The sequence below is a fragment of the Cygnus atratus genome, chromosome 2 (assembly GCF_013377495.2).
Source record: "Cygnus atratus isolate AKBS03 ecotype Queensland, Australia chromosome 2, CAtr_DNAZoo_HiC_assembly, whole genome shotgun sequence".
Taxonomy (NCBI): Eukaryota; Metazoa; Chordata; class Aves; order Anseriformes; family Anatidae; genus Cygnus; species Cygnus atratus.
Window position 1 is genome coordinate 49,740,261 of NC_066363.1, and position 60,578 is coordinate 49,800,838.

General features: G+C 39.9%; 3 protein-coding genes across 3 annotated transcripts; 1 reads left to right on the top strand and 2 right to left on the bottom strand.

Annotated features, from left to right (window-relative positions):
* Nucleotides 1–7,632: 7,632 nt before the first annotated feature.
* ALDH5A1 (aldehyde dehydrogenase 5 family member A1) lies at nucleotides 7,633–17,818 on the bottom strand. The gene is made up of 10 exons (XM_035549652.2): nucleotides 17,516–17,818; nucleotides 17,343–17,426; nucleotides 15,577–15,747; nucleotides 15,176–15,292; nucleotides 14,586–14,729; nucleotides 13,555–13,698; nucleotides 13,005–13,163; nucleotides 11,578–11,747; nucleotides 10,671–10,729; nucleotides 7,633–10,486 (listed from the first exon to the last, which is right to left on the bottom strand). Exons 1-10 carry the CDS (start codon nucleotides 17,816–17,818, stop codon nucleotides 10,281–10,283), a joined length of 1,557 nt encoding a protein of 518 aa, XP_035405545.2. The 3' UTR covers nucleotides 7,633–10,280.
* A 639-nt stretch (nucleotides 17,819–18,457) lies between these two features.
* GPLD1 (glycosylphosphatidylinositol specific phospholipase D1) lies at nucleotides 18,458–44,317 on the top strand. The gene is made up of 25 exons (XM_035549612.1): nucleotides 18,458–18,630; nucleotides 21,495–21,550; nucleotides 22,241–22,319; nucleotides 26,359–26,456; nucleotides 27,671–27,781; nucleotides 28,037–28,085; nucleotides 28,597–28,651; nucleotides 29,692–29,799; nucleotides 30,476–30,503; nucleotides 30,612–30,751; nucleotides 31,769–31,834; nucleotides 33,552–33,672; nucleotides 34,189–34,328; nucleotides 35,435–35,621; nucleotides 36,592–36,702; nucleotides 37,632–37,706; nucleotides 38,084–38,240; nucleotides 40,722–40,863; nucleotides 41,358–41,457; nucleotides 41,553–41,646; nucleotides 42,226–42,402; nucleotides 42,703–42,863; nucleotides 43,117–43,143; nucleotides 43,230–43,280; nucleotides 44,240–44,317. Exons 1-25 carry the CDS (start codon nucleotides 18,534–18,536, stop codon nucleotides 44,315–44,317), a joined length of 2,508 nt encoding a protein of 835 aa, XP_035405505.1. The 5' UTR covers nucleotides 18,458–18,533.
* A 2,118-nt stretch (nucleotides 44,318–46,435) lies between these two features.
* Nucleotides 46,436–58,654, bottom strand: MRS2 (magnesium transporter MRS2). The gene is made up of 11 exons (XM_035549611.2): nucleotides 58,406–58,654; nucleotides 58,247–58,320; nucleotides 57,095–57,131; nucleotides 56,385–56,497; nucleotides 55,805–55,978; nucleotides 54,985–55,115; nucleotides 54,186–54,302; nucleotides 51,471–51,623; nucleotides 50,259–50,376; nucleotides 49,381–49,494; nucleotides 46,436–48,286 (listed from the first exon to the last, which is right to left on the bottom strand). Exons 1-11 carry the CDS (start codon nucleotides 58,593–58,595, stop codon nucleotides 48,176–48,178), a joined length of 1,332 nt encoding a protein of 443 aa, XP_035405504.1. The 5' UTR covers nucleotides 58,596–58,654; the 3' UTR covers nucleotides 46,436–48,175.
* Nucleotides 58,655–60,578: the final 1,924 nt, after the last annotated feature.

Sequence of the window (60,578 nt, forward strand, 5' to 3'; positions counted from 1 at the left end):
GGGAAGTCCAACCTTAGGTTGCTTCTGTAATGATGAAAGTACTTTTACTTTCTCTAGAGTCTGCCATGTCCACCAGCAACCAGTAGCAGAGATGCAGGGAAGACTCAGCGCCATGTGCCTTCATAAGCATTTTGAACATCCCAAACAACCTTTTCCTTAGTATTTTTAAGGAGCTGTGGACCTTTTAAGGCCAAGCCCTCAGCTGACTTTGAATCTGTTAGCCTCAGTGCTTAATTAAAGAATGTCCCAGGTGTTTGCACAGTTAAATGCTTGTGGCAAAGTACCATGTGTGGAACAGAAGTTTCAACACTTACCTTCACTGTCTTGGGTAATTATTGTGGTTTTAGCTTGAACATTAAATTGTTTTACTTTTTCCCCTGTAGTTGTTCAGTGTTTAGATATATTGGCATAAAGAGATCCCTTTAGGTATTTAGGAAAGTTAGGTGTGCTTGAGTTCTGATGTTGCTGTTCTTGTTTGCAGTCTGGATAATTTCTTTTCAATGGGTTTGTTATGCTTTAAAGCTGTTTCCCCGGCACTGTTCTTGAAATTCCATACAGAGGATCAGGCTTTTACATGTAAGCCTCATTTGTGGGGGCATCTGTGGCACTGTCAGCCTTTCCTGGGGGTTTGTTACAGACATGTTGGAGGTCTTGGGCTGAGCTGGAGAAATGATGTGTTGTGTTTGAGAAAACATTCCTCTTTGGAGCATTTCAGACAGGGTTTTGTTTGCTTGGTGAGTTTTTGTTGTTTGTTTTGTTTAATCTGATGGTGTGAAGAATCCATTAATGAAGAAGGGTAGAGCACTGTAGAGATTATGGGGAGCAGATCAGAAAGGTCAGCAGGGGACATAAACCACCTCCATCATGACGAATAACTTGGTAGAGAATTCTGGGGCTTTCTCAATCTTACATAGAATTCTGACACAAAAGAATGGCTGGATTGAACACCGTGACTTTTGTGTCTCTTGGTAATGGAGTCTGGCAAAAGTCAGAAGAACTGACTAGGTTGGAAGGAATTAGTAATCAAAAATGGCAACAATGTGGCATGCTCATGATTTGCATCCTCCCTGGTTTCATACCTTTGATTCTCTTGCAGCAGATGTCTGTGAAGTTATTAGTAGCACACTGAGGAGTGTTTATCCTGTGCCCAGCCCTGCGTTTCTGTGGAGAGCTGCATGTGGCCTTCATAGTCATAGTGGTGGGAGAGGCTGTGAAGAGCTGAAAAGGGTTGATGCAAGTGTTTTCCATGTTTTTCTTTTGTCCTCCAGCAAGATGTGATATAAATGGTCTGATTTGCTTTCTTTAAAAGCCAAACTTTATGTATGGGTTTTAGGATATTTATTGAAACATATCTACTTTCTCATTCTATGTTCTCTTCCCCCTCATTGTGTATGAGTGTCTGTATTTAATTAAACTTGGTCAATAAAAGGCAGGTCAGCTTTTGATCCCTTTCAATTTCTGCTCCAGATGTGTTAGCACAGTAATGCAGTATTCACTTTTAATGCATTCCTGAAGAAAGTTAAGACCCACACAAAATACTTCCAAAACTTTTTTTTTTCCTTTTTAAAATCAGCATTTGGGGCTTAATCCATTCTCTGCAAATTCTTAAAATGTTCTAGCAGGAATTATGCTCTTGGAAGTATGCATTTAAAGAATGAATGGAAATTGCACAAGCAGCTACAACTTTGCATCAGCTACAGTGCCATTACTCAGAGAACCATAAAATGGTTTGGGTGGGAAGGGACCTTTAAAGATCATCTAGTCCAACCCCTGGCCATGGGCAGGGACATCCTGCACTACAGATGCAGGACCCTGCACTTAACCTTGTTGAACTTCATGAGGTTGGCTGTCTCTTAATCACCTCTGTGTCTTCCATATACTTCCACTTAACTTCCAAGAGGATCTGTTCCATGATCTTACCAGGCACCGAGGTGAGGCTGACTGGTTCCAGTAATTTGATTAGTCCCACCAACTTTCAGCGACAGCAATTAGATCATGGCAGCCACTGTACAGATGGAAAGCTAACTCCTCCTTTTTGTTACCTATGCTGCATATATTGATATAGAGGCACTTTAGTTGTGCTGTTGACAATGTCACCTTTTTAGAGGAACAAGCCCTAATTCCATTAAGGCATTTCACAGGTGTTTCCCTGTTGGTACATAACATCAACACCCCCTGACTCTTCTCTCTTACTCCAAACTCCACCCCCTTCCCCTGCAAAATTTTAACTTAAAGCCCTTGTTACAGGTCTGGCCAGCTTTTTGGTGAAGATGCCTTTGACCCACTTGGTCAGATGACTCCCATCAACTCCCAACAGACTTGGCTTTTCAAATGTAGATCCGTGATCACAGAAGCCAAATCCTTGAGTATGGCACCAACTGTTCAGCCAAGCATTCACCCTTTCAGTTTGTCTCCTTCCTGAACCTCTCCCTCTGGCTGGAGGGACAGAAGAGAATACCACCTGTACTCCAGATCCTTTTAACCTTGCTCCAAGGGATATATAGTCTCTCTTGATGGTTCTAAGCTGCCTTGTTGCAGTATCATTATACATGGAATAGTAGGACTGGATGATAATCTATAGGTTTCAGCAAGCTCAGAAGCCTTTCAGGGAGTTCAAGCTCCTGGTAGGCAGCAAAGTTCTCTTGAGAAACTATCTGAACAGCAAATAGGTGAGTGCTTCAGTGACTCTCAGTAGGGAATCTCCAGTTACTGTTACCTTATGTGCTTTTCTTGTGAGAATGGTTCTCATGCATGCAAGTGGGTGCATCAACTTTATATGACTGGCTTTTCCTGGATCCTGTCTCTCTTTATTCTCCATCCCCAGAGCATTTTGTCTGTTATATAGGGGCGTATAAGGGAATGGGATAAGGTTCTTCCACCCTGAGCTGACTGGACAACGGTCCAGTCTCCTTTATCTTGTGAGTTATTTGTGTCAGTCAGCTCAAGAACAGATTCGGGCTTTCCTTCCCCTTGCACAGCCTTAAGACAGGGCTGTCTCTTAGCCAGAGACAGTGCACAGTTCCTTACATTGATCTGCTCACATCCCGAAATACAGTGCTGCCTGCCTGTTGGGTTCCTCTTGTAACATATCTAGTTGTTAAAAGGGTTCTACCAGCTGGGCACACTTGCAGCTATGATATCTATCCACTACTGTTTTCAGGTGCTAGAGCTACTTCTAGATAGCAGAGCTCCATACAACCCTAAGGTCTGGACAAATGTTTTAATCCTTGGGAAGTCTGTTTGGGTGGAGATGTGAGCACAGGTAGGCTGTAGTGCTGCTGTTTGGATTTCAGCCCCAGCCTTGTAACTATGATGCATGGCCACCATTTTCTTTCAGCAGGTCACAGTCTCCTGTAGTTTCAAACTTCTTAAGAAACTTTTCTTCCATGTTCTTTGATAACTTTTCACAACCTGAAGAGCATTAATTTCTCCTGTTGCAACATCTTTCTCATGTTCTTTGTGTTTCTTCTGCAGGAGCTGGGAACCCGAATACTTGACTGCAATAGATTTGATCTCCCCACCAAATGCTGAGATCCAGGGCTTCACACCACATACAGGCCTCTCACATACAACAGGAATACATTCTTCTTACAGTAAGAAGACTGAACAGGACAAACTTCAGCCAGCCCTTAGTATTATGCTCTATATTCTCTGCTGTCCAGCTTTTTCTTCCACAGCATCTTTCCTTTACTGCTTCTGCTAAATATCTAGTGTGCCTTTGTCTATGAACTTATCTTTTAGTACATGTCAGTGCAGTCAGCATCCTTCAGTTTTATGAAGTCAGTCACTTGTGTGTTGGGTTTATTTTACATTTTCAAAGCCTGGTGTTGAAGTCTAGGAGATGGTTCTTTCAAGGAATTAAAAAAAAAATCTCCCACACGGACACACTGTGGGCTCCGATCTTCAGACCGGTGGCAAGCTCATGTACCATGAGAATGTCTGCACGATTTGTCTAAATATTTCTCACTCTTAACAAGTAAGAAACTAGTCTAATGTTTCTTATTGCTTAAAGCCTTACCAAGTTGAAGCTGCTTACTGAATTCTGTTCTCTAGATGACACTTCGATGTTTTTGTGGCTAACAGTATTTTAGCTGTGTTTTGAAAGCTGGATTTTTGAGCAGCTTCTAGTTGTACTGGTTTAATTCTTCCATATCCTTGGAAGGAAGTCTTTCATCATACATAATACCAGGCTTGCTATTAGTATGGAACTTGCACCAAAGTTTAAAATAACAGTTTCTGGCTCTGAATTTGTGATATCACATGTTGGTGTCATTTGGCCAAGCATAATTTTGTCAAGAATTGAGGAGTGAATATAGCAAGCCTTTATCTCGATTCAGTGTAATACTTATTTCCAGAAATACTGCTTTCCTAGAGCATGTCAGGTAGAAGGAAGGGGTAGGAAAGTTAACTCTTAAGCTGAAAACACTATGGCAGAATTCAGGACTGCTGCTAGCTTTCTGTTTTGGGTTATGATGGTTTAAGCAGATACTCAGTCCTCACATTTCCACACAATTTTCTTTTATGCATAGAGATTGCTGCCATCCTCTTTCTGAAATATGGATGTACTGCATCCCAGCAGTCTCCTCTGCTCTTCTGAGATACAGCTTGCTATGTAGGGTGCAAAGTCCATTGAAAATAAAGAATAAATTGACAGCTTAGCACTGGTAAGATGCTCTCTTAGTAGGTAGTGTGCTAATACTTAGAGTGCATCGTAGCCTTGGTGTAAGTACTTGATTTTCAATTGCATCTTCGTTTTACGTTTATAGGTGCCGATATGTGCACACATAGAGGTTGTCCAGCTATGTAAAAAGGCTGCCTTCATTGCATTTTAAGAAGGGAGTATATTTAGAAAAAAAACTTTCTTGCCATTACTGCCTGACGCATTAATCATGTTCAGTACTCAGCACTGCCATGCTGCAAACAGTTTTGTGTTTTTAATTTTTCTTAACCAAAATACAACTGCTGTACAAACTGGAACTTACCTGGGCAAGTCTGCTGAAGTGCGCATACAAAGCCTGTTGTCCTGTGGTTCAACCTTTCATTTTAACTGAGTAGATTGCTGAGAAATCCAAGCAAAATGTGAAGTCTAGTTATAGAGGAGTTTACTTGGGGAGGGGAAAAAAAAAGATAGTTACTGTTTCATGTGTGAGAATACACTTTCAACTGCATCCTTTCAGGTAAACAGGAATCGAGCATCTCCCTCTGACAGAGACATACAGCTACTCATCAAGCACCTGTTCTGTTCTGTCAGATGTGGTTGCTTTTATGATGGCTTTTTTTTTTTCTTGGTCTGTTGCAGCAAACAAAAGTACACACAAGATGAACTTGAACCTTCTTTAGGCTATTCTTATGTTCTTGAAATAATTTTCTTAGGCAAATTTCCTATTACTCTTTTAAGCCTCACGTGAAACTAATTTTGCCCCTCAATACACTGATAATGGGCTGTAGTCAGCTGGAGCATTCAGATGGCAGTTACAAAATGACAACTACTTTAGTCTTTTGAGACATTTTTATGAGGATTGAGAGAGGAAAACCTTCCTATGAAAGAAGGGAAACAACGTAGAAATGAATTAATTTCTTAACATCAGCTATTGCCTATTATTGATCTGTAACTAAAATACTACTCCCATACCTCTGCAGCAAAAAAAAGAAACAAAACTATTTCATACAATTTTTAGGTCGTGAACTCCCTGTGGCAGGGAAGGGAACCTTGAAGCTGAGAAATAAAATTAAAAACAAACAAAACTTTATTTTGCATAGGCTTCGTATCAAGTACAGATGAGCCACAAATCAGTAGTTTGTCTCTGTATGGAAGCACTTCTCCCTGTAGGTGGATGGGTGAGCTATTGCAGATTTTATATGAAGAATCTGTTTCTAGAAAGTGTTACTTATTGCAAATGAGAATTTATTGTAACTGGAACTATTTCTGAGCTGAAACTATTACATTTATGTAATTATTAGTTAAATAAAAAATAAAGTTTTGTCTCTCCTTCTAAGAACTTGTTTTAGATGCGTTGTGTATTGGACTAAACACTCAAGCTGGGCTGAGAGAGAAGCTTCATAGCATAGGTTAAGTCTGTACTCACAAAAGCAGTGTGATACCTGATCTTTTGCCTTGCTATTGACGAAGCAAAAAGGTATCCTTTTGCAGAAAGATGGCATAATTCAGTACATCGGGGAGCAGAAAAGCTCTTTTACTGCAGCTCACAGAGTTTCCACGTTGTACTTGTCCTTGGTGTAATTGGCTGTACATGAGTATTCACCAGCTGTCTTGAAAGTGTGGGAGGTTGAGCAGTTTTGTGGTTTATTCTATAGCAAATGCAGTACTTGACTGTTTGTAAGTACAGTGGCTGCTTTGTGGTAATCAGTGGTGCTAGCGTGCAATATAACCCAAAATATCCCTGTAAGCTAGGGGTAGATTATACTGCCTGTTCCTGAATGAGAAAAGAATCCATGCATTGGTGTCTAGAAAGCTTGTGCTAAAATCATGATGATAAAAGGTACTGTGAGATTCAAGTGTCCCTCCCTAAGGAGAAACACACCATAAAAGCAACTTTTAAAGTGTATTTGGATATATGGTGTCACAGTATATGTTGCATTTCTTACATTCATAAACTTGACTCCTACAAGGGAATACCAGTTGCTGAATAGGTTGATGAGATACATAATGTCCTTTACTGAAGAATGGAATCTGCCCATTTGTTATTGCACTGTAAGTTTTAGTAGTAGCAGCAGCCTCCCCCTTCCCCTGAAGTAGGCAGATGAAAGCCTCGAATGTGTGCAACAGAAAGCACAGCAGCAGTTCTGCTAAGGTGCTTCAGAATTCAGTGGCACAATGAAAAAACTGTTCGCTACATGCTCACACCAACGTCTCGTGTCTTGGAAGGCCCTAGACAGAAGTTCTGACAAGGAACACTTTAAACAAGTGCTAAAATTTTACTTAAACCTTCTGAACACCATATATAAATCTTTGTAAGCTTTCTATAAGCAGTAGGGCTAGGATAAAGGACATGATCAGTTATACATAAAACTGCCAGTTACAGGGAGATGGTTACTTCAATACCAAATTAACTGGAGATTTTTTTTTTTAACTTGCAAGATTGCCCGATTCCCAGTAGTATGTGCCTGTTGGTTTTAGAACAGTATAAACTATTTTACAATTTGCAAACCATTTGCATTCTGCAAAGCTTGATTATGAAAACACTTAATCATACAAGCATAAAATGTGTTTTTAAAAATTGCCAGGGAAATTTAATAGGCCACAGGATTCTAGCCTGGTTAAGTGTTTACTTAAATGCCAAGATCTTAGTGATAAGTGGTAATGAAGAACAAGAACCAGCTACTCAAAATTAAATACTAGATATTGGTCAAACTTGAAATACTTTTGAAATACTTCTGAGTAGCACTGGTTGTTGTTTTTTCTTAACTCTACTGGCTTGGTGTTACCAGGATCAGGAGCCACCTCGCTTATAAACATCTAAAGAACATCTGGATGCAGAGAAGAGTCTTTTTTTTCCAGTACTAAAGTTGGCACAACAAAACTTCTGTGGAAATCTGAGGGACTGAACGTAATGTAGCTACTGTCACTCCATCAGTTCAGCAGTAAATAAGGTAATGAACCACACAATCCAGTGCTTTCACAGAAGTTATTTATTAACTGAAAACATTTTTCCATTGCAGTTTTAGTATCCAGAAATCGCTGAACTATCACAAATGTAATCAACATAACTGAGGTGTAAGAATTCAAGTATATGTTTTGTTAAAGAATCACAGCTTTTGTTTTGAAAACAACTTCAAGATTATTCTGTGCTTATTGATGTAGACTTCAGTGACACAAGGCTGCTATGCTGGAATCCTACCACAATCCCATCTAGACAAAGGCTTTTTTTAAAGCCTATATACCTTATTAATTATGTTTTGTGCTTGTTATCAGGCATAGTAAAAAAAAATGCTAGGAAAAAAGTAAACATTTACTCATTAATTTTAACAGTGCTATTCTTAGAAATACATGAAGATTTTAAATGCACCAATGCATCAGATCACTAGTTTTTACAATTAATAGAGCAGCCGGCTAAAAAGTTTATCCTCCAACTGCACTGTCCCAAGAAGTACACCTACATTCAGAACTGCACTGTCATACAGCAGTAAATGAGATAACTTTGACCTCATACTGCAGATCACACGCAGACAGTTTTAAATCTGTGCAATTAAAGCGGCAGATATTCCAACCTGTGTACAACATCCACAACTGTGCCTGCACCACTGTGTTATTAGTACCCAGACACCAAGTTATGACCTTTTTTCAGCCTCGTTACACTTTCCAGTAAGAAATAAACAATGTATTGGCAGCCAAAGCTGGCAAAGAGCTCCCTGTTCCACATCCTCATATTCTCTAAATTCAGGTAGCCTGTGTGCTCAGTAGTGTAATCTCAGAGGTTGGGTGGAAGGTTTCTTGCAATTAGTGTAGGTAGAAGTTGGCTATCCTTTTTTGTTCTTGGAAAAAAAGACAAATGTACGGCAACTGATAACAGTATTAAGTCCTTATTACCTTAAACATGCATTTATTTTGGTGCATTGGAAATGCTTGGAAGGGCAATAAGTGTTCTTTACCTGTCCTTCAACTGGCAGGATGCACACATATACATTTACTGACAAGTAATGTGTTACATACAAACACCCACCTGGTCTCAAGTGTTAGATAAATATAAACATAAAAAAATATTTAGAAATAATGAGCAGCAGTCAATGCTACCTCATGTGTGCTTTATAAAACTCTGTGAAACTCAGCTCTGGCTCTTCTTTCGTGTAAGTCTTATGGTACCTGGTACCTTTTTGCTTCATTGGATAAAATATCTTAAAATAGCCCATTTCATAGTGTACATTCATTAGGAAGAAGTGGTGTGTTACCTTCTATTTTTTTTCAGTAATTAATGGGTAAAATCCCACCAAACAATTTAAGTACAGGAAAGAAAATTTCTTCTCCTTAGTCTCTGCTATGTTGATTTATTTGCCAAATTAGCATTGCACTTTTTTTTAAATGCTTCAAGTCTCATTGAAATAATAACGTTTAAACAGTACTGTTTGTGTCATATTAAGGATTCTTTAAATTATCCTTAAAGATGACAATTAAAGTAGTGAGGTTATGGGTAAAAGTTTCACCTCTAGTCATTTTTACTTAAGTCCTTATTAAACCACAAGTTAGCCAATTTTAAAGGTTTTTGTACCTTCCTCCTTAAAGGTTATTTTCCTGTGTGACCACAAATCTGATTCAAGGCACAAAGCCCAGAGGAACTGAACCATCTATCTGCTCCTGTTCTTTGGAGGTGGTGGGTAACATTCTAGACGCTGAGCAACATTTACATCAGTGACCTTCCTTTTACAAAAGGACATTCTTTTCGCAGAAGGGAGTTATGTGTATCATCATGTCACCACTTGGAATTCATTCATACAGCCCTTTCAGTGTCCCCTGACAATTCTACAAGTTATTCCTGTAACCGTACATCCTATCTTCCTCCTACTACTCACTACGCCGGCAACTCTTTGTCCTTTGCTGATGTTTTCCCAGGACAGCTGGGACTCTCATACATACCAGACAAAGGCGTTCGATCCCAAACCTGTAAGCTGTTAAGCACAAATTACAGCTCTTTGCTCAGAAGACCGGAGCTGAACAGCTGGCAGCTCTGCAGCCAGCATTAACATGCACTGACAAAGCTGTACGTTCACCTGCATCAACTCCTAGCAGTAGCTAAAAAACACTCCTCACCTTTCATAAGCATCAGATTATCCCCCAGTTAAAAAGAGACATGCCTGCTTCTAAAAGAAAGTTACATAACCACATTAGAAAATGTTGGTATTTACACAAAACTCTAAAGGGAGTCTGCCATTCTCAACACTTCCCACGCCCTACACACACTCAAGCAGGCAACAACGAATGGTAGTCAGTTTTCCCCTTGACACAGGCTATGATCTATTTTCATAATGCAGAAGTCTCCAAGTCCTCCCAACTACACAGGGGTAATCTAAGGATAACAGATGTGCATTCCTCGCTACTCCTTGTTAGAGATGATGGGCACTGTGATCACATTGGTCAAAAACAACGTACAAACATGTAAAAACATGTGGCAGCACAGAATGTTGTAAATATCTCTACGCATACAGAACAGGGTTGCTTAGTTTTGAAGAAGGTAAATGTTGCATTCATAACATAATTCTGGTTCAAAAAGCTTTTAAAACTACAATGCTCTTTTCCAAAATGTTGGGATTGTGCTTTCTGAAGATTTTTACAAGCTTCCGAAGCAGACATATTTTATTTCTAAGTATTCATCAATGCCATACTTCGAACCTTCTCGTCCTAAGCCAGACTGCTTTACCCCACCAAAAGGACTCTCCACTGAGGAGACTATGCCTTCGTTTACACCAACCATTCCAACTTCCAGCTGCTCTGCAACTCTCCAGATCTGAGCTGGATCTTGGGAGTAGAAATATCCTGCCATGCAGAAACAGAGGTACAGAATGAAAAAAAAAAAAAAAAGTCTGAAGGAACAGTTGCAGAAGACTGAAAAAGATACTTCTTGACACGATGTCTGTCATTTCATTAAAAATTGTTACCCCCTTAACACTGAATCTTATAAAAAACCTCAACAATGTATTTATCTGAAAGAAAGGCATACCTGCTAAACCCACACTGGCTGCATTTGCTATGGCAATAGCTTCTTCTTCAGTCTCAAATCTGTCAATATAAAGAAAAAAATAGAAATGAGGCCTGCAGTTCATCTACCATCTTGCTCACTTACTGCAAAGATGCAGCTTTATCAGAAATAAGTCAATGTGAATTTTTTTCCAAAAATGTATTTTCAGTATCTATTTTAATTTTCATTTTGAAGCAATGGAGGAGTTTCTACCACTTACTTTAAATTAAACCACAGTTAAATAATTAGGATTGCCTTCATCCTCCGTAGATACTGGTAGCTAAACCTTTACTTCCTATGGGTTAGCTCACTCATTTCCCGAACTACATAAGCACTCTCAGCTATGATAGATGACCTACCCTATCATGTTCTTCCGTCATATCCAATCATTCTGAATGGAGGCAGGGAAGGTTTTAAGGAGCAAAAAGAGGTACAGAGCTAAGTCATCCTCAGTCAGAAAAGCAGGGCTAGCAAATCATGACAAATTGCAAGCTCCTGCCTCCCCCTTCATTCTGCAAAACATGAAATTTGTGAGAGTTCTGCTGTTACCTGCCCCAGCTTAATTGCTGATGCAGTTTAAAAGAAAACCATTTTTGAAAAGCTGCAGAGACTTAAATCAGGTCAAGAGAGAAACAAACAGGCTAGGTGTGCACAGTAAGTTTCCACGTATTTACCACAGTCTTATTAAATGACTTAGCTTAGTGATATGGTTTAGTAGAGGACTTGCTAGTGTTAGTTCATAGGTCTTCCAACCTAAATGATTCTGTGATTCTTATTTGGCCTCACAAAAATAACCTTTGGCAAGCAGTCATGCAAATATTATTTATTCAAAACAATCTTTCATTCTTTTTTATTGCTGTATTTTAATCTGGAAAATGAATGGTCTTACTTGATAACCGGTGCTAAAGGGCCAAATGTCTCCTCTTGCGTGCAAAGCATTTTTGTTGTAACATTACTCAGTAATGTTGGCTCAAAGAAATTCTTCCCCAAGCTGTGTCGTTTCCCTCCAGTCACAATAGATGCTCCTTGAGAAACTGCATCATTAATATGTCTCTCTACCTAAGGTATGCAAAACAAAAATCTCAAGGTTAGGACTTAAAAATGAACATCAATATATTTTCCACTGAAGAAATAATACTATCCAGTATTAAAGAGAAGACTTTGAAGAGAGGTTTATACTTTGCAGAAGACTATTTGCAATGTTACTTAAAATTTCTCTTGAATTAAACTATGAGTATGGCCCCAGTGTCACATACATTCACCTTTTCTACTGAAATGAAAGGATTACAAATAACATGAGAAAAGTCTTTGCAGGACTGAGCAGTACACCTGATATCCATGATCAGGGACTGTCGAAACAGAAGTACATGACTGTCATTTAAAGAGAAAGACAACAGAAGTAAGCTTTCAAGATGGTACTGGCAAAATCATTCTCCACTCCTGTACATCTACAATTGATCCAAAGACAAGAAAGTAATGAGAAAACTAAAGTAGCAGTCTCAACCTAAAATACAATCCTTTGAAGTAACAAAAAGGCAGTTACATGACTATTTACAGTGCTTGCTGTGTGTGTATAGACATGCGATATACACAAAACTTTTGTGATGCATAAAGGGAAGGAATTTCATTACATCCATGTGTTTTATCCTTTGTCTCGCAAATAGTTCTGAGTATTTTCATATTCCAGTATTTTATACACAGAAAGAGTCTGACAGCATTCATGTATAATGGGACTGAAATCAAACCAGCATATAACCGAGCCGTAGTATCTTAGAAGGTATGAACCACATAATTCAATAATCTTTAAACTTAGGAAGGGTGAAATATTATAGAAAATCTTACTTATTACTGGAGTCATGAGTCATACAAAACAGAAGACCCAAGCCATGCATATAAAATTTCAAATGATTACAGCATTCAGAGCGCTGGTATTTTTAACCTCAGTGTGTTATTGTGCTTAGCTTTTGCTAGAGGCACTGGTCTCCGAGGCAAGTTCTCAATCACAATGCTTCAGAATTGTAGAATCACCACCAAACTCTCACGGTGTATCACATTTCAGTAAATGTTCTTCTTGAGAACAGACAGGAAATAATTAGGAAGAATCATTCCCTCCTAAAGGAGGAATCTCTTCTACATTAACTGGCCACATCTGCTCCTCTACATACACACATGGGTTTGGAGGAGACAACAAGCTCCCAGCCACACTGCTAATTCTTTCTAACAAAAAACGTGAAAAAAGTTAAACACAGTTCCAAAGTTACTTTATGGATCATGAAAAGGAAATAAAGGTGTCAAAATGAAATCTTTTATTTGTACCTTTTCTACTGCTTTTTCATTGATTAGTGGCCCTTGGGTGGTATTTGCATCAAATCCATTTCCAACACGTAGCTCGCTCCTTATGGCTTTAGCAAACTTTTCCACAAATTCATCATGGATTCCCTTCTGCACCAGGAAACGGTTTGTGCAAACACATGTCTGAAAATAAACATGAAAAGGAAAAGCAAACGATATTTTATATTGTATTTCGTTACGAATTCATTCTGGCCTTCATGCCACAATGTCAGGTTACTACAGTACTACAGTTACTGCAGCCTAGTTTGATTACTACAGTCTCTCAAAAGTAACAGCCATTTATCTTTCTATGCCCATGAAAGTACGAAGAAAGGGATTTTATTATGTTGTTATTTGGACTTGCTGCCTGATAACTGGCTTAAGTGCCCAGAGCCATGTGTGGCCCCAAGCATCTCTCTCTTCACAATGAATTGTTCCATGCTTTCCTTTTACATAAAATAGTTTATTTATACTGCTTCAACTATATATGCAGCTCTTCTCCTTCCAGAAACAAAGACAAAATGGTTACTCTTACCTGTCCTGAGTTTCTAAACTTAGAAGCAAGGGCTCCTGCCACAGCACGGTCCACATCGGCACTGTCAAACACTATAAAAGGAGCGTGCCCTCCAAGCTCCATGGAGACTCGCTTCACGGTGCCAGCTGCGTGCTTCAGCAGTATCTGAAGAAACATGGAAACCTGTACCTCTACCAGAGATAAACGATGGAACCACAAAGCTTACAGACAGAAGGCAGTGAAAAGCTACCTCTGGCAGGAAGTTAATTTGCATCTTCTCTTTAATGCTAGGCCATCTTTTTTTGTCCCATCACAAATACAAGGACTAATTTCACTCATTAAAGTCTTTAGAGATCACATTCTGGCCAAGAAATAATAAAGAAAAGGATTTTCATCAACTTCAGGTCAGGCTTTTATATACTAATATTGTCACTTGTTTGCTTGTTCACTTCCCTTTCAGTAATAAAAATCTTGACTACTCTTACAATTTTCCAATACGTGACAAAATTTGGGATTAAGGTTTGCCTTAGGTATCAAGAGTTTTTCTTCCTTCTGTGTAAGGGCACTGCATAGAGTTCTACCACCCTTAGCCACACTCTGCAGCTTTTTTGATTTCACTGGGGACTGATGAGCAAGACTGCTTGTTGGTTAAGGCTGATACAAAAAGTTGATACAAGAGAGGCAAGGGTCTCGCTTCTCTAAGAATTTCTTTCAGCTACAGAAGCCATTCCCAAACAGCACCTTTGAAATTCAGTTTCAGCATTCCTATTAGTATGCTGTCACAGTATGATATGAAACACGAGCATCTTATACAGAACCGTTCAGGTTACAATTTAATGAGGGACAATTATGCAGAAGTTGCACATAGACATCCTTCTATGAAGTACTGACACCGAAGTAAATAGGCAGTATCTCAACAAATACACACTTATTTGGACTGTCTGCATACAGTAGCCAGAGAAGAAGGCTCTGTTTGGAAGCACACACTTTCCCCTACCTTTCCAGTACAACCACAGTAATAATCTTCAAGGATATTCTGTGCACTTATGTACCTTTCCTGTTTCAGTAGAGCCAGTAAAAGATATTTTGGCTACCAATGGATCAGTGCACAAGACTTCCCCTACAGCTGGTGCCTGTTGTCTGGAACAAGGAACAACGTTATACACTCCTGCAGGAATTCCAGCCTGGTTTGCAAGCTGCAACAAGAGAAACAGAATTTGCATTATCAGTGCATTTTGTATTAGGAAGAGTCCGTTTACGTTTATTGCTTTGATGAAATCAGTCTGCAAACCAGTAAGAGCCCAAGGTGCACAGCACAGCTAACAGATGCCACATTGTTAAGAGTGCAGTTTCACCCATGTTTAAGCTGTCTGTCATTCAAAGTAGCCAAAGGAAGGATATAAAGATGTTTCTTGTGGCTCAATGGCCAGGTCTGCTTTCAGGCTCTACACCATATTAGAGGCAACTTCAAAAGATTTCTAATGAACTAAAACCTCTGGATCAAATCAGCCAACTTGTCCTTTCTTCATGTATGAAGTTGGCTAGAGTTACCAATAAAGGCCATCTGACCATAGGGATATTTATGGGCTCTTATTTACAGCTTCAGTCCATTATTAATGTAAAGCCTAGCATAAAAGCTCACCTCTCCAAGAGCCAATGCTGATAAAGGTGTATCCTCTGCGGGTTTCACTACTACTGTACAGCCAGCTGCCAGAGCTGCACCAACCTTCCGGGTAATCATAGCACTGGGGAAGTTCCACTAGGATGAGAGAAAAGAACAATCAAACTTGGGGAAATCTTGCCCCCTGTTTTTGTAGTAATAACAGGCGTTTTATGCAGTTATGTGGTAGCCTAAACAGACCTGCATGATGTGCTTTGTCCTAGGTGAACATTTCAAAGTACTGCCAATTCAGGAAGAAGCAGGCACAACATAGAAATGAAACTTTACAGGGATGTTTCTTGAGGCAAGAGGAGCCGTAAGGCCCCACGCTGTGGGCTGAGCTGAAAACCTCTGTCTGATGTGAAAAAATCAGCTGTGCTTACTGGGGTTATAATAGCTGCCACTCCCACCGGCTGTTTCAGCACCAGGATTCTTCTGTCTTTTGCAGATGCTGGAATGACATCACCATAAACTCGGCGAGCTTCTTCCGCAAACCATTCCAGAAATGAGGCAGAATATAGGATTTCCCCCTGCGCTTCTTTCAGAGGTTTTCCCTTTGATGAAATCAGATTGAAGATACACTAAGTAAGTGGCAGACTGAAGCAATGCAAATATATTTAGGTCATTTCAGAGTTCTTTTCAGAGTGCTTTATAATCCTGTATCACATACACTGCAGTCTCTGGAAAGGACTTGATATGATTTCACCATCAATAGTTATGTGACTTCAACATACAGTCATTATATAGCCAGTGCTTTGACTGTGGTGCCCAGATTCGTACCTGCACTAGATGAGGAGCTGGGACAGCATGTTTTACAACTCTGTGAAGTGTTATTTACAAACTCTGCAGTTAGCTGCTACCACCATTCTGAAGAAGATATAAATCATGGCAAAAGTTACAAGTTTATGTCAGGGACCATTGTTTTGGAGTGTATTACTTTGGACCACCCACCTCCAGGTCTGGTCCTGTGGACTGAGTGAGCATTAGCTGTTGGAACACAACAGAGAAGCTGCTGTGGTACCTTCCAGCATGGCTTTACTCAAAAGGATGCCAGCCTGTGAATTTCCAGACTGCTCTGTGATGCAAAGCACAACACGTTAAGTGACCAGGAGATTTGCTTTAATGGTACAGCCACTCCTATCCAAAATAAGACGCTGATGCAGACATAACTCATTATCCCCACTTACAAGTTTCAGTGAAATCATTTTCACTTGAAGAGGCCAAGCCACAGACGCTGTGCCTCAGTTTAACAAGGGATATTGTAATTATTGCAGTTATTAATTACTTGTCAGATGGCTTCCCCGTCCTTAAAAGACAGAGAATGCAGTAAAAAGAAGCCTCCAAAAACCACAACCTATGATCTCCAGCAATGTTTGTTCTTCCTTATTATCAGGACTGTATTTCTGGACACATCCTTTCTAGCTACTTAGTAACCTTGCCTTGCTACATATGATTAGGCATAAACTATAAAATCTAACAATTAATTTCAAGCAATACATGAGAGAAAAAAAATGTTAATTTTTATTTTACATACTAAGGGGCAATAACAGTATTTATGTTATTTTCCCTTTTTAAACGCATGAAACTGAAAAAAAACCACAATGATTTCTGACATTAAGATGACAGTTTAGGTTTCTGTATGCCTCTGCACAACGTAGGTCTGATTCCAGCTGGGTTTCTAGGTACTATAGCTATCAAAATAGCACACTGTAAGTGTGTAAAAAAGGTGGTGTTTGAAACATTATCGATTGGCCTAAGAGAGCAGTGTGAGTGCACAATGAATAGTCTAAGCCCAACTTAAATTTTAAGTAAATAGCTTGATAAATAAAGACATGGTGGCTAACTGGTGAAATGTACACTGGGTGTTTTGAGAGAATTCAACTTCATTTTAATGTTAATGCATCCATATGTTATGCTTCCAAACAAGATAAACGTTACCACAAGTAGACTAACAGTTTTCACAGATCTGGAGCTTGGAGATGTGTATTTTAACGCTTGGGATTCCCGAGTATCTTTCTGGTCTTAGAGGATGTTTAGGGGTATTCCTCATGTAAGGATGACCAGAACTGCTCGGCCATGCAGCACCACAGCTGTAGGGCAAAGCGGCTCCTCTGGAGAGGAACCCCGCGGCTCCCACTCCCTCACTCACGTTTTCCGCCGTTATGATCGCGGCCAGGTCGTCCCTCCTCTCCACCATCAGCTCGTACCACCTGCGGAGGAGGGCGCTCCTCTCCTGAGGGGACACAGGGCTGCGTTGTGCCGCGGGGTGGGCGCAGCGAGCCCGGCCCGCTTCCCACGACGTTCCCCCAGCCCCCCGCTCACCTTGGCGGGGAGGCGGCCCCAGGCGGCCCCGGCCCCGTGCGCGGCCCTCACGGCCGCCCTCGCCTCGGCCGCGCCGCAGTCGGCCACGGGGCCCAGCTCCTGCCCGCTGGCCGGGTCCCGCACAGCGAAGGCCGCGGGCGCCTCCAGCCAGCGGCCGCCCACCAGCCCGCCCCGCCGCACCAGCCCGCCGGGCAGCGCCCCGCTGCCGCTCCGCGCCGCCGCCGGGCCCGGGGCCGCCGGGGGCTGCAGCAGGAGGCGGCGGCGAGCGGCGGCTGCGGCGCGAAGGGGCAGGAGGCTCGACATGGCCGCACGGCTCGGCACGGCTCCGGGGGAGGAGCCGCGGCGGAGCGGGGCGGGCTGAGGGGAGGCGAGGCCGGGGCGAGCCCCGCAGCCTCCCCGCTGGCTGTGGAAGCCGGGCGGCGCAGCGCACGGCTCCCGGGACAGGGGCGCCTGGAAGACGGCTGGGAGCCGCAGCGCGGCTCGGTGGCTTCCCACCCCGCGTAGTGGGCTGAGCTGCGTCCTCAGCCCGGGCTGCAAGGTCCAGCTGTGTGTGTGTAATGAGTGCGGAGCTCCGACCCTTCTGCGCGACAGGTTTATGAGCATGTACTGCCTTCAGGCTGGCGTGTTTCTGCGAACGCTGCCTCGGCACCTGGCTTTCATTCCGTGTAAAATCTGGTGTCGAAAGGCAGGTGTGCAGTGAGGCACACCTCCTCTGAGAGGTTGCCCATCAGTGTTGTGCTACACGTAGACAGAAGCCTTGCTGCTGCTGTGCAGTGATGGCAGCTGCACTGCCCAAACCCCAGAGAAAGGGCAAAACACCTATAGACTCCATGTTTTTTTATATAAATTATTTGAAGTAAGATATAAAATGGCCTTCCCACTACTGCAGTAGTTTACTTGCTGTGTCAGCAACGTGTCTGAAAGACCAGGCATGTGCCATAACCTCTATTTCAAAGGTCACAGTGCTACTGCTCCAGGCGTCCAAAAAACCACAAGCCTGAGCCAGCGTATCAGCATCATGGCTGGTCTGAAGATTTGGTCTGTTTTGATGGTTATACTGTACAGTTTCTGTCAAAGATGTATTTCAAGTGGAATCTCAACGCATGTTGAAATAGGTAAGACACGTTCAGAATGAATTTTCCTGTGTTTTGAATTGCTTGGGAAGAAAAGTAAACTCAGGTTTGTCTGGAAAGTAATGGTAGGGAATAATGTGAAAGTAATGAGCATTCCACATCATTTTCTTTATATATTTATGTACATGGCATGAATGAGTAGTTTGTTTTTGGTGTTTGAATCTCAACTGTACTGTTTTTGCAAGCAGAGTGCTTGAATCAGTTTGGTTGCGTATTTTTCTGTCTTCTAAAACACAGACATTATGTAACTGGAATGTTTGTGTCTCTTAAGTCTTACACAAATGTTTTTTTTGTCTGGAGAAATAAGAGAAATATTTATCTTTGTTAATTAAAGGATTTTTGTATTTAAATATAAACTAGAGAATAACACAAATCATTTTTGGTTGCCCTGTTTTCAAATAACTATATATGAATTTTGCTGTACCTGCATAAAATAAATAAAATACTATAATGCATTTGTGTCTGTGACTAATGTCATGAAAATTTTGTTCTATGTCTCTTTCTGGTAGGTTGCTATCATGTAGCCTAAACATCCTAGCTTTGTAGAAAAATTGAGAGAACTGAGTGAACGTCAAAGTGGGGAAATGTTTTTGTTTTGAATTTCTTATTTGCACGCATGTGTTATTTTTAAAATCTGGTTTCTGCAGTAATTCTTGAGAAAACATTCATAGGTAGCTGGAGGTTATTTTCAAATGTTTACTTGTAGTAGATTTTAATTGATGGATTTACTTGGTCATTCTTCAGTTTCTGACTCTAAATCCATTGCTCAAAACAGATAGAATGTAGAACATATAATACTGTATGTATTCAGGTAATCTCAGACTTTAATTACTGAATACATGCAAATTTGAACAAGTTAAAAGCTGTAACCCAGAATTCATGGCATTTGTTTCAAACCAAGAGTATGCTCAGTGTACTGAGTCCTGTACCTTTGGTCAGTGTCCTACAAACATTTGCTTTTCCTAATGATATGTCAAGAAGCACATAGTAACCAGTAAGAGAAGTCACACTGCCTGAAGTTAGGCAAACGCATACATCTTTGTAAGCCTTGAGCCCTAATTACTGAACGTGAGCTTCTGAAAACTTGAAATGACATATTTGATAGAATACAGGGTGTTTTCAAGAAATCTACAAAGAGAAACAAGATCTTACAGATCTGCCCCAAAGCAGTCATTTTAATCTAATCAAGGAAGCATATTACAGAAAAAATGATTTTATATAATTTGAAGATCTTGGTTGTCTGAGAAATCATGTGTATACTTAACTGTTGCGTCAGCGTTTACAGCAAATATTGTCCATTTGTCTGAAAATGACATTAAAATGGGCTCAGTTCTGATATTGCTAAAAACTGCACTTTTATTACTGTACAAATAAAATTTCACAATGATAAGATAAAGGAAGTTATTGCCAAATCCAAGTACTGAATATTCCAGAAAAAATAAAATCAGAAGAGAATTCTTATGACTCAAAACTAGCACCAAAGTCTCTCCTGGACACACTCCTGAAAGTACTTTAAAATGGTGAAAAGTTCTGCCTGTTCAAAATGTTGATCATGTGCGATGTGCTCAGCAGTGCTGTGTCCTACTTGCCAAGGCCTCGTTCTCGGAGGCAGGTTTGAGCAAACGGGCTTTTCTTCCATGCACAACAACAGGGTTGTGTGGGGCTGTAAAGATCCCTCCACAAAGTTCATTGTAGAGGTGAGCTGGTGGGATCTGGGCCATCCGACTAACAAGAGAAGTCAGGGATGGTAGGAGAAAGGAGGGGAAAAAAAACAGCTGCAAAACTGAGATTTTTATTATTATTATTATTTATTTATTTATTTATTTTTATTTATTTTTATTTTGGCTTGTTGCAGGAACAACAAGCTTGTTGCTTGGTCCTTAAGTATCTCTTAACCTATTCGCTTAAGGATGGTTTGAAACAGCAGTGTGTAAGATTCAAATAATTTGAACATTTGGTTTTGTCCATATCTTATTCGAGAATGAGAGTGGATTTTTCGGCGGTTTAATTATTTTGGTAAGGATCACCTTAAATTCAGCATATTCTAGGTCGTATTGAGAGGGAAATCAGTCTTAGTTTGTAAGTAGTTCAAGTGAGGAACAAACCTTGAGTGGGGGAAGGTAAAGAAGATAACCCATGCATGTAGTTTCAACTGAGTAATTTTAGAGGCAATGTTGGGTGTTTTTAGGAAAGCGCTAATTGATTGTCCCTGGCATTTAACATTAATTAGAACAAAATTTCATTAAAGAAAAGTGATAAATTTGTTTCATTCTTTTATTTTTCTTGCTTAATAAACAGTTTGGCAGTAAGAATGTCTACCTATTCAGTGAATAAATAGCATTATTTACTTTGCTGGCTCTAGATTTTGGTTGTTTTTCATACATGTTAAAAATTAATCAAACTAGTAAGCATGTTGATTCCTGAGGACAGTGAAACTTAAACACAATTCATGTGGGTCCTTTACAGCTAGAAAGTTATGATACATATTCCATGTGTATCCATGTGTATTCCATGTTCCACTGTCAGTAGCTCGATTCGGGACATAAAGAGTTCCTTTTTACTTGCTGTCAGACATTTTCATCTTTGTTGCTCATCTTGAGAGCTGGGGTGAGGGAGAGTCTGATGAGACCTCTGTGTTCAGATGTGCCACAGAAACAGCATTTCTGTATTCAGTCCCTAGACCATCTCACATGCACAGATTTTTTGGAGAAGTAATACTTCCTATGCCTGTGCCAGTTGGCATAGGTATGATAATGCAGTATAATCTATTTTTGATAATGCATCTAACAAACCATTGGCCTGGTTACAATATGTCTCAATCAATACTTCAATATGTTGTTTTTCAGCACATAGAGCTCTGGAATTTTTCATTTCGCATGAAGGGAATGTTAATTACAGACAGGTAGGAAGCATATTATTGCTTAACTGTCTACGCCTTTCTTCTGAGTCTTTTTTTGTCTTCTTACATTTCTTTATTATAAGTTCTGAGTAATATGTGTGTAACTACTGTGCCTAAACTGTATTTTTAACTTTATTGTTGAAAAATCCACCAGAGCACTTTAAACATGTCAACAGTTTTCATAAACACATAACAAAACACATATGTTTTGTGTTTAAAACACATTTAATGTTCTCTAGGACAATGTAAAGAAGACCAATTTATATAACTTGGTATTTTATGAAAGTAGGAGATCACTCAAGGGAAGTATTGACATCGTCTCCTGTAGACAGCTATGGCGTGGTTCAGAGGATGGAAGTTAGAAGCTCAGGCTTTGTGTCTAGCCAAGAGGAGGAGGGCGCCTTCAGAAGGTGACCAGCAGTACCCAAGTTATATCATCATATAAGTACTTTCCTAAATGGCCTTTGAAGTTACAGTGTGTACTGATTAGTTTGGTTTCACTTAGAAGGATTGAGGGTGGGGTGGGAGTAGGGGTGAGGATGATGATGACACTGAAATGATGTATTTTACCAAGATAATAGCTGTGTCTTGCTGGCAGTATTTAAAGTTTATCTTTGACATTGGCAATATACTGTGGTTTTGTGCTATGTAATAGCTTTCTGATTCCTTTTCCCACCCCTATCCTTTTCCCAGTTGTTACTAAACCACCAAGATGCATTTCAGGCTGGAAGCATTTATCCTGATGCCTTTTATCCTTCAATCTGCAAAAATGGTAAGAAAAGATTTTTGAGTCCAATATTGTAACAACTGTATCGTTATGTGAAAGTGCTACAGAATTTAGTAGGGTCAAAAATAGTTGTGTTGTAAAAAATGAAGTATGGCCAAAAACATCCTGCAAAAACATCCACCATTTTTGTTAGTATTTTGAGCCTGTTAGTAGAACTTTATAACAATACATTTGAAAACATTTTTCAGAAAATAACTTCTGGGTAAATTTAACTGTTTAATATGTACAGCAATATGATAGAAGGATGCTGTTTGACTGAAATAGGTTAGATTACTGAGTACTGACCTGGGGAGGAATTGAGAGGATAAAAAATCTTTCTTCTAAGTCATAGGAAAAGTGTAGAGCTAACTTCTATATTAGGAAATATTAACTTCTGCCAGATCAGTCACAAAGATGACAGGAGAATGAAAAAAATAGTGCGTGACTTGCTCCTAAAGAAAAAAGAAAGTGACAGTAATGTGTTGTGATCTTTTGACAAGAGGCAATGTACCAAGCTGCACCAGGAAAGGTTTTGTCTTGATATTAGAAAGAAATTTTTTACAATGGGAACAGTCAATTGCTGGAACAACTTCCCTAGGGATATGGCAGAATTCCCATCGCTGGAGATTTTCGTGATGCAATTGGGCAGTGTGCCAATTAATTTCACCTTTTCCCAAAAAGTTTCGACCTGATGGCCTTTTGAGGTTCCTTCCAACATGGGCTGTTCTATGATTCTGTGATTCTGTCAGGTTAAAGTCTTTCTGTTTCTAGACTGCATACTGTCTTTTGCCTTTTACTGGTCCCTATTTGAAATCAGTGTCAGGCTTAGTTTTCATGCTTGCAGATCTAAAGACTGCACTACAAAATTAGCCTCCTGTTGCTGTAAAGAGTATGTCTAGACTTGCAGCTAGTCCTGATTTTTCCTGATTTTTCAATTCTAATACGTCAGCTCGTGCTCATAATCAGCTTCTCCAGCAACATCAGAATTATAAATCAGCCAGATAGGTCTTGGTACAGGATACTTGCTACCAAAATGTTAAATCTGGACAGTGAGAAATTGGCAAATGGGGCAAAGACCGTCTGTCCTCCCATAAACAAGCTATCAGGATATGTATGCAGACACCAGAAACAAGGCAGTGATACATAGCTTGCGTGAGGTTATCTGGCCAATTGATTGTTGAGGGTAGGTGGTTTATTTTAGTAGTTCGTGCAAATTCAGATCCGTTAAATTCAGAGCATTCTTAGGATCTTTTTTTCTGTTTACCTTATCTTTACATGTTTTTCAGCTGATTGCTAGTGGCTCCGTTTATCTCTGTATCTGTTTTTCCTGCCTCAAACTGCAAAATCCTTATTTGTCTTTCCAAGGACAATTTTCCCTCTCTTTTCTCATCTCTTGATCTTCTTGGAGTCTTAAATCATAAAATGGCAGCTAGACTTCTTGTTAACTCTCAGTTATAGGTTGTTGTTGACCCTTAGCTATCCCAGCTACTACTTGGTGTATATTCTGACAGGCAGGTTGCCCCATCCAGCATACTAAAGGGGGATCTTCCCTTTCATAGTGTTCTTTTCACTTTCAGATTGCCCCTCTGCTCTGGCATTTAATACTGGTTCTGTCTCGTGTCACTTAACCAAGTTGCTATTACTGGTCATCTACCTGGCTCTGCTAACATTTTGTCCCAGACTTTAGTCTCCCTTGCCTTGTTTTCAGGACTGATATTTTCCTAGGATTTCCTCAATTTCTACCTTAACTTGGTTATTTCTATCTACCTCTTATTTCCCTTCTGACAGTTTTGATTTCTGCTTATACCAGTTCAGTGACCAGAGCCTCTCTACGGGCAGCCTCCAGTCCATATTGCTTCAGTAAAGTTGGGGTCCATCTTGCCCTGTTTTTTGTTCGGGCCGTGTTTGGACTAAGCAGTCTCCTTAGTCAATGTGGAAGAAATAGGTATCTCTACAGAGCTGACTTGTTTGAACTATGTGCCTCTAGATCAGCATCATAGACATCTAGACTGCCTTTCCAGGCAGGAAACAAACTTGGATGTAGAAGTCTATTCTGTGAATGTTTAATTTTGGTCTAACAAATACTATCCTAAATTCCTTTATGTTATCTAGTTCAGCTACAGTTTAAAATGTCAAGAGGCCAGGAAGTGATTAAATCAACCAAAAGGTCTGCTTTCCCAGTTTTAGCATTTAACATACCCTAATCTTCTGCAGTTTCACAGTTCTGTCTGAACAAACACATTCTGTTCCTCCAAGATGGCCCAAAGAACGTCTCCTTCTACCTTCTTCCCACTACTCATTTATATAATTTAATATTGTGCTGCTTGGTCTTATCACTTCAGTACTACTTTGACCTCCATTTTATATAAGGTACAGAAAAAATTTTAGGCAAGGTCACTGGCAGATCCTACAGAATCTCGTATGTACAAATTCAAGTGAGAGTAATAATTGATGCTTCAAAGGGAGACCTTTGGATTTTTCCTCCTCCTCGCCTTTCTACTACCACACTGAAAACTTGCAAGTTTTCAATTCTGTAAAAAATGATCATGATGACTTAGCCTTCCTCAGCCCTGTGCAAACTGATAATCTGTCCCAAAGGTATTGAGTTAACTGCTATGCTCATCAGCTTTTCTCCATAGAATTTGATGCATTAGTTTACTCAACAGCTTCTCTTTTTGTGCTCTCCACTTGATAGGTGATATTCATTTGTACTCACAGGCACAGAGAAAGGGAGCAGATACAAAATTTCCAGTTCCCTCAAACCAAGATCACATAAGATAAATCTAGCATATCTTTTGAAAATATAAATCATACAAAATATGGCTAATTTGTCTCTTGCCATATAAGCAGATTGCAAAATGTGTCACCTACTGTGGTGATTTTACCCTGCTGGGCAGCTACACCACAACCTCTCTGTGATTCCCCCTCTTCAAAGAAAAAGGGCAAGAAAATATGATGGAAAGGGCTCAAGGGTTGAGATAAGGACAGGGAGATCACTCAACAGTTATCATCACAGGCAAAACAGACTCAGCATAAGGGATATTAATGTAATTTATTGCCTGTCACTAGCAGACTAGAGCAGTGAAGACTAAACACAAACGAAAACACCTTCCCCCCATCCACCCTATTCTACCTCCCCCTAAGCGGTGCAGGGGAACAGGGAATGGGGGCTGTGGTCAGTCCCTTATGCTTCATCTCTGCTGCTCCTTCACAGTCACTCCCTGCCCCTGCTCCACGTGGGGTCCCTCCCACAGGATGCCGTCCTTCCTGAACTGAGCCTGTGTGGGCTGCCCACAGGCAGCAGCTCTTCAAGAATTGCTCCCACATGGCTCCGTACCATAGGGTCCATCCCCCAGGAGCAAACTGCTCCAGCATGGGTCCCCCACGGGCGGCAGCTCCCCCCAGGCCCCCTGCTCCTGCGTGGGCTCCTCTCCACAGGCTGCAGCTCCGGCCCGGGGCCTGCTCCTGCGGGGGCTCTCCATGGGCCGCAGCCTCCTCCAGGCCACATCCACCTGCTCCACCGGGGGCTCCTCCACGGGCTGCAGCGTGGAGATCTGCTCCATGTGGGACCCATGGGCTGCAGGGGGACAGCCTGCTCCACCAGGGGCCTCTCCACAGGCCACAGGGGAACTACTGCTGCGTGCGTGGAGCACCTCCTGCCCTCCTGCTGCACTGACCTTGGGGGCTGTGAGGCTGGTGTTCACTCCTCACTCTCCCAGTTATTGTCACACAGCAGTTTTTTCCCTTTCTTAAATCTGCCCTCACAGAGTCCCAACCAGCGTCGCTCCCTGGCTTGGCCTTGGCCAGCAGCAGGCCCCTTTTGGAGCTGGCTGGAGCTGGCTCTGATCTGCCATGGGGCAGCTGCTGGGCTCTGCTCACAGAGGCCACCCCTGCAGCCCCCTGCTACCAAACCCAGTACACCTGTACAATATGAAATTGAGCAATTTTTTTTTGTGTGTGTGTGTGTGTTGGCTTTTTTAATGGAGAAAACTTTTTTTTTTTTTTTAACAAAATAATAAATATTGATATAATTTTGTTGCAATAGGAATATTCCATGATGTGTCTGAAGACACTCACTGGTCACCATTCCTTAATGCAAGCATTCACTACATCAGGAGGAATTATCCTCAGCCTTGGGAAGAGGTAAGAAAATTTCTTTAACTTTTGAATTTGCTTTCTAGTGAGTTAGTTGCCAGCACTTTTTGCTGCCTTCTTCACTTGTTGTTGCAACTTCATTCTTTGGGAAGTACAGAAAAAATACATAATGTTTTTGAATTAAAATGTCTACTGATACAGGAAAACGTGAAATCCTGTTTCCATACATACATTGTTACAGTTTCCATATATAATCTATTTATCTTCAATGTGTTCTGGTGCTTATGATACAATTCATAGGTCCAAATTTTCAAATGCAGTTGATGGTTTTGGGTCCTTGCATTATTGCCACATCTGATTGAATGTTTGCCATTTGAAAACCAGGCCTGGTTTAGAATTCACGCTTATGAAACCTTGGACTTAGTCCTGATCTGCTCTTGTTTATGGTATATGAGCTACTTAGAAGGAGAGGAAGAACAGATTGTCAGAAGCGAGAATGATTTTAAAGGTCATATTGTTTTCTTTCCCTTATTGGAGAATTTGCCATTCTCTCCGTGCACAGGAAAATCATACTGTTGGAGCAGCATTTGTGAGCATGCACTCCTTAAAATGTAATGAAGTCTTCCTGCCTTTTGGTTGGCCCTTAGTGATACTAAAATGTAAACTATTAACCTTCAGGAAGTATAAATTCATCAAAAACTGTGATTCAATTACAGATTTTTAAAAGGTCTCTGGAACTGATAATGATTTAATGCAGAGAAATCTTTTCTGAGGAAATGAATTTTCTGTGCTTATAAGTTTATTCCAGATAACTTTTCAGTTTGTAGGAATAAAATGAGTATCTTCATATCTGGGCTTTAATCAGGTGCTTTTACAGTGAACAGCACTTGCACAGAATGTCTTTCTCTCCTACATGTGTCTTTGCTCTGTACTCATGGCAGCAGAGGAGGTTCACTCCTTGGAAGTGGAAGTTTGTCTCCAATCCCAAGGAACACATTTAACTTGAGGTAGACAAGTTGTCCTGACATCAGCCATATAATTCTATGTTCTTGGACTGTATATGGTGCATAAAGGTTGTCAAGTCACAAAAAAAGTTCTCCAGTATCAAGAAATGAGTGCTCAATGCTTTGTTGTGCTAATCTGTTGGACTGTAAGAGACTCCATTATATTGTTGTATAATGCACTAACGTAAAATGCTCACCTCTTCTTAAAGACAGGAGTAAAATTATTGATGTTACTACATGTGTATTGTTGTTGTATAGGCTACAGAGAAGCTGGTAGCTTTCCTGTTTGGAATTGCCTCACATATGGTGGCAGATGTTAGCTGGCATAGCCTGGGCATCGACCAAGGATTTCTAAAAGCCATGGGAGAAGTAAGCTTGCATTATTTTATTGATGTGACTGGAATTACTGGAGTTGATAGCCCAGCTTTGGAGTCTGGTGCGGAGAGGAGACAAAAGCTGGAGCCCTGATTAAGGGAAATTTTCAGAGACACGTAATGAATGAAGTAGGCCAGGTTTGGGACCTGCACACTTTAGAGTTGCTTGGACAATTTGATTCTGCTCTCATGTTTGTATGGAAGGATGAGTAAAATGAACAGAAACTTCTTTGTTTTTTTCTTTCTCCAGATTGATTTTCATGGTTCATATTCAGAAGCTCACAGTGTTGGTGATTTTGGTAATGTTTCTGTTCGCTGATCATAGATCCTTCTGTTGGGATAACTAGTCCACTTCAAAACCACAGTGGGTGATTCTGGCTCTTACCCTGTGCAATGGAGGAGCCAAGAATGAGTCATATGGACACTGTATTCTCATTCTGTCCCATAGTTTGTAAAACCCTCCTATCCCTGTCTGTGTGTTCTGTGTTTCAGGAGATGCAACAGGGCATATATACACTTGTACTGAAAGCCAAAAACACAGGGTGAAGGATGCTAAAAGTTAAATGGAGTCACTTCTCTGATTTTAAATTTGACACCTTTTTTCTTATTCTCTGGAAGTACAAAATATACAGTACACTTTCAGGTGAACCATTCATGTATTCCAAATGACAAAGCATTATACGGCTGGATACCATATAAAAATAGATAGCATAGCCACAGATAGATCCATTCATACTGTTATCTATGTCAGATACTCTTGTGTTTGGTTTCTTGACTTTTTATTTTTATTTTTTATTCCTCCATCTGCAGGAGGAGATGTACTAAGTCAGTTTGAGCTGGACTTTAGTTATCTGGCATCAAATTGGTAAGAAAATGAGCTTCAGTAGATGTTAATTTCTTTAATGATTACTTCTACTTATTCTATATTGTCACTGTTTTAATAAAATGCTGTTCTTCTATATCTTTCATTCCAACCCCTTGCAACTGTTGGAATTTTCCTCAATTTGGTATTCTTCATATATGTATTTCCTGTTCCCTGACATAAAAAACTGGGAGTACAGAAGAAAAAATAGTTTTACATGTAGGAACACAGCAAGAAAGATTGATTTTTTTTTATCTCCGAAGGAAGTTATAAGTAATTATAGGTAAAATAATCAATGAAAAAAGTTTGCTGGAATGTCCTAGCAATTATTTAAATAACTCAGTGGTAATATCTCACTTAGATTTCCATTTTAATTTTTGGACATTGAGGATGTTTATGGCTACAGATGCTGAGGAATTCAGACAGGTTTTAAAAGCATAAAAACAAGCAACAGTTTTAGATATAGATGATATTTTTCTTGTATTTTTTAACCAAAATAAAAAAAATATGTGCTTTTTTTTTTTTTCTGCTGACAAAGTAGGTCATTTGAGTCTTGTTTTGTCTAGGTAGGATTGTAGCTCATCTATGTGCAGAAGGCATGGTCAGTTAACTCATCAACTTTATCAACTCTGACACATCTCTGAGAAATGTTAAGATAGGAAGAATCAGCAATATCTGTTTGGCTAGGATTAGATTTGGATGGGAATAGGTTTGGCAACAGAGGAGAGTTGGAGAACATCCACCAAGATTGTGTGATCACCAAGCCAGGAAACCAGTGGAGAGAGTGTGGAAGCTCATGCGCAATAGCCATAGGGGAATGGTTCTACAGGTTTTTGACTGACCCGAATGGCAGGAGAGTGTTCCTACAGAGTGCAACTCTATGTGCAGTCCTGGTCTTTCTGGCATTTTTAAATCTTGATCACCTTATAGAGTCTTTTGAAATACAGAATATTTTAAAGCTGGCTGTTTTTATAGAAGCTGAATTACCTTTTGCCAGGTGATGTGAAAAAAATCTGGTTACAATACCTCAGTCTTGTTTTTAGGTATGTGCCGGTCAAAGACCTAGCCTCTATCTATCAGGAATTTTATGGAAGAGAGATCATAACTGAAGGCACAATTACTGACTGTACTTACCTGCTGTTTCTTGAACTGTAAGTTGGATAGCTTTGCGTGGGTTTTCATAAGTGAAACTTATGTAGGAAAATTATGATAATCCTGTTTTAAATTCTAGCTTAGAAATTTATGCATTGAGGCCAGCAATACAACCTTCCTACTAGACCCCCAAAATCATAAGATACCTGATTTTTTCTAAAGGCTATAATACAAATGTGGACTGCTTAAATGACTGTTAAATTCATCATTACACCATAGCATCTGTGTCTTAGCTATTTAAAACATTTAAATGTTTAACATATTTAGGCCTGTTTATTTAAGAACACCTATGTCTTCAAGTACTCTTGCGTTGTGTCATGTTACCAATATAATTTTCATGTACTGAAGGAGTAGTATACCTACCTAAATTGACAGTTTACCTACACTTTATGTAGTTCCTTTCAAATAATACATGGAGATAAGAACTAATATTTATTTTTTTATATCTGTCGGTGTATGCTTTTGAAGATACTAAACAGCCTAGGTGTATTCTTTATTTCAGTTAATAACTAATAGCCAAGCAGTATTTAAAAACACTGTGAATCCCTCCAAATTGAGAGCTGCATTAAAGTTAAGATTATCGCTTATAGAAACCTTGAAAAGAACCTTTTAAATAATGAAATATCATTAAATGAAACTTGCTTGTTTCTGAAGAATTGTTATTTATTTTCTCAGACATGGAGAAAGACTTGCTGTTGCAAAGGTTGGTTTTCTTTTTTTTTTTTCTTTCTTTTTTCTTTTTTAATAAAAATGAACATACAACATGAAGACAGTGCAATCCATCTTACTTAGTATGTTGCTTGTCTCTTAGCTTTTTCCAAGATATGCTAGTAAATCTCCATTTCTCGTGGAGAAGTTCCATGAGTATTTCCTTGGAGGAGTGGATGACATGGCATTCTGGACAAACAATATTTTTGAGCTGACGAGCCAAATGCTAGAGAATGGAACCAGGTATAATTGTGTTTCCTGCGATATGAAATGTAGTACTCAAGTTCAACACATTTAATTCTGAAGGCAGGTCCTTTCCTGGAATAGGGGATGAACTTTAAATCCTCATGTGGACAAAGGGATTTCTTTGGCTGTCTTTTAACCAGGTGCACAGGAAGACATAGGCCTTGAGTTTGCACTTGTGACATGTTCACATTCCTTTCCCCAGGCAAGGCTCTGGCATGGCCAGCCGATACTTGACAGGGAAAATCTGGGACATTCTTTAAGACATGCCCAAGGAGCATGCTAAAATGCTGCATGGCAGCATAGTTTTTTTTCCTGGACTGGTGATCTGAGCTGTGCCTGCACCCTGTGGCTGCTCTCAACAGCCAGCAAAGATGGCCTGTCCCAAGGGAGGTCAGATACTGCCTTCAGACACTGCAGGCAGATAGGATTAGATGGAGTAGGACTATATGTTCCATTGTTGGATGTTCAGGTTTGCACTCAGAATGTATTTTTTATTGAAGTTCTGGCCCTGTACTGCATTCGTACAAGTGTAACTTCACTGTAAATAACTTTATGAGAGCAATAGTGGGAATTAATCCATACATTTATATGGATAATGTCACCACAGGTATTTTGGGAAATAATGTTTGAAATATGATAAATGCAAAATCTGTTGAGTTCTTTGTTCCAAAATGTCACTTTCATTAGAAGATCATTAGAATTAATTAATTCTATTCTATAAACTCTATTAATAACATTAATAGAATTGTCAGGGCATGCTCAAGGAAGTTTCATCTGAGAGTTATGTAGACACATGCAAGATTCATATAGAACCTAAGAAATTAATCAAGGTTACTAAAATAAATATCAAAGGAGTTTCTAAGGATTATAATGTTGCACTCAATTTGATTACTCAGGGCTTTCTGAGAGAGGTAATGCCTTCTAACAGAGGAATCATTAAGGATAAAAGTTGAATTTTTAGTTCCACTTCCATTGCAAGAAGATCTTCAAAACACACTCTGAATATTTCTTTAGTGGCTGCTTCCTGCCTGAGAATCCTCTGTTTATAAACTGCACAAGGGAGCACAAGGACAGCTACATGTAAGTATAGCTTTGAAGGTTCAAAAACTTACTACTGGTGAAAGGTGAGTTTTCCACTGGATGGTGAGCTGTTGAAAAGTAGAGATCTTCTGATTTTTATTTTTTTTCCTTTTTATGTATGAATTTGAGATTGTCTTAACATGAATAAACAGGCTTCATATAGAGGAACCGTGTAGAACCTGGGATAGACTTTTACCTTCCAGCCAAAGGACAAGAATGCTTATCCAGCACCTGAAGCGCAAAATCTTCACATTTTATTTGGCAATATAGAACTCACCTGTTCAGAGCACAAGGAGTGTATGTATTCCTCTAGCAAACATCTTCCATGACTATTTTCTTCCCTTTGAGAAAGCACCTCTTGTGCTGATACTGGTGAATTTAATTTTCATTGAACTACGACTCCAGAGTTCTGTTAAGCTTGTATTGGGATGCTAGATTGTAATTTGTTTACAAGGATCACTTTCCTCTCCTTGAAGACTACAATGTAAGGAGCATACTTATTTGACAAGTTTTTTTAGTGCATAATAATAAAACCACAGGACTAATCTAAACTCTTTAATTCTGAATTTTGTTTTGGTAATGGAAATCAGAGTTTTCTTAGCTTTCCTGCGATAAGCATTAATGGTTCAATTTACATCTTCTATTTCAGTCAAATTGGGACAGTGGAATCAGTTGGTCAGAGATCCACAGGGAGAGAATGATAGGGAAGGAAATTAAGAACAAAAAGAAGTGATAAAAATCACGTTGTCAAAGGCAGCAGTGCATGCTTGTAAATAGCCATGCTGAGAAAGAGAGGGCATGAAAGTGGAGAGATAACCATTAAAGTATGTCTTTTATTTTATTATAAATATTTTCACTCAAAAAAAGAAAAATAATGCCTATACATACGTGAAAAGAGCAGCAGTGACTGGAGTTCAATTGGTAAAGGGGTTGTGAAATGTAATGTTGTGTGGAGGCCTCATGGGTTGAAAGCTTAATGACCTTTATTCTACTGTTTTCTTATTGTGAGAAATTAGTTTTTAGCTTCAAGTTTTTACTATAGCTGTGAAAAGAGTTATCTGAGTATCTGAAAAGAGTATCTGAGAAGCCTCAGATACTGTGGCTTCAACTAACACTGCTATAAATGAAAATATTTTATACAAACAAAGTGAAGTCAGTAGGGCTGGAAGGACCATAAATTGGAGCAGAATTCTGGTCAGTGGACAGATGGTAATAGTCGTATGTGTTGGGAAAGAATAATTCGAGGGAAATACGGGAAATATCTGAAATGAGTGCAAATGACTGGTAGAATGTTAGTATACCAACAAATTAACTTCTTCTTTTTTGGGGAAAAAATAAAAAGTATTTAATAATTTAAGTGTGTGAAGTCAAGAAACAGCTATATAGCTTGAGAAATTTTGTATTCAGATGGTTAAATTGTTTTTTCTTGCCCATTTTTCAGTGCCTCGAGAATATTACTGATAAGTGGAATGTGCTAAACAAATTACGACAATGAAGTTAAAATATATAAATGTCTGGATACTTAACCAGTATTAGCTACAAATAAAACCCATGACTTTACTTGGGCTTAACTGCTATCTCTTGAGAACTCTCTTTATCAATGGGAGAAATGGCTATCCAATTTCATGCAATATGATTGCTTCTCCTAGCTTTGTCATAACATGTTCATGTCATTAATTCAGTTGCTTTGTTATTACTACCTTCTTTATTTTAACAGAAACAAGCAATCAAAAAATGAACATCACAAGAACACAACCTCTTTGCTTCCAAATACTCTTGAAAAGAAAATAAAGTATACAGAGAGAGGAGTTCACTTTGATATACAATCTTGGGCAACAGTAAGTGAGAAGTGACACGTCAGGTAAAATTCAGCTCTGTATAAAATTGTTATAATTTCTGTCTGAGATGCTGTGTGATGGAGCAAGGTCTCTGAATGTAAACAGAAGCCTCTGATTTCATTTCATGAAAATTCCAGCTGCCATTGTTAATCTGTATATAATATATATAATAAGTATATCATAAATACTAGCTTTTTTACACTTTCCTCATTTTGTTACAGTGCCAAAAATGACAAAATATATCTTTAATATTTATTTTTTATGGAATCATAGTAACTTTTGGGGGCTAAGAAATCCCAGCAAAGAGTAGCAGTGAGTAGTTAGGAATGCTCCATTTAGGACATACAGGTGTTTGTCTCTATCTAAAACGGTGCTTATGACGTGAGTCAGAGTATACTTTGATCAGTGTGATGATTTCCACTGATGGTGACTTGGGTTTTGACGTGGTCTGTACTGTTCTGGAATTTCAGCCTGTGTTTTAAGAATTCTTGTGTTTCTTTATTATTTTTATTTCAGAATTCCCTCCAATACGTAAACCGTGCTTTTGTAAAAAATGTCTGGAGAGTGTTAGCATCTACACATCAAGAATCCTCTAAGTACATCTCCAAGCCAGCAGCTTCATATTTTCTTACTTCACCATATGCTAGACTTGGATGGTTGGTACTTTTTTTCTTCCTCAGACCCCCCTCCTAATTTCTGAAAATGTTGAGTACCAACCAAAATACAGTTTTTTATTCCTTGGATACTCTTTAAAGGTAATACTCCAAATCAGTTGGTAGCACAAATCTGTCAGTGGCTTATGTTGACTAGCCAGAGCTACAAGTTAACAGACAGGACCCTTTTTTCTTCCAGTGTTAGCATAAGCCTCTTTGTGTCAGTACTGAATAAAACTGTAAAGAGCAGAAGTTCCATTCAGATGTCAACTGTAGTCAAATAAGTTCTTTCTTTGAAAGGGTTTTCTTGTCATTTTATTCAGAATGGAAAGAAGCAAAATTAGGACCATCATCAGCTCTAGTTCTGAACAGTATAGGAAGATTTTACTCTTTTTTGGTTATTGGTTGATCATTACACCAAACTAGTTGTCTGTCCTGAATCGTGCCTAACTGAGTGTTTTGGGAACTCTAGAAGATTAGTAAGGAGTTCAAAGATGCCACAGAAAGAGGCACGTTCTCTCTTCTTTCCAGAGAGGTTCTATCTTTACATGCAGCAGAGAAGAGGAATGAAATAAATTTGTTTTTGCTGCTCATCTTGCTCTTTTACTTCTGACTCAAAAATTGAAGACTTCATTCTTGAGGTTACTTCACACCAGCCAAATGAATGGTAGTTACTTATTTTCTCTACACGTTCCCTGTCTAAACTCCACCACATTACTAAGACCCATCTTCCATTTGCTTATCTACTATTACGTCCATTGATTAAATCAGAGGTTCAGTTAAAACGGTAGTTCATTTCACCTTTTGTATTCTGTCAGATGCAAGCAGCCCTTTTTCATGCTTCTTGTTGTGATTGCTCTTAGGTACCTTGTATCAGTAAGTAAAAAAGCAGTCCATACAAATGTGAGGTGCGTTAATGGAAGATTAACCTCTGTTTTTATTTAGTTCAAGAAAAAAAATCAATTATGCAATAGGAAAAATGCTGTGTAGATTCTTACAAAAATATAAGACACATCTCAGTTTACCTGAAAGTAAAAGTATTTATTTTCTGATAATGTAGTGGCAGTCTGGTGGCTAATCCTGATTTTTTTGACTCTCTTGGTGTACAGGGCAATGATTTCAGCTGACCTAAACCAGGATGGATATGAAGATCTGGTGGCTGGAGCACCAGGGTACAGCACACTGGGCCATATTCAGATAGGACGGGTGTACATAGTCTATGGCAATCACTCAGGTTTGCCACCAGAGGACATGGATCTAGATGGGAAAGCAGACGAAGTACTGGAGGGTCATCAGGTGAGGGGTCAAGTCAGATACTTGACACTTTTTTTTGTTTTTGACTGAATGTGGTAAATTCTGGAACAAGAATATATTACGCATTTCAAGAAAAATAACTGTTACTTCAATCACAGGAACAATTAAAGCAATATTGATCTGTAGGTTCAGTTATTTTACTATGCCAGATAAATGGGTTTTAGAACAAAATAGGCCCTTGATTAAGAGTGAGATAGATTCTCTGTGAGTCACAATGTATCTTGTTCAGTTCCCTGCATATAAGCAAATATTGTGAATTTCCTTTTTCATCTAAAACTATTAGTTCAATATAAGTCTCAATTCCTTTGAAGCTGCATTTTTTCAGGAATTGTTAACTTCTCACAAAACCACTGTTTATCTTTAGTAAGACTGTATGATACATAAGAAAATAGAGAAAACTATGATTTGGCAGGCTGGTGACTGGCTTGTAACTGAGAAGCGGGATCAAAGGATCTTTTTGAGTAATAAAGCTGATCCTCTGTTGAAAATAAAGTTATTTGCACAGGAGAGATTAGAAAGAGGTGAGATAAATTTCCTTGTAATCTGTTTCTGTGGTTATAAACTGTGGCGTAATAGCTGATGTCTTCTTACAGTGTTGTAGTGGTTCACAGTTGTAATACTATTAGCAGCAAAGATTGTAAGCATAAAGTCAGTGGTGCACTAGACTCAGAAGAGGAAATACCACAGCAGTCCCTCATTGTATCAGTTAGCTTATATTCTAACACTCCCATAACCTCAAAGAGAACAGCCCACTCCCAACTAGTGTATTGGTATGGTGGTTATTATTTGAGAGAACAGTGATACTAAGAAAATCTTAAGAATTTTTGGGATGGGTTTTTATTATCTCTGTTTCCAGTTTTTTCTTGCACTGTGATTGTAAATGTGCATTATACTTTGATAGTTTTGTCTTTAAAACATGTTATTTTCATGAGATCAATCCCTCTTCTTTTAGCCTTCAGGCAGATTTGGTTCTGCCTTGGCAGTCCTGGACTTTAATGAGGATGGAGTGCTAGATCTGGCAATTGGAGCACCTTCTGTGGGATCTCAGTTTCTCACTTACAAAGTAAGTCATGCACATGCTTTATAGTGAAATGACTGAAAGAATTTCTATTGTGTCTCAAGGTGATATTGTAATATAAACACAAAGGTTTGTAGCCTTTGTGGTACTTTTGAGTAGATCAATGAAAGTTATCCATATCTCCCTTTCAGTGGCCTTTTGGCACAAATCAGATTGCAGTTTTGAAGCACTGATGTGCTGGAAACATAAGGAGCCATTCATGACATCTGAGTGTACCATTTACTTTTTAAAAACAAAGAGTCTGGAAGGGACCTCATGCCAGTGAGCCTTGTCATTCACTGTCACAGGTCAACAGTTGATATCTAAAATGTGATATGGACACAGACACGTGCTAAAGTAATCAAATTAGGGAGTTTTAATGACTTGCAGCCAGATTAGCCCATATAATGGTCCCTTCGTGTTTTCAGCCCACCTGAATTGAGAGGCAAAATACATTACATTAAACCACTTTGATTAAGTTTAAAACTCTTCAGAATTTCAGATACTAACTTAGCTTGCTATTCCTAAGTAGGAATTTAAATGCTTGTATACAGACCCACTAGCATGGAAAATTACATACATCTGTTGTGGCTGGCACTGCCTCTGATTGCATTAAGTAATTGTCAACAAAATTAGAGCCACATGAACATGCATGTAATGAACATAGTATACAGTATACCAACCTTGCTCCTAAACTACAGTATGATGAAAATGTACTTCTCTGTACTTACCTAGTTTGTTGCCTGGTTATAGCAGTGTTAATTACAACATGAATATTTTTAGGTTTGGGGTGGAAAAGACAAATTTATGAGAAGGCTTGAATAGAAAAAATGCAGTTATATTAATAGTCCTTGCAGACTGTTTTGTCTTGTATTTCATACTTGGTGCTGCCTTAGAAATCCTCTCATGTTGTGTTTGCTTTTCCTGCTGTTTAGGGTGCTGTGTACATCTATTTTGGATCTAAGGGAAGAGGCTTGCCATGTCAACCAAATGTTACCATAACTTGTCAGGTACATTGATCAGGCTAAAACAGGGCTACAAAAGCAGGTGAGGTAAAGGGGAAAGGAGCCTGTGAGCTTAAAGACAGAACATTAAAATCAAACTTCTGATTGCAAGAGAATATAGACATGTAATTGGGGATGGTGAAGCAGGTGTTTGCATAGGTTGGTTCTATGTGGGAAAGATATCTGTACATCAGTGCAGGGGAGGGAGCTGGGTGAACAAAAGGATGCACAGCCCTCTGGAAAAAAAAAAAAAAAAAGAATTCATGGAGGGTAATTTGATCAGAAGCAGACAAAGTTAGCCCTTTAGAAGTAAACCCCTCTATTTTGTTACAGAGTTGATGGTTTAAGTTCCATTTCAGTGTTGAACTAACTGTTTGTTACAGTATTCCTACTGTAATCTTGGTTGGTCCCTCCTGGCAGCTGACACTGATGGGGATGGAAATGCTGATCTGGTTGTTGGCTCTCCGTATGCACCTGGTAGTGGGCAGCAGAGAGGATTTGTGGCTGCATTTCACTCTCACTTCAACAGGAGTGACCAAGGTAGTATTTACTGAGTAAATTAATCTTCATACGTTATATGGCTGTTATGTTATATGTTATATGACTCATATGTTATATGACTTAATCATAAGATAATTCAGATTGGTGCATCAGCTACTCCTAGTTTTGGATCATCTGTAAACTTGTTGAGGGTACACCCTGCTCCATGATCCAGATCGTTAATGAAGACATCAAACAGAACTGGACCCAGCATTGACCCCCTGGTTATACCACTAGTTACTGGCCTCCAACTAGACTTTGCACCACTGATTACTACCCCCTGGGCTCAGCCATTCAGCCAGCTTTCAATCTACCTCACTGCCTGCTCATCCAGCCCATACTTCAGCAGCTTCCCTATGAGGATCTTATGGGAGACAGCGTCAGAGGCCTTAGTGAAGGCCAGGTACCCAATATCCACTGCTCTCTCCTCACCCATCAGGCTGGTCATTTCATCATAGAAACTCCTCAAGTTGGTCAGGCATGACTTCCCTTTGGTGAACCCTTGCTGACTATTCCTGACTTTCTTGTCCTTCGTGTGTGTTTGGAAATGTTTTCCAGGTTTAGTTGCTCTATCACCTTCCCAGGGATTAAGATGAGGCTGACTGGTCTGAAGGTTCCTAGGTCCTCCTTGAAGTTAGAAGTGACATTTTCCTCCCTCCAGTCTTTAGCACTTCTCCCAGTCACCGTGATCATTCAGATTATTGAGAACTAATAATTAGGGAATAATTTGAAGATTCCTATTTGAATTATATCTCTTGCATTTATGCTCTTTGGATATATAATTCAAATTTATAGTTCTTTGAATTATATTCAAAGAATGATTCAAAGATTAGTCAGACCTACTTCCCCTGTGATCCCACCTGCTAATTGGTTGAATAAACTGAAGTATGCTTGCCTAAATACCAAGCTCTGCTACCCTCTTAGTTGTTTTCTCACTCCATTCAGGCTCTTGAACTCCCCTGTTTCATGGCCATGACAGCTAAGGCTGCCATTGATTACCAGATCCCCAGCCAGTTCTGCCTTGTTAGTGGAAAGCAGATCAAGCTGTGCATCACCCCTGGTTAGCTTATCCAGTGCCTGTAATGAGAAGTTACTCCTGACACCTCCTAGAAATGATGTCTGTGTGCATCCTGCCATACTTTCAGCACATGTGAGGGAGGATCAAATCTTTCGTAAGAAGTGGAATCTGTTGCAGAGAGAATTCTGTAGTGCCTTTTCAATTTCAGTTCTCTGTCTTGAAAAATTCAACAGTTGTCTCATGTTCTTGAGTGCTTGAGTAGTTCTTCTCACGGAGTTTATTTCAAGAAATGTCACTGAAAGATTAGTCTTTAATTAAATGTCTGGTGATTCAAATGAAGCAAACATAAAAAACTTATCTGTTTCTGAGGAATTTAGTTTGATACCTAACTAATAAAGGTAATCAAAAATGCTGAAGTTCTTTGTGTAGTAAGCATCCACTTTTTCCTATACTACTGTCAGTATCCTATAGTACTCAGTATATGCTGATTGTCTGATTAGTGAAAATTTATGTAGATGTACATCATAGGAAGGCGAATTCTTCCTTCTAGGAGCGCAGTCCTGGATTTTAGTATCTGAGGTGGACAGGCCTGCTAAAGTCACTAGTTTGGCATGTGGATAAAACTACAAACTAGTGAGACAAGTGTAACTGAATGACTATGTGAAAGCAAAGAAGCAGTGGATTCAATTGCCTATTGGTGATACCAAGGAGGACTGAAAGGTCTTCCTTAGAAATTTGCAAATGTACCTTGAGAGATGAACTTTCATTATTGTGTGCTCCTTCATGTGGACAAAGGGGAACACTACAAGGGAATGCAGTTAATGAGTACAGGTGATGGAGATTGTTATGAATGAGGAAGGAAAAGCCACATATAGAGGTAAATGAAGTTAGCAGGGGTGAGGCAGGATATGCAGGCATTTAAAGCTTCATCAGAATCACATAAATGAGTTTTCCAATAACTCCTACTAAATTTTTAGTGTATTCGACTTCATGTAAAATTAGAAACCATAACCAAAATGGATTTTACATTTCAAAACACCACTGACTTTTTTTTTAATAACTAAAACACAAAATGAATGACTTGAATTAAAGCCATAATTATTGATGCTCCCTCCCCATCCTGGAAGAATTATAAATTCTGATAAACAGCTTCAATTTTGCCCCATCCCGAAGAAGGACCTATCAGTTCACGGCAGACTTGACTGATAGCCTTTGTGTGCTTTGTGTAGGCTACTGCAATGCTTTCGAAGCAGGCTGTACTGAGTGAAGGCTTTCACCAGAGAGTACAATTGCAGACTGAATGTTGCTGTGCAGTGAAGTTAGCTGTAACTGGTGCCATATCGTAGGTGTTAGAACTACTTACAGAAACTTCTCATCATAGGGTGAAACACTGGATGATTGCTAATAGAATTTTGTATGACAGGTTACACCAAGATTTAATTAATATTTTTCTGGTCTGTCAGGACTTCTGTCTGTAGAGGATGCCGACTGGATGGTGAAGGGGGAAGAAAACTATGCTTGGTTTGGATTTTCACTTGACAGCTGCCAAGTGGAGAATATAACATTACTGCTGATTGGTAGCCCTACATGGAAGAGCTGTGTTGGGTGTGTTGTAAATGATTGCTTTATTTCTCCTCTATCCTGCCCTACATTGGTAAAGATTTGTACTAGATTAGACTTCCTGCTTTTGAGGAACTTTCCTCTTTGTCCTTAGAATACTTTTATTCATATTTTTACACCTTTACCCTTCCTTGTGTATTTAGAGAGGGGGTCTTTGCTTTTAGAGACACTTAAGAACTTGTGGGGTTTTCTTGGTGGGAGGGGTCACAAAAACACCAAGTAGGAACGCCTAAAATAATCCTACAGATAGCAATGACATTTTCAAAAGCAAGCCAAATGCAAAAATGTATTGGGTGTTAACGAAGTGGATGGACAGACAAAGTTTGTGCCCAAAATGTCTGGTAACTTGTTAAAACAAGCATGGGATTACTAAAATAGATTTATAGGAGGGGAAAATATTCTAAGATGAACAATCATGTCTGAATCTACAGAAAGCTGAATGACATAATATACAAATATATTTTACATTCTAATTCAAGCTGCGATCCCTTCTCATCGGATGTCAGGCAGAGTGTTGGGAAGGTGTATGGATATAACCCACCAAGCACAAAGTACTGGTTTGCAGTAGCTGGAGACAAGGTAGGGCTCCCTATATAGTATAGCCCTTTATATATATTATTTGAAATAAAGCGACATTCTGTGGAAATGACATAAGCATTTTAAAAATTTAACAGGCAATGGGCAGAATGGGTTTGTCTCTGGCCAGTGGCGTGATGTCCGTGACTGGAATCAACAGAAAAGTTTTGGTGGTGGGTGCACCTACTACAGGTATGTCTTTCTGAAATTTGGAAAACATTTCTGCTTTGGGATATTCCTTTCTGTATGACTGGAGAATAGAATCAAAGTTAAAACTTAGAAAAGAGACCTTTTATCTGCCATAGAATTTTAAGATATTTAGAAAATTTAGAAATAATTACTGTACAGGTGACTTGCATTTTTTTTCAGAGACTTCTATACTGTGCCAAATAGCTTCTATTAACAGTGTTTGTTATCTTGCATTATTTATGTAGCAGTGATTTGCTAGTAGACTGCATATTTCTTGGAAGTAAAACATGGTATTTTGTGCTTACTCTGGGAGTAGGCAGTAAGGAAATGCATGTCAAAATGTAGAACTCTAGTATTTGTCCTTTAAAATGAATGCATATTTCCCCTGCTAGTATTGCTAAGAGATTGTTTCTGTGCTAACTAGCATTACTGCCATATAACATTTGATATTTGATTCTTAAATTATACTGTTTGTCCATTTTGTATAATGCCAGTATTACCTGCTTGCAAGGTATTTCAAGTACTAAGCCTGAGTTCTTATGTCTGATGATCAACTCCTGTAACTTTGTTGTTTTTTTCTAGACAGCCTCTCTAGGATTTCATTTATATCCTCCGTGCTGCACCAAGCAGGAGTAGCTCTGGTGTATGATCTGACAGACAGCACCAAGCCTTCTTTGCTCAGCACATTCAGTGGGGACAGGAGGTTTTCTCGCTTTGGAGGAGATATATGCTTAAGTGACCTGGATAATGATGGACTAGGTAAAGCTAGATGGATCTAGATTATCAGAGGTGAAATGTTTTATTCATTGCAACAGGAAGACCGGTCACCTGCATATTCGTACAAGTGCTAAGCCCAGTCTTCTGCCTCAGTTGACTTGCACAAATATTCTACTGTAACTTCCGAGGAGGCATCTATAAAACCCCAAACAATTTAGACAGAAATTGATACATTTTAACTGGAATTTTGGCATGTAGAGGTATACAAATGCCCACTCTCGTGTTTTGGCTTAAGTGTTATTTCACATCTGATGTCCTATATCATCCTTGTACTATTTGCAGATGAAATGATTGTGACATCCCCACTGCGAACTAATGATATCACCACAGTACTGTTCGGTGGGGCAGCTGGCCGTGTTTACATTTACAACGGAAAGCAGGCATCCTCAGGGAACATGACAGGCCACTGCAAATCATGGATATCTCCCTGTCCTGAGGACTGGGTAAGAAATCATAAAAGTGAAATCATGGCCTAAGGTCATATTGACAGGTAAATTAATACCTCCCATGCAGATAACTAGCATGCTGTGCTTGGTTTCATAAAACTGAAGGTTACTTGTGTTTCTGAGCCTGTGTAATTTGGCTCCTCCTGTGTGTTGTCAAGTTTCTTTCTTGTTTAGGATCCAGGGTTATTGCACTGGGCTTTTACTCTCCTAGCGTGGTTCTCTCCACTCACTTTTTTTTTTTTCTCTTCAGGCACAGTATGTGCTGATTTCTCCTGAGGTGAGTAACTAGAAAACAATTTGCTGCAAGAAATGAAAAAAATCCACTTTAAAAACAGCATTATAACAAGCAGCATTATCTTATAGGAACAGTCAAGATTTGGGAGTTCTGTCATCACTGTGAAGTCTGAAAGAAAGGTGAGAAAAATAATTGCTGCTGTTGTTTCATTACATCTTTCTACCTCACTTGCATATACTGGTCAACACCTCACATCTTACTCATTTGCAGAAGTCCGAAGTGCTTTTACATCATGAGTTAAGTTTTCCTTTAAGTCACTCTCTAAGCTGATGATTAAAACCATTTTATAGGTGCATGAACTGTGGAGTTGTCAAAATTTTAGCACCTGAATTGAAAGGGAGTGCTTTGAAATGACCTGAAATCTAACTACTTGGGACTTTCCTGAAAGGCTGCACTGTAAATCTAGCACAGATGCCAGTTGGCTTTACTGTTCAAACCAACCTGTATGCAAATCGGCTGCTGAGCTGTACTGTAAACAAGGCACCCACTTTCTTAGTGCTTGTTCAGCTGAGGGGAGTCCAATGTTCTACTTAGTCTGATGCAACCTGTGTAAGAACACCTCAGCAGTAGGCTGAGGAGATGTGCAACTGGTCTTCAACAAATGGTGTTTGACTTCTTCCTCTTAAATCATACACTGGAGAAACACCTGGAAACGCAAATGCATCTAAACTAGGTTAGGGTGTGTAATCCAACACTCACAACAGACATCACTGATGGCTGTTGTGTGAATGCATGTGAGGAAGTTTTCCAAGCAATTGTGTTCCTTTGCTATGGCACCAATCCAGTCCATACTCCAACTTTATCTGTATTGATCTTGTTCCTGAGAAAGTTTGTGCTGGCAAAACATCCGACTAGTTCTAGCTTTTTCCAGTTCCCCAGGTGGAAGAGGTCTGTTTGCCAAATTGTTTTGTTAGCCACTATTCTGATGAGGTGGGTTGCTCTCCCATTTCTCCTCATCACATTTCTATATGACACTAATGATAAATAGACAAAATCCAGTTTCTATTAGGGAGGCTTAAGGCAATCATGAACTTGTATTTGCATTTTGCTAACCCTTCTCCCATATCCATTTCCACAGAAAGAAGTTGTAGTGGCAGCAGAGAGAAGTTCAGCAAAAGCTCGACTTGGTGGAAGGCTTTTTGTCTACTCACTCTGAACGGTCATGCTAACCTTTAAGACCAGGGCAAAAGTGGTGTTTTAGTGAAGAATCTCTGTAGTATCTGTGATACTTTCCCTTAACCCATACAAACCAACAAGAACACATGACAGCAAACTTCAGTAGATACACAGCCTAGATAGGTAGGGTCCCAGATAGTATCCGGGGAGTGAGGGATGGTCACTGTTTTTAAGTGATGCTGAATTGTTGCAGCTGAATTACTAAAACAAGTTCTTGTTGTGAAGTTAAACAAAAGATCTATTAATCAATGTTTAGCAGCACTCAAGCGCTCTACTACTTAGTACACACCTAATAATTAAACTAGCTTGATGTACTCAAAATGTCACTTAAGCTTGATGTATATAAATATTGAATGCATATAGAAGTGTTGCTTACCTCACTGTAAACATCAAATGCCAGGCAAGGGATCTCTCCAAACCTCTAGCAGTAACTTTGAGAGGCATCCCTGCTGAAGGGGAGATCACTGCTGCAGCCTGCTGCTGTGCAGAGCACAATGGGCTGTAGTGCTTGCAAATATTCATAGCATAAAGTTGTTGACTTTTAGTCAAAATTCTTCCTTACAGTCATGTAATACAGGCAGTTTTTTCTCTTTCATATTTGTAGTTTCTCAACTATACTGGCTCTGCATAGGAATTCAGGTCCTTGACTATACGATTTTACATTTGCATCCAATTAGGCCTGTTCACTAGCCATGCCTGAGCCAGCGTACCACCAGCATAAAATAGAGGGAGTGCAACCATCACAGGAATGTAACCATCATGGTGGTTTGACTTACAAAACAACCAGAGCTAAGTCAGTCATGCAAATGGATAAATTAACTCTGTTGTGAGTGGTAGCAACACTTGACCTAGTAAGCAAGCTGGTCTGAAAACTTTTTGGAGACTTGAAATGAGAAGGCTAGATTATGGTGGCCATATTTGGCTGTATAAATTATGTTGAGGGGTTGTGTCAGCTTCAGCTCTAATTGTCAGGTCACCTTCTTTACTGATCAGGTGTGAATATTTTCTTGACAAAATCAAGATGGAATCACACATAATTTACATTCCTAGTATACTGTGATACTGACAGGGATTCTAAGACATCAGAAGTTGCTGTCAAAATAGGAAGCATGGAGGAAGGGCAGCTCTAAACCAGACAGAACAGGTAGATGCCAATAAGGATGGTCTCTGTTGCTACCAAGGCTCGAGGCCCACATTGAGGACGTAGAACAGCTGGGTTCTCCCAGGGAGAAGAGCACAAGCGAAAGTGATTAAATTGTAGGAAATACTTTTGCTTTTCCACTCATGGCTGAGACTACTCTGATACCCTTTTTATGTTTTTATGTGAAATTCCATGACCATGGTAACTTAGAATTGTGCTTTTATTGCTACCAGTATTGGATTCAGCTAACTCACACTAATATTGTATGATACATGTTAACAGTGTGCATCAGTATCTATTAAAAAACTTGAGCAGCGAAATGTGATGCTCTTATTATCAACACTAATACACAGACGCGTATGTATCTGCATTTCATCTTTCTTGCCTCCATCACAAACATAAGGCATTACTTTTATTTTAAATAACACAAGTCAGTGGAATAACACAGATTTCTAAATGCCATACTCCAAGGATAACACATCTCAACTTACCTTGTTAAGAATTCTCTCTCAGGAAGGTTGTCTTTAAAAAAAGATGACAAGGTAAACATTAGCTTGATGTGTTCTGCCATCTATTTTGGGGACCTAACTTGCCCAGATAATACAAAAAATAACCACGCAGCTGTTACTTATACGAAAGCGGTAACCAGATGGAACTGGGAGCACTGAGCACAGTACTTACCTTGCAAATCTATGAATAGTGGTATAAGGCAAAACAAGCAGTGCATTTTTAAGGGCAAAAAAAAAAGTTTTCTTTTTTTAAACTAAAATTGCTGATACTAGTATGTTCTGGAACAATTCTATTCTTAACATACAGTCTCCACTAGCTTTGTTTTTTCTATGTATGATCTCCGGGTAATTTTGTTGCACGTTAACTCATTTAGTTAACTCGAATTGTATGAAAACCTTTAGAAGTTTGTATAGGTCTGTAAAATGAAAGGCAGTCTTGTACCAGAACTGTCTTTCTCTCAGTGCTTTTATTCTGCTTTAAGTCACTTATGTACAGGAAAAGGAGGCAATATGCTATGCAGAGGCCTCACTGTACAGAGGAAAGAGCTTGGAAAGCATACCTGAAAGATTCCCAAACCGCTGTACCAACACATTTGAGTTCTGGCCTAATGCAACTATTACTTGCTTGAAAATATCACATCTGTATCCCTTCACTCACTACACTTTCTTGGAGTTTATCAGCAATGGTATGAGAGCCACTGTTTTTTCTGCTAGGTTGCTCAGTTTAGGAGCTGTACTGTTGGTTTGTTTTTTTTTTAAATATCTCTACCTGTTACAAATAAAGGCTGCAAAAATGTTCACCTACAAACTTAAAAGCATTACAAAGCCCATTAATTTTCTCACCTTTTCATGCCTTTTATATCTGTAGTTGAAGTCTCATATAGAGCAAGAGCAACTGTTTGAAAATAATTTAGTACAACTGACTTAAACCATACTAAGATCACAGGCCTGCATAATACTGATTTTTGTACTCTTTCATTTCCATTTTGGACTTGTTTTGAGTTCACAGCTACGGTTGTCTTTTCAATCCCTGCAAGTATAGTCATTTGTCCGGTGGCAACCAAGGAGCTACTCACTGTATGTTACTGAGGTTAAAAAAGCCCAAACAAAAAACTAGACGGTGACCTGATTTGGAAGGCTTTCATACTCTCTTTACAGACTGAGAGAAGCCAGTAGAGAACTATGCCCTGAGAGTTCAGAGGTAAGTCGTAAGGACAAACACAAATAGTGGCCATAAAGATTTTACTTCTTCCTCCAGTCCATTACAAGACCCAAGGCTTGCACACCCTTCAACTAACTTAGCTACTTACTGCGGTGGAGTATAGTCCACGCTTTCTCTTGCCTTCTCAGAAAGAAGTTGGGTTCTGCTTTCTCTCTTTTAAGAGAAACTAACAACTGGTCTGATGATGTTCATCAGGGTATGAATCAGTCCTTATGACATAAGGAATTGTTAAACTGCAGCTATGTTAATGCATATTGAAATAGTGGCAGATGGCAGGCACAAGCGTGCATTGTCAATGGACCTGCTTTTCCAGCTATTAAAACCGCATACAGTTTGGGCTTAAATTAATTGTTATGGAATACTCAAAATAAGTAGCCAAGTTTCAAAGCTCACTTAAAATAAGAAAAAAAAGTATTATTTTTGGTTACTGTCAATTTTGAAGTAGTGCTTCCCAAGGGATGCAGGTATACTTTTTGCTTAGGAAAATTAATTCTCTGCAATTAAGTAGGGCTTTAAAAAAGGAAAAACATAGAAAGGGCGCTTTTGGGGTAGATTTTTTCTTTGATAATTGAAGGCAGGTTGCTAAACCTGCAGTTCAGAATGAGAATTACTGATGAATGCTGACTGCTGTCATCCTTTAAGCTGAGAATGCTGCTCTTTAGAAAGACCATTATGTGAGTTAAGTGTTTGACAGAAACACTTAAAATGAGTATGTATATGTGATACGGAAATCTAATGGAACATACATGGAGCGGAGGTGAGACTATTGTGGAAAACATGTCACTCTTTCCCTTGAGTTTCCCTCTTTTTGTGTGTAAGCATTGAAATCTCACCATAGGTTTTTGGCACAAAATATATATTAAATTAGCAAGTTTAGAAATTCTTAAGCTTTTCAGTAAGGAAAAACAAATATAAGTGTCCAAAGTCTGCCCCGTAACAGTAAAAGTCTCTTTCTTCCTGCTGTTCCTATTGGTTTGTCAGCGTGCTTCTGCTCAGCCCAAATGTTTCTGCTTTAAGGTCATTTTTTATCTCCACTCTTTGAGCTGATGGCTGGGATTTTCTCAAAACTGCAGGAACCTAGGCAAGATACAAAATAGCCTTTAATTACAGGAGAAGCTGCTCTATATACAGGAGAAGGAAATCAAGATTTAGAGAGGTCTGAATCCTGCTTGTTCTCCTATGTTCAAGGACAGTCTCTGGCTTCTCCCTCCTATCCCTTTCAGTACATTTCTCCAAGCCAGAGTCAGTGTGTCTTGGTCTTGAGCAACACTTGAGAATAATCCAGTTAATTGTAGCCATAGTCAACAATTAACAACAAACTACTTCCATCTACCTCTTAACAGCAAGGGAGGGGAGGGAAAAATGGAGTTTATCTTGGTCTCTCTTTCTTTGGTCACTTGTAGGAACTTAACTTTTGAATACACTGATACTTCTCTGTTATAATTATTCAGAACATAAGCTGACAATACAGTCCTGTACGTTTTCGCAGCAAAGGGCAGTGAACATGGAAAATGACTCATACAAAATTTTGCTAATCTGAAGACTGGCTCCTTGGAAATTTTCATACAGCTTGATGACATATGGCTCTACAATGCCATCAGCATCAGTGGCAAAGATGGCTATTGCAAACTTCTGATTGGGAGTCAGGACATCGCAACCATGGAACCATTCTTCAGAGAGATTTTGCAGCTAGTACCTGTCCTCATCTTCCTTTCATCTTCATCTTCTCTTTTATGAGAAAGGGACCACAGATACAGAGTTAGCATGTGCGTGGAAGGAGGAGGACAGCATCCCTTATGTCCCTCACCACGAAGAGACTTCTGCAGGAGCTCAAAGGGCAAATTAGGGCTGCTTCTACCATTAGTCTCAGCTTCCCTTGGGCTGCTAGGTGAAAGTGAATATGGCATCTCTTAAAGAAGAACCTGCAGCTTCACTTCTAGCAACAGCACACAGTATCTTACTGCTCAAATATATCTTTGCCAGTGTTGGGCTTCCTGCCTCCTTCAGTACAGCTAGGGAAAACCTTCTCGTTTGCCGAGTCAAGAAAGACTGACTTAGCTTAACTCCCTGCAAGCTCTATGACCCACCACTCTACAACTGCTTATTTCCTGCTTTAGAGATGAATTGTACATGCAGAGTATGAAGCAGAAATCCTAGCCAGCCATACGTACATGAGGAGGTAGTGAAGGTTCTAAGTGCCGCCCAAGGAAGGAAAGCAAGCGCCGCCATATCAGGCCACTTCCCAGAAACATAATCCCAGTCACCAGCCAAAATATTCTGGGGTCCTAAAAACAGAACATCCCCATTAGTTAGGCAACTCTCACTTCAGGGATTTAGCCAAAGATCATCTCTCACTCCCCACCAGTTTTCTTGTCCTTTATGGCAGGGAAGTGGTAAACCCTCTACTATCAACAGACAAACCATACCAGGGAAAAAGGGCTGTTTTATAGCAAAACGTTTTATTTAGGAATCACCTTAATGTATTCTGTTACTGTCCCATGCAGTTTTCCATCCTTCATCAGGAGTTTGGAAATTCAAGCCTTCTATTTAATGGACATAGAAATGAAAAGGTCTTTCTATGTTTTTATTTATTTAGTCATTTTAAGACAGCACGTCCAATTGTAAATACTACCCTTGATATAGGAATAATCATGTAATTAACAGTAGAGTATCTCCTCTGGTGTGTAGGGAACTCCCTGGCTGCTTGCCAGATAGCTTTGTATCTGGAAGACGAAGCTGGGTTTTTCAGAAGCATTGATGATTATTAAAGAAACACGAACACTGTTGTACAGTTAGTCCTTATTCAAGCATACTGTTGTCTTCTCATTTCTTTTCCTTGGACATTACATAGACAAAAAAGCCTGTTATAATGTGCAGCTAGCCATGAAGTAATTTGCTTTCAAAAAGGTGACACATGAATCCCCATGCTAAATTATCTTACTTCACACATTAATGTAAGTCTGGAATGGAATTGTACTGAATGTAAAATGCACTATAAGAGCAGGGCCCATGTTTTATGTCACTGATAAAAGCAGCACTCATTCCTTACCTCTTCAAGAGATGACTCCAAGTTCATACCAAATGCAACTCCTATGAGTCCAAAGAGAGAGAGAGAGAAAGTCCCCATAGTCAGCTGCAAGTTGAGTCTCATCATCACATTACGGTGGCTAAAGAAGGGAGAAACATCTGTAAGGGGAACCCAAAAATTGTTCTGCTGCATAAATTCTCAAATTCCATACGGTATGCATTCAAACTAAACAATGAAATAGAGGAAGTCATACTGGAATTAGGCAGCACATGAAACAACAGTATAAAAGAGACTTGCTTTGAAATTGCTGCATGAGTATACATCTAAGGCAGTAGGTTCTGTGTAATCATCAGCTGACTCGGGTCACTCACTTTTTAGAGGTATATGCACAGAGCAACAGTTAAATTCCATGGAAATTTTTCTCTCTCACTCCTAATTGGCTGAAATTTATGTCAGTATTCACAGACAACAAAAATTTACTGTTATCTTGCAAGTGAATATACTTAGAAAGCAGAGTCAGTAAAGACTGCAGACTATAAACTTAAGCCTGTTTTGTAGAATTCCATATTCAACTCTTCCCAGAAATAATTTCCGTGGCTTTCTGATACAGCATCCACCAATTCCTCAGTAAACAGGAAAAAGAATATTAAACATTGACCTCAAAGGCAAGGTGGCATGTGCTTGCAAATGCAAGCTACAATTACTTTTCAATTAAAAAGCCAACTTGTGGTGAAAACTGCAGCACACTTAAAGAAATAAAATACTTGCTCCGAAATTATTCATTCTTGAATCATGGCACAGGGTGATAATTCAACTTGTACTGAACAGCTGAGTAGCCTAGCCAGACTCTTATTTAAATAAACAGTTTTACTAAATTAAAATTATACTCAGAAAAGTTTGCTCTTATTTTGCCCCTAAATTTGCAGACATTTTCTTTAGTGAGTAGTTCCCCAGAAGGATCTCAGAGTGGCTTGGTTTCACCTGCTGGTGAAAACTGTAACCTAGGCTAAAGATGTTTTTACATATTACTAATTAGGGTGTTCTGTTGCTTTGCTTTATCTGGTTCAGTGATAAAAAAGTGCAATGCAGCTTCTTCTGCTGTGACTGCAAGTCCATTCAAACCCTCAGAAAATGGAATTCCCCAGCCTTCCTTTACTGGCAGTGATTTGAGAAAGAACAGGCAGCATTACATTCTGCTCAGCTTTTGGCAGTACAACAGACAGCATAGCTTACCTGTCCAGGTTGATAAAGATTATGCTTTCTGAGTCATCAATCAATACCCTGAGTTCACGAGCTTCATTTGCAAGATCTTCTGCTTGTCGGTAATAGTTCTCCAACAGCAGTTCCATTTCTTCTGCATGGTCAATCCCAGACGTGCTCTCCTCACTGTGTGCAACAATTTGTATTTTTTGGTTATATACATGGTATATTAAAGTGCATTACTGATGCGTTAAAGACAAGGCGCATAAAAGAGTTGTGGCTAACAGCCAATAGAGTGCTGACACTAGATCTCAAAATCCAATCTTTTAAGTGACAAAGGAGCCCTCCATCAATACCTATGGCATAAAATAAAAGGCGTATCTTCTTAAATTAGCTGACCAGTACAGGCAGTCAGTTACTTTCAGTAGAGCAGTTAGCGTTTGATGTGCTCAAGGCATGCATGGCAACACGAATTCTACTTTTTCAGCTATTATAACGCTATCAAGTAAGTGCTGACATTTTTGAAAAGATAAACTTAACTTTTTGGTGCCCTCAAGTGGTGGAAGTTGATAACGGCACAGTCAAAAACCACAAGAATAAAACAGAACCAAAAGCCAACACATAAACAATCACATGGTTAGGGATGTGTCTTAGGCATGCATTAAAACAGTTTAGCTGTAAGGTGCTTCAGCTATACACGGTCATTACTGCAAAACTTTTTGGGAGCATGAAGCTGCTTAAGAGAGAGTGTCAAGTGGAAGATGCTGCTCTCCTAAGTAAAATATGTCTGAGACTTTCATCTTACTGCATCGTCCAGAATGCTGGATCAGCAGCCTTCTCTAGAGATACATAATTTCTTAGGGGTGTGCTGGATTCTTCATTATGTAGACAAAAGGTACCCAAGATCCAGGAGAGCATAGAAACTAGCAGCAAAGCCAGGAAAATTCTTCACCTTTTTTTCTTTTGTGGTATGACCTCATTTCTCTAGACAGACTAAACTTTCTACGGAATCTCCTTGTGGTGTTGCTGACTGTTAACGGAACCTCTCTGAAATGGTTTCCCAAGAAAGTTAGTGATATATCTTAAGAATCAACCCACTTAAGGTCCCCAGAGACCTTTAACAGAGTCCCTAGTTTCTCTCTTATGGGGCTGAAATTTTGAGTTAGCCAGGCTGATTTCAAAGCCCTTCAGACCTAGAGGTTTTGACTGCATGCAGAGGAGCGGGGTTGGGGATTTGAAATCCTTTGACCACTATCTACTGTATTACAGATTCAGCTCATGACCCTATTTGATAAGTATCTTTATACTGGCTCCTCTGTAGGTACAAAAAGGGAAACAACAGGCATAAAAACTTAAAAACAACTGCCATCTGATTTGTTTTCATTAATTAGCCTCCATCTGTCTCCTGAGTCTTTGATACTCTGCTGTTCCTTCACACAAAGACAGAATGTCTGCCTCATCTTGTCTTTCTGGTTTCAGCTCACCATTCCTGCATCAATGTTGCCTCCTATCTGGGTTCCTCCTGACCTCCTCTGATAGACTTCTCAAATTCATCACTTGTATCCTGGGGTCAAGAAAAGAGCCCATACTGCCAGCCTGTCTGCAAACACGCTGCCATGGCTAGTATTTGCCAGTATGCCTCATGCCTGGACTGCCTCACAACATCCTTCTGCACGGCTCCAGCAGTCTTCACAACCTCCCATCACCTCTTGTACCTTTGTGCAATGGTGGTGGCTTGAAAAGGTGACTCCAGGTTTCTCCTGATCTGAGAGTTCAAGAGCCTTCCCAGTACTGCTCCAGCAGATGCACTAGAAATGCAAACTGCATCCCAAATATGGAGTACAGAGTTTATATCATACATTTAGACTAAACTCTGCAGGGCAAGAAACTTATTTCCTGACTTCAAACACACTGCTGTGTGAACAGTATTAATATACCCACATATAATGTGGCTAGGCAGAAGTATTATTCAGCAGCCTCACAAAGGACCTGAAAGGTATTTTTTTCTCTGCTTAAAAAGAGAACATGTCTGTATGCCCAAGATCTAAATACGGCTCAGCCTAAAGCACTGGGGTATGACATACATTATCTTTTTGCTTTTTAGTTTTTGTTTAAAGTGACCAGCGCTGCTTATGATGTGTGTGATCCTTCATCAGGACTTGAGAGGGTGTGACAGGACTATCTCTGTGTATATGTTTTTACTGAAATGCTGCTCTTATACGTGCACCTACATAAAGACAGTATCAACAACATTGCCCCAAAGCTTCCTTCCTACGAGTCCTGCTGGTGAGCAAAAAGCTGGAAACAAGGCATACAGACCACTTCTTACAAAGGAAGTGTGGATACAAATACAAACTTGTGTGGATACAAACTCTTTCAATACAAACTTCAAAGCAGCAGTGTTTTGTTGGTGAAACTGAAGAAAACTCTCCCAGGAAGTGTTAATTTGTACTGGAAAATAGCATTTGCTTTTTCTCCTGCTGCCGTCCTGCTCCCACCCCAATGCATACTAGATGAACTGGTCTACTATGCCAAGAACTATTTGTAACTGTGTATATGACTAGTGCTATGGAACCTCCTCTTCAGAATGGTGGATACAACCATTTGTGAAGTGACTACCATCGGGGCTTTAAAAATTTTAAGTCTTTTTCCTTTTGCTTTTTGGAGGGGAACATCCAGATTAGTGTTCAAGTTCTCCTTAAATAAAACACACTTTAAAAAAAGTATCTGGTTTCATAATATACATACAATACTTGTGGATCAGTCCATTTAGATAGACAGAGCTCTTCTATTAATTCTTCTTCATCTAGAATCTCCAGAATTGTTTCTTTGAAAACTTTAAGATCTGTTTCCAGTTCTGACAAGCTGAAGAAAGAACAGGCAAGAAGTCAAATAATCCCACTGGCACCAACACACCAAGGTAATCTTTAGATGATTTTGCCAGCACCCTTGCCAGACTGAATTGCCAGGGAAGAGTTCTTTGGAGAGTTCTGAGAGGTGCTTTAAATAAAACTCTCTAGAGGCCACGCATTTAGCAGTGGTGGTGATATATCCATGAACCAGCAAGCAATGGACAAACACTGAAAGGGATTCAGCTGTGTTTTCTGGGTATATTTACAAGAAACTCAGAAAAAAAATAAGCACTCATGTAGGGAGTGCATATTTGCACTGTCCTGTAAGACAGGATAATACATGAAGTAAACTTAAAGGGCAGAACCAATGGCTAACCTTTTTTGATATTACAAGGAACGTTCTCATGTTATTTTGTTCTATCAGATGTTATTTTGATCTCTTAGATGTTATTTTGTTCTATTAGGTGCTATTTAAGAAACCTGACTGTATTTCTGACAAATCAGAATAGATTTTCTGTTTTTTCCCGTATCGCTAGGTATTTCATACAACGATTTTTACATTTACCAATAAGATGCACAACCCAGCATGACAGTAATCTATGAAATTCATATCAGATACCATTTTTCTAACTTTTCATTACATATAATTTTCTATGGTCATCTTCTAGTCTCTTCACAGCTTACTCTTTATTTACCTCTTGCCATTTTGAAGGAGAATGTGTAGTTTACTCCTATCCACAGACAAAAGCTTGGGGTCCACTAGAGCTTCCAGTGTCTCAAGGATCTGAGGCTGCAAAGTGTTAAGTCTCCCCTGCAGTTTGCTGATCTAGATAACAACATGATCCTTCATAAGAATTAAAGCAATACTTTTAGAATGGCTAGGGCAACTGGTTCCTGTCTCCAAACACAGAATTCATAGTAACAGGCAGTTAGCACAGTTTGCTTTCAAATACCCTGGAAATACTTGCTATACGGTACCACTTACTTACAGACAGATAAAGCCAGTGTGAAATACACTATTTTATAACAGTGATTTACACTGAACTGAAACTCATTCATAATCACACTAACAAGAGATAAAATATTATTTATCTAGAAATGTCAGATCACCATTAGCTAGCATAGATTAGCTATAACTCATTATCTGACTCCTACCCAAGAGCCCAAAAAAACTCAGTGCTTCTGCATATCATTCTGTTTCAGCTATAGTAGTCTTTAGAAAGGTAGGATAATTTGTTTTTGTATCTCCAAGTGATGGTGAAGCCACCACATCCTTATGTAAGTTGGTGCAATAATGAATTTTCCAATTAGCGCTTTTTTGGGGAGGAGATGAAAGCACACACAAACACACAAAAACTTAAACCAACAAAACCCCAAAACAAAAAAAAGCTTCTATAACAAGCGTGGAATACATATAAAAATATGTATGCATAAATATTAACATAAGAATAAAATCATACTATTTTTTCTATGAAGCAACAACTTTCAAAACAACGTAAAACCCAGACAGCTCACCCGGTACTGCAGGATTGCTTCTATGGCTCGGAATTCAAAGGGCAGGGAGTATGTAACTAGTTGACCTTCTCCTGCGAGCTGAGATGCTAGTTCGTTGAAGAGCCAGTGTTCCAGATTTAAATTACGATAATCTAGTATCAGAAGAAACTCTGGTGTTATGACCGCCTTCAAGAACTGAAAGAGACAGCATACATGTGGTAGTCTGAAAAAAAACTCCGAAGACTTCTGTCTGCTCCTGACTATGTAGTACATTAAGTAATTTAGGCATTGACAAAAGCCACTCTTTAAATGTCTTTTCAGGCAGGAAAATAACAGAACCTCACAGTAACTGCGAGCTCCCAGTGAACTCCAGAGTATTCAGAGATAGACCAGTGATAACGGGGGTAAGGTCAAGAAGTGGCTCCTGGTCATTTTTTGGCCTTTACTATGATCAAGTTCATAATGTTTCTCCTGTGCTCAAGTAGCAAAATGTTCATCAATACGTATTGCTCTGATTGCTAGGCACAGCTTCAAAGACACATTTATTGTTAGGTTACAAGTCACGGAAAGCTGCTATTAAAGATTATAGGGAAACCATTACCTCCATTCGCATGATGATCCTGTTGTTCCTAGTTGCAATGCTCATGAGGTGTTGAAATCTTAGATCTCGAGCTTGAAGACCCAATTCCTGGTACAATTCTGTTTTCTTTTTTTCTATCAAAAATATTAGATGAAGACATTTAGGGGACAAGCATGTATGTCCTGAAATTACATTCTAGTCTGTTACTCAGTCCCACAAAATAAAAAGAGCTATGCTATCTTTAAAACTGTTTTCCTCCCATTCATTCCTCAGTGTAATTTATTTGTTATGAAGTTTAAAAGTTTGTATCTTGAGCGGAAAGAGAAAAATTCTAGATGGAAGTGAAGAAGTCGGCCATGGTGATTAATTTCATGTCAGAAGCCAAGTGGCTGATTTGAGCAAGTACACATAACTCTACAGGAGGGAAAATAGCAGGATGGGAAAATGCCGGTTAGAAAAGGGAAAAGACAAAGTAAAAATGACCTTGCTCTGACAGATGGTATACATTATTTTCAACGTATTAATTAGAAACTTACAAATACTGTAATGATGGAGACGCTATGAAGACCTACAGAAGGCAGCAAAGCAGGAGACATTGCAACATGGCAAATTAATACGCACAGTGAAGCAGACTTAAAATAGTCTTCTACCCCAAGTAGATACTCAGTTGGGCTTTTCCATATTGGATGAGAGAAAAAAAAACATCAAAGGAAAACACAATGAAAACTCACCAAAAAAGGTAGTATTCCCCTCTTTGTCAAGCTTCATCTAGAAAAGTGAAAAAAATATTTTTTTTTTCCACACAATTACTATTAAATAAGCACAAAATGTCTGAAGTTGCTTGCACTTGCCCAGAGGACAAATGGAAAATATATGATGAGGAAATAGTAACTTTTTATACCCTCTTTTCACTGTTCATCCCAACTATGAAAAATTTTGCACCAAACTGCCATATACTTCACTGCGTTTGTGCATGCACCGATCAAAACCAGTGTCATCTGCACAATGACGTTCCCATGTAAGCCTTGGAAAGGAAGTGATTTAGAGAGGATCAGACTTGTTTTGGCACGAAAGGGTACCTTACATTCTGGATTACCCATTTTGCCATTTCCTCTGGTGTAATCGGAAAAAAATGCACGTAAAATTTTAAAAGAGTAACACAAGTGGGGTAGTTAGGCCTTGTGTCCATGTCAAGTATTATTACAACAGCATTCAGATAGTAACTGGCATCCTTCTTTTCTTAGCATTTGCCAGTCTGATTAATTTTAACACTTATCTCCTGGCAAAATTACTTTATTGGAAAAACTGCAAGGTCTGGTTTAATCATAAAGTTTGCCCTTTTGCTTATAAACCGTGCAGCTTAATTCCATATCGTTGGCTTTAGAAATAACCTTCCGTGAACAAAACATACCTAGGCATGCACTCCAGTGGAGCTGCAACACGAATTGCATGGCCACACGGACCCAGCTGCATGTGTTGTGCTTGTCATTGCCAACAGGAGGCCTTACGTCCCCTCATGCACTAACACAGTCAAACAAGCAGTCTGCAAACAGCCTTCAGGCTCATTTGAGAAGGGATATGTGGACAATTTGTCCCCAGATCCTACATGTGATTAGAAGTGCTGTTGCTGTGACACAGAAATAGTAATTGTGGAAGCCATTAGCAAGCCTCCAGCAAGAAAACTTCCGTCAGATGCTTTATCTTAGAAAAACATCTTGATGAAACGCGTGCTCCACAGCCGGCCCTTAAGTCAGAATGCCTTTAGGTGACAACTTAGAACCTGAAACACCCCCCGGGAGGAGAACCGTTCTGCTCCTGTGGCACTCGAATGAAAGCCACCCCTGAAGAACCTGTCATCCTGCACAAGTCTGCGCGGCGCTTACCACAGCGAAGACGGGAGACACGCTGGCCAGGGTGGCTTGGGAGGCCTCGGCGGCGGGGTGCTGGTAGAACGTACCTGGGAGAGGAGGAGGAGGCCGGTCACCGACCCGGGTGTCGCCCTCCCCTGCCCCTGCCCCCGTGCCGCCCGCCCCGCCGCTCACCGGTCCCCCGCAGGCGGCGGTCGCAGGGCGGCAGCCGCAGGGCCGCGAGCCGGGCGTGTGCCGGAGGCAGCCCCCGGGGGCCCCGCGGGCGGGTCCCGCCGCCCGGCCAGCCCTGGGGGGCGCAGCTCCAGCCCCGCACCGCCCCGCGGCGGCGGCACAGCGCCACGGGCAGCAGCGCGCTGCGGAGCATGGGCACGGCGCGGCCCAGCACGGCCCCGAGCGGCCCCGCACGGCCCCGAGCGCCCTCAGCGGCTCGCAGCGCGCAGCCGCGGCGGAGGAGGAGCGGGCGGCGGCGGCCCCGCTCTGCCCGGCCGGGGAGGAGCGAGGCGGCGGCGGCGCTGGGCAGGCTCCAGGCAGGCCCCGGGCAGGCAGCGAAGTGCAGGCAGCAGCTCCTGCCGTCATACAGTATTTTTAAACGGCAGCTTTCCCTGCAGAAGGGCAGTGCAGGCAGTAGGGGCATCTGCCTTGGTTGGGCCTGGTGAAGCATGTGGATAGGCATGAATATGAATCCTGGGTTCAAAGCCCTGCGTCAGTGTAGAGCATCAAAATAAAGCGCGCGTTACTACTTAGCGTGGAAATAAAACTAGTGATTATGCTGCTCATGAAATGATTCGTGCAGTGCGGCTGCCCCAGCCGGAGTGCACAAATCCAAACAGTGACCTGAACTCTGGTCTCAGTCTCAAAGACGGGCGTCAGGGCCAAATTTTACCTCAGCTGCACTGTACATTAAAGGAATTCGATGGAGGTGACAGAGGACAGACACTGGTCCCTTCTATCTATCTATCTATCTATCTATCTATCTATCTATTTTCTGCAGGTCCTGATTCCACCACAGTGTGTGTTTCCGTGCATATACATAAATGTGCATACATGAGCGTGCGCTTGAAGTGGATTCATGTGTGGAGTCAGAAGGACGTCTTACGCACACTTTGCACAAAGATAAATGACTTCATGAGGAAGTTTTTCAGTTTTTCAGTTTTAAGGGTAAGCCTGGCTCGATGCAAACGCCTGCCCCCTGTTTGCTTGATAAAAAAAATGAAATCCACTGAAATAAATAGTAGCGCTTCAGATGTGGTTAACCACAGCAGGTGGCAGTATGTACATGACTAATTTAATGCTCTTGGTTATGATAGATACTTGAACAAAACAAAATCTGGAAATACCAGACAGCACCGAAAACACTGCAGGAGAGCAGGAAGCTAAGATGTATGATTGCTGGCAACTACTTGCAGCTTCTGTTGACTGTATGTTTAGAATGCAAAAGCTTGGGAAGCATCTGAAGGATATCTGCCAGAAATTTACATTTAATGAATTTGCAGCAAGTCTTACACAGCTGAAGCTTCACTCTCCTCGGTAAAAAAAAAAAAGAGGAAAAAGATACTGGTTTGATTTATTTGTTTTCCTTTGTCCATCTGTTATCCTGGCTGCTTACACAACACAAGTGTTAGAAATAAGATGACATAACTTCACATCAAATATATATTGGTGTGAAATCTGACATGTATGCAGTAATAGGCCAACATACCACTAAGTATTGGTATTCTGTCTCGTTGTATCTGCATTATGCAGTCATCATTGTAATTGTCTGGAAGGGTAGACAATAGCTCTTACTATGAGCAATACTATGTCTCTTACTATGAGACAATAGCTCTTACTATGAGGTGAAGGTAACACATTGGTGTGAACTGGCAGCCAGGGATAAGTTTTGAAGCACAGATAACATGCCTAATTGTATACTGCTGCTGACAAAAGATAACTGGAGATTTAGAACTGCCATCTATTTATTGCAGTTCTAAATAGCAATGAGCTGCTTGTTGCTCCTGTTGTAGGCACATTTCAGGTATCTGGTGTCTCCTGCTAACCTTTGGGAGGAATACGCTGTATTTCATCAGAAAGAAAATAATGGCTCATCTGCTGTTTGTTTGGAGTTGAAGAAGCTCATTGACACAAATAGGCGTGATGGTTATTTTCAATTTATCTAAAGTGAGTGGATAGCTCCTGCACAGCTTTGTTTAACCATAAAATTGCCATCCAAAACACAAGTCATTTATGAGGATGAATTATGTGAGCAACTAGTTTCTCTGCCAGCCTAATGTCAATGCAGACATGAGGGGTTGATCTGATTGCAGGTGGGGTATGTGGAAGAGAAAGAGCAGAAACACCAAAGAAACAC

Coding starts and splice junctions, on each gene's coding strand:
- ALDH5A1 (XM_035549652.2), bottom strand. CDS start 17,818: ATGTCGAGCCTCCTGCCCCTTCGCGCCGCAGCCGCCGCTCGCCGCCGC. Junction 17,427..17,515: donor GGGGCCGCCTCCCCGCCAAG/GTGAGCGGGGGG, acceptor GTGTCCCCTCAG/GAGAGGAGCGCCCTCCTCCG. Junction 10,730..11,577: donor CCTTTAGCACCGGTTATCAA/GTAAGACCATTC, acceptor TTATATTGACAG/ATTTGAGACTGAAGAAGAAG.
- MRS2 (XM_035549611.2), bottom strand. CDS start 58,595: ATGCTCCGCAGCGCGCTGCTGCCCGTGGCGCTGTGCCGCCGCCGCGGG. Junction 55,979..56,384: donor GGATCATCATGCGAATGGAG/GTAATGGTTTCC, acceptor TGTCTCTTTCAG/TTCTTGAAGGCGGTCATAAC. Junction 54,303..54,984: donor CTCCTTCAAAATGGCAAGAG/GTAAATAAAGAG, acceptor TTCTTTCTTCAG/CTTGTCAGAACTGGAAACAG.
- GPLD1 (XM_035549612.1), top strand. CDS start 18,534: ATGGCTGGTCTGAAGATTTGGTCTGTTTTGATGGTTATACTGTACAGT. Junction 28,652..29,691: donor AGTTATCTGGCATCAAATTG/GTAAGAAAATGA, acceptor TCTTGTTTTTAG/GTATGTGCCGGTCAAAGACC. Junction 41,458..41,552: donor TTGCAGTAGCTGGAGACAAG/GTAGGGCTCCCT, acceptor AAAATTTAACAG/GCAATGGGCAGAATGGGTTT.